The sequence below is a fragment of the Hippopotamus amphibius genome, chromosome 3 (assembly GCF_030028045.1).
Source record: "Hippopotamus amphibius kiboko isolate mHipAmp2 chromosome 3, mHipAmp2.hap2, whole genome shotgun sequence".
Classification (NCBI taxonomy): Eukaryota; Metazoa; Chordata; class Mammalia; order Artiodactyla; family Hippopotamidae; genus Hippopotamus; species Hippopotamus amphibius.
In genome coordinates, this window is record NC_080188.1 from 154,217,852 (window position 1) to 154,280,046 (window position 62,195).

General features: G+C 41.0%; 1 protein-coding gene across 2 annotated transcripts; it reads right to left on the minus strand.

Moving 5' to 3' along the window:
* Positions 1–301: 301 nt before the first annotated feature.
* Positions 302–47,649, minus strand: DSTYK (dual serine/threonine and tyrosine protein kinase). 2 transcript variants are annotated; one of them, XM_057727712.1, is made up of 13 exons: positions 47,224–47,649; positions 30,489–30,877; positions 16,345–17,014; positions 13,216–13,448; positions 12,524–12,607; positions 10,998–11,174; positions 10,248–10,377; positions 9,747–9,903; positions 9,191–9,323; positions 7,493–7,606; positions 5,416–5,530; positions 3,263–3,397; positions 302–2,831 (listed from the first exon to the last, which is right to left on the minus strand). In XM_057727712.1, the coding sequence occupies exons 1-13, from the start codon at positions 47,486–47,488 to the stop codon at positions 2,644–2,646; spliced, it is 2,790 nt and encodes a 929-aa protein (XP_057583695.1). In that variant the 5' UTR covers positions 47,489–47,649; the 3' UTR covers positions 302–2,643. The 2 variants fall into 2 exon arrangements, with proteins under 2 accessions (XP_057583695.1, XP_057583694.1); XM_057727711.1 differs by having other exon boundaries at positions 47,215–47,649.
* Positions 47,650–62,195: the final 14,546 nt, after the last annotated feature.

Here is a 62,195-nt window from a genome sequence, read left to right on the forward strand (position 1 = left end):
CCTCTAGGGTCCCAGTGGAAATGGAATGGAATAGGGAGCATCCTGTAGACACAGTGAGATAAGGGAAAACAAAAGCCAAACAGATGTAAACCTAAAACGTTAATGTGATCTTTATTATACAGCACATCTGGTGTTTGTGCATCCCAGAATACTCTATAAAACCACACCCAAACCCAAAATTACACTAAATGAAGACAATCCATAGTTGCATCTCTTAAAAATATACACAATTAACACTGTCCTGCTGTAACAATATTATGGAAAGAGACAAGTAGCGCAAGAAGGGAGAGAGTGTAAGAACTGAAGTTTGTGCCAAAGTAATTTTCTCTTGTTATTGCACTTTTATTCTACACACTTAGTATATTACACTTTTATTTAACATTGTAATAATAAACATTAGTCCTTTAAAACAAACAAACATTACATAAAGACAAAAGACAATAAGCTGCCCGGACCAACTTCCTTTCTGACCCTCTGAGTAAGGTGGCCCCCCAACGTCAGGTGTTCACACACAGTCTCTTCCATCAGCTCTGTGGACTGGATGTTAACAAAGCAGATAAAGTGAAAAATAAAACCCTTTTAAGAACAGTAGTGCTACTTAAAATGCCCAAGGGAGTTTGCCATACAAGTTTCTCAAGGTTACTCTCTCCAAACCCACCTAAACATCATTCTAGCCCTAACCCAGCCCACCCCACCCCCATATTTAGAAGGATAAACCCTCTGTTTTTTCTTTTAAAGAAAAAAATGGGTTATTTGGTCCAGAAACTCCAGAAATCAAGCTTTGAAAACTCAAAGAAAGCAACTCTCTTTTGGCAACGGACTCTTCGAGGGCCATTTATCCCACTCTGATGCAGTATGGGCTTTGGAGTTTCCCTGGATTCGTCAGATGGAATACCACGAATGCCTTCTCTCCAAAGCAAGGCCAGAGGGAGTCTGTTCCCCAAAGTGCTATTATAATCACCAATCACCCTTGGCTTCTCAGTGCTAAATAATAAGCCAAAAAATAAAGTGTCATTCAGTGCAGTTATCACTTTGCAGCCCTGCTACCCCAAACTACTTCGCTGATCAGGAAGAAACTTTGTCAACACCTCTTTGGCAGCTCAAGTGAAAATACCAAAAAAATGCACTTAGAGAGTGGAGAGGTACTCGTTGAGAATTCTACCAGTCCCCTGTTTCTATCAGTGGTAGTAATATATCCTTCCCTTCACTCTTTCCTTGCATTTTAGTGTTAAAAATTAGGAGAAGCTGCTGCCTAGGCTCTGTCCCCTTGAAACGGATGGAGTCACAAATGACTTCTTTGGTCTGGGAAGAACCACCACAGTCCTCCTTCCCAGAGAAGTGAAAGGCTTTTGCTCAATGAATGAGCCACCCTCTGCAGGGAATCTAGGGAACTAGGGCATGCCTGTGGAAACCTCACCCCAACGTGCATTCCTCAGCGCAGCTCCCCCCACCCCCAGACTGCCCTTGCCGCTGTCTCCCTAGGCACTAGGGCAGCTATTTTGGAGCCCCAGTCTCCACTGTATCTTCTGATTGCTCTGCAGGAAGATTCCTCACTCAATTCTGAAGCAACAGAAGTGACCAGACTTCAAGCGCATTACAAATGGCCAGGTGATCATTTGCAGGCTGGCATAAATCGCCCTAATTAAGTTGGTAAGAAGGGTGGAATGCGGTAAGGGTAATTCTTTCACCCCATCCTTCTTCCTCCCCCAGCCACAATCTCACCTCACCAGGTGGGAGCACACACAACCAAAGCTGGGAGGTAAAATCTTCAGGACTTTGGTCTTGAGCCCTCTACGGCCCAAGTGCTGCCAGACTTCTTTGACTATCTAGTGTCTTCCCAAGTAATATACAATACAGTACATTTCATGGCATTCCATCACTTAAATAATGGGTGCCAAGGAACAAAGAACCCAAAATTAGCGGACACTGTTACTAAACAAAAGCAAAGTACACGCACGTGTTACACACATGTATTCCTGTACTCAGCCTGCTGAGTGTTTAAATAACACTTCCAAATATCTACATGTGGACTTTGGCTGGCCTGGAGACTTTCAGGAATATTTTGCACCTTTTCTCAGAATACTTTAAAAATGAACTGTAACCACACATCTCCTTACTAAGTATTAGCCCCTCCCTCCTCAGGCAAAAAAATGTGGGGAATCAGCTAGAAAACTGGTGTCTGAGAGCAGACTAAGCCACAGGGTATAAACTGAAAAGGGACTCTCGGTGGAGAAAAACCTAACCTCCCATCTGTAAATGGGGGTATGAACTAAGGCTTCTAAGAATGTTAGGAATGTGGGCTCCACAATGGGAGCACAGAGTCCTGATTAGAGCTGGAGTTAAAAGACAGTCTGGAAAAGGGAACCATGTAAAACTTTTCTTCAGATTTCATAGAGTAGAGATTTTTACTGATTTCCTGGCTAAAGAAATAGCTTGGGTACCACTGAACTGCTGGATGTGCTCAAACAGCCATCCAACTTTCCACTATCCAGGAGTCATCTCTGCCTGGGAGGGTCTCAAGGTGCCCAGCAAGCATCAATCCCCTTGGGAGCACTCTGTAATGAATAAATGTCAAATTCTTCCCATAGCCGAAAGGTGAGGGGAAGGAAAGAAATAAAGAGTGAAAGAGAAAGGTCTCTGCTTTCAAGTAGAATCATCGAGTCCTCTGTGTGGCCTCTCAGAATGTGACTTGCACAGCCGGTCCATGATGCCCTGGAGCATGGGCTGGACAATGCCCAAGAGAGGTCTCTGAGAGGGGTCACCATCCCAACAGGCTTCCATCAACTGCCAGCACTCCTCATCAAACACAGGAAGGCGTTCTGGACGGGCCCCTAGAGAAGGGAGCATGGAAATAAGACCAGAGGCAGCGAGAAGGGAACCAACACAACCAAGAGGCAAGATCAGCTCACAGGCTGACTACCCAGTTGGGGCTCAGGATGCCAAACAGTGCAATGAGCTGCGGCTTCAACTGCAAATATCTAGGTTAGAACCTAATAGTGATGAAAAACTGGAATACACTGGCATAGGAAGCTGAAGAGTTAGAAATTTTAAAGAAAAAAGCCTTTCTGAGAGTTCAGAACCACGCTGCCTGGAAGCAAACGTTTGACTTAAATGTCTTTTCTGGATTCCATGATGGTTTAAATGTGTATGAGGTCCTGCTGTGGAGTGGCCAGAGAGGGGGACGGGAGGCCGCTGCGGCAGTGCCTGGTCTCAGTCGGCTCTCGCCAGGGGAGTTAGGGCAAAGCAGGGCTCCTGCTCTTACCTCGCCGCACATTGTTCCAGAGATGGTCTTTGCTGGCACACCTCTCAAATGCCTCAGGGAGCTTGACAGAGCCTGAGCAGATATACCAGAAAAGAATGCCAAAAGCGTAGACATCCACGGAATTATCATACTTCCCTACAGCAAGAAAGGGGGAGAGCAGTGAGCCACGGAGGGAATCAACAGCATCACCATGAACGTGCATCTGCAGACGTCCTTACACATTTTTTTCTAAAGCCTTTAATATCCATTATCTCTTATAATAACCCTGTTAGGCAGGACACATTTATAATGCCCATTTTATAATGCAAAAAACTATGGCACTGGGAGGGCTAAAGATTAAGAGAGCCAAGACTAGAACTTGACAAAGAAGGAAAATAGGCCTTTTATTTTAATGGGACAGTCAAAAAGATTAATCCTAAAAGGTCATGTTAGGGAAATAAAGTTGGGAAATACAGGTGGACAGATAGGTTGGAACCAGAACATAAAGATTTTTAAAGTCAGACAGAAGAGTCTGGATTTGGTGGGCAGTAGGAGTCATTTATGCTTTAGAGCAGGAGATGACATGAAGAAAATATTTTAGAAAGGTTATTTTTACAGCGATAGGATGAACTGCAGTAGAAGCAATCAAAGGAATTTAAATATGAAGTAGCTAAGATAAAATAATAGAAGTGGAAATAGAAATTTTTTTAAAAAGTCAGGGAAAGAAAAATAACGGCTGTCTACTTCTTTCAATGTGCACAGGACTACAGCCATCCAACTAACTCCTAGTCCTTATATGTGTCACTCAGTGAAGAACTGTGGGAAGACTTGTGTCCAAGGCTAATGAAAGAAATCCAAATATTATAAATTGCTAATTTTAAGTCTTAAGAGTACTAATGATTGACCTGCAATTCCCTTTCCACCTTCCCTGGCAATGACACAACCTTCCTCATCCACATTCAGGCTCAAAACCTCAGAGTCATCTTTTAATCATTCTTTTCTGTTCATTGCCCATATCAAGTTAATCACAAAATCTTGCCCATTCTTCCTCTGAATTGATCTCAAATCTGTAACATTTGTTTTGTTTCAGCACTACTACCAATTTAATCCTAGAGACAACCACCACTGGTCTCCCTACTTGGTTCCTGCCACTCAATTCCCTTTACCTACTGCTGCTAAGCATTTCCATAAACATCTTCCATAAATATTTCTTTTCATCCCTCACCTGCTCAAAAGCCCAATAGCTCCTTACTTCTTCCACATCAAGCCTTCACTCCACCACATGAACTTCAAGCTATATCTTATCTCCAACTTGTTTGCTATTACTCCCTGAATTGATTCTTTCCTGTCATGCTTATTTCTGTTGGGCAATTTTGCTCATATTTCTCTTCCCCGGCCTCCAGAATTTTCTCTCCTTCATAACATGGTTGGGCTCTGGAGACAGAAAGACCTAGATTCCAATCTCAGCCTCGTCACTTCTAGCTCAGTGTTTTGGGGTGGGTTTCTTCATCAACTTGGCCCCGACTTAACTTTATCCACAATATGGACATAGAAATGCATCAATATCACCACAGAACTGTCATGAGGATTAAGTGGAACAAAATATATGACATATACCCACACTGCCTAGTTCAAAGAATATACTTAATCAATATATTGAGTTCTCTTTCTACCCACCAAATTTTCCAGATCTCAATTTCTATCCAGAATTTCACCTCTACCACAAAACCATCAAACATTTCTCCTCTGAACACCAACATTACATTACGTAGCACTTAATCACATGCTGTCTTATACTGCTTCCTAATTATTTTACCACTCTTAATATATCTCTGTCAACTGTAAGTTCTTTAATGATAGAGGATGATTCTGATTACATAGGAGTTATTCGATCAGTACTTTAGGATTAAATAATTGGTTGACTATGGCAATTATGGTACTAACAGCCCAGAGAGATATCCAAAAGAACAGCTGGTGACTCCGTTACACTTTTCTTTCTTGTCCCTTTACCTCTTCACTTTCTCCCCTACCTGTTGTAGATTTCTCCTGTTCTGGTTTCTCCCCTGCCTGTGCCAGAACTGCCAGCAGTACTTGTGGATACTATTCAGCCCAAAGGGTAGGACTTGGTTACAATACAGAGCCCTGCCCAGACCCCTCCCTGCCCTCCAGCTTACCTGTGAAAAGCTCAGGGGCCATATGGATTGGTGTCCCCACAATGCTGCCAGACATCATGGCCTCTGGCTTGCAGAATCCTAAGTCAGTGATCTTGGCACGGTTCTGCTTGTCTAACTGCCAACAAAGCAGGGTGAGAGTCACCCTATGCCTGGTCCTGCACATAGTGTTCAGCAGCATACCCAAGCTCAAAAGTAGGCATCTACCTCATAGCAGTACTTAACTCTGCCTCCAGAGTCACCCCCATTACTGTCTTCTCCCCAGACTGTAAGCAACCTGATGGCAAGGACTCTTTTTCATCTTTGTATCCCCAGCACTCAGCATAGTGCCTAGCACATATCAGGAGCTTAGCAAGTCTTGAAAGAATGAATAACTGAGGAAAGTATTTCAGTTTCTGATTGTTCTCCTCTGACCAGACTCCAGAACCCAGGGCAGAAAGTTGCTAAGTAAGAAGATTGAGGTCCTCTGGTCTGCTGAGGAGAATTTTTTAATTTCCTCTAGTTTCCTTTCCTAAGGTCCAAGACAATAAATCTATGTCTCAGATAAATGGATAAAGAAGATGTGGTGTATATATATATATATATATATATATATATATATATACACACACAATGGAATACTACTCAGCCATAAAAAAAGGAATGATACAATGCCACTTGCAGTAACATGGATGGACCTAGAGATTATCAGAAGAAGTGAAGTCAGTCAGACAGAGAAAGACAAATATCATATGATATCACTTCTATGTAGAATCTAAAATGTGATACAAATGAACTTATTTACAAAACAGAAGCAGACTCACAGACATAGGAAACAAACTTATGGTTACCAAAGGGGAAAGGGGGTGGAGAGGGATACATTAGGAGTTTGGGATTAGCATATACAAACTACTATATATAAAACAGATAAACAACAAGGTCCTACTCTCTAGCACAGGGAACTATATTCAATATCTTGTAATAATGTAAAATGGAAAAGAATATGAAAAAAATATATATGTAGAACTGAATCACTTTGCTGTACACTAGAAACTAACACATTATAAATCAACTATACTTCAATAAAAATAAAAATTAAAAATAACATCTATGTCTCATTTGGCTACTGACAAGCCTCTTAGGTTTTAGCCTATAATTTTAGGAAGCTATTTCCCTTCTTCCAAAACTGCTATCATCTTTATATATCATTTAAATGTTGCCAGAGACACTTCAATGATAACCCAATATATTTTCAAAAGGAGTATATCAAAAGATTCTTTATAATTTAGATAACAGGACTGGTAGGTTCATGACTATCTTACCTTTTAAGGTATATTTACCCATCTCAGTCCTCATCTAGCATCTCAAACCCTAAGCAATAACAAGACCTGGAATCCTCAAAAATATTAATGTCACAAAAGCAAAAAAAAAGGCAGAAGGACTATTCTAGATTAAAAGAGGCTAAAGAAACATGACAAAATGCACTGTATGATCCTTGGATTGGATCCTGGATCAAACAAATAGACCATATCTGGGATAGCTGAACATATTTGGGACAACTGGAAAATGTTAATAGAGACTGTATATTAACTAATCATACTGTATCAATTTAAATTTCTTAGGTGTGATAATGGCATTTTAATTATGTGGAAGAATGTCCTTTTCCTTAGAAGATACAAGCTGAAGTATTTAGGAGTAAAGTTTTATCTGCAACTTACTCTCATATAGTTCAGTAAAAAAACGTGTGTGTATGTGTGTGTGAAGAGAGAGAGACAGAAACAGAGAGACGACGCTGGGAGAGAGAATACGAAGCTGGGTGGACAGCATGTGGGTCTTCCTTGTGCCACTCTTTCAGCCCTTCTGTAAGTTTACATTTTCTCACCAGTGTTGGGAGAAAAAACCTTAAACAATATAAGCTAAGCCTATGATGCAACTCCTCCCTAAGCTTCAGGTCCAAGATGCCATCCATCTACTCTGCTAACTGCACCACTCTCCCCCCAGTCTTTTCCTGTGACCAGATTTGCATTTATGTGTACCTCCCTCCAAAGGTCACTTACACAAAGAGACAGGGAGTTATCTTCGGGAAATAGCTCTTACTTACCAGCACATTTTTGAGTTTGATATCACGGTGGACAAGCCCCTGGCTGTGCAGGAAGCGGATTCCTTCCACCACGTCTAGTGCTATCTGCAAACGGGTCTCCAGGGTCAGCCCAGCCTTGGGGAGACAAAAGGGCTTACTTGTTACTAAGAAGATAACTCCTCAATCCAACTTGCTCACACGAACTAAGAGTTCCTTCTGTGACGTACTGAAAGACTGACTCACTAGGGTACACAAGGGCAGAAAAGTGGATGGAGGATAGGGGAAGAGGAAGGCAGTCAGGAGTGGAATAAAGGAAAAGCAAGGAAGGGCAAGCTCTGAAGGCCAGATCGAATCCCCTGGAGGCACACTTTGGCCAGCTGGATGATCCCTGCACATGACTAGGAGAGCCACAACCAAACGCCTGCAGGCATGAGCTCATCTCTAACTGTGAACAAACTCTAGAACTGCCTTAGAGGCTCAAAGTGAGTATTTCTAGGACTCTCGGGCAGATTTACTTCCATTGCTTTGTAGGCCTGGTTAGCCCAGGTTTGGTTTTGTGGATTCAAATACCAAAGTCACTCATCTTACTTCTACCAAGCCTCCAATTGGGGTCTCTTGAATTCTGGAGAATGTTATATCACTCACCCAAAAGCCCATATGTGGTTCTCTAACCCACCTATGGAAAATCATCACATGGGGCTGAGCTTAACTCCCCTGAAATGAAGAGGGAGGCGCTCCACCTGGAGAGTCATTTTCTTCACTGTCTTGATTTCTCATGGCTCCTGCAAGCATTTCTAAAGACTCTTCTGTCTTATTTCTATAAGCTTCCATACAAACTGGTACAAGAGGCATCTGTCAGAAGGGACCTACTGGATACTCTAGGCTTAGCTCCAATGTAGAGGACAAACAAAAGAAACCTCTCTACTTCCCTGCTGGTGGCTGTTTTAGATGAGGGGAACTCAACATCCAACTGAGGGTATTTTACCTTCATTCAAAATCTTTCACATCTCATTTTCTACAACAGAATTTGAATTCTATGGAATTCGTAACATTTTTGGTCTTCTATAATTTGTTCCCAACATTCCTTTGCATATTATCTCCCCTCTAGTCCCCAAATGAACAAGCTGCTCCAACAGAGTCATAGTGCCCTTCAAATGTTCTGGGCACTATGCTAGTCCCTCCCCCTGGTATGACCTCTTCTTTCCATCTGCCCAAATTTTACCCATCGGGGTATACTTATCAAACTCAAATGCCACCTGTTCATGAAATATTCACCGACTACAATTCTTTTAAAAGCCCCTTGGCCGAGTATACTTTTTGATATCCCCTTACGTTGCTCAATATAGGGCCTTATACAAAGCAGTCACTGAGACGTATCTGCTGACAACAAAAACTGGCGCAGTTTACTGAGAACAAAAAAGAGAAAGAATAGCAGAGTTATAGGAAGCTTTTCTGCTCTTCTGTGTAGTCTAGATTTTTACCACTACCACGAGAGGTAAAAGTGGCGAATTGCAGTATTCTGGATATAAACTGGGCCAAAAAACATACTTTGAGACATTTTTAAGGTTTTTTTTGAAATGAAGGTAGTAAAGCTTGATTATTGCAACAACATCTCATGAGAGCTAGAGGCTCTGAATAAAGCAGAAAGGAGGAGAGGCCAGAAAGAACCTGTGGCTCTGGCTGCCAGCTGGACCTCACTCCCCACTTGCCCCGCCTCACCTTCAGCCCAGTGTAGAGGTCCCGGTGCAGCCGCTCCATAATGAGCAGCACGGCAATGCTGGAGCCACCACCGTAGCTGTAGTCGATGACAGAGCCATGCAGATCCACCAATCGCTCATGTTTCGGCAGAGACCTGGTGAGGAGCGGGCTAGGTGCTAACCTTGCATAGCATGTCACCACGGGGAAGGAATAACCCTGAGAAATAACCCTAATGCGCTTAGTCCAGGCCCAGAGGTAATGGCCCTCAGTACAGAGAGAGGGCAAAGACAGAGAATTACGGAATCTAAAAACTGACAAGCCTTAAGGACTGAGAAAGAAAGTCAAATGGAAGGATAGGTCTGAGAAATCAGTATGGTGCGGAAAGGGCAGGTAAAGGCAGTAGAGGCCTGAAGAGAGCACATTTCTGGGCCAGACACCAAAATACTGGTCTACAGCACTTTGAGACATAGGAAAGGAGAGACAAGGCATACTATAGCTCTTGGTACAAAATTTATACCAGGCTTCTAGCTTCTTCTCTGGATTGTTCCCCACAAAGATGAATGAGAGCAGAACCTACCTCATGTAGTGGAACTCCAAAGCTAGGTCATTCCAATGCTTCTCATCTGGAGGGACAACCGACTTGAGGGCACAAGGGAAGTGTCCCCCCCAATTGTCACATAGGTACACCACACCATACTGGCCCCGGCCCAGCTCCTGTCCCAGTTTAGGTTTATCTGGAAAGTACAGAGACAGAGATAAGGCAGGAAGGATGGGAACGTGCAGGACAATCTCTCTAAGATTCTTAGACGTGGACCTGCCTAGAAGCAGGAAGTCATAATTACACCAGGGGAAGAAATCTGGATGCTTTCTAAACCAGCAGTAACCTAACTGGTTTAATTTAGATAAACTTTGGTTGTGTTATTTGAACAATATAAGTAGCAGGACCAAAGAGACTTCATCAGAAATTCAAAAATACATCAGTGGATGTCTGGGCAGCTTTGCAAGGAGGTTGGACATGGGGATGTCAGTATCCAGAATCCTCCTCCAATTTACTAGGGGAAAAAAAATAAGGACTCACGATGCAGCAAGACATCCTGTAAAGAACGGCTTTCCAAGGAAAGGCGGGCCAGGCGGGGAGCATGATCTTTCCGAACCTTCAGCCATAGATCTTCAGTTTTCTCCAACCGGCCTGAGTGGCCAGCTTCCAGCTGAGAGGGAAAGAGAAGAAAGAAATATGACTTATCAGGTCTCCAGCTTTGGCTTCCTCACATATTATATAGGGATAATAATATCTACCTCATGAGGATATCTGTGAGAATTCAGTAAGATACATGTCACATAGCTCAGAGACTGGCAGACAGTAAGTGCTCATTAAGTAATAATTTTTCCTCCCGGAGGCATAATCACATCTACCCACCCTCCCCTCCACATACATGTACACATACACACACCCCGAAAGGGACAAGCAGATGTCACATAACTGCAAACTACGTGTGGAAGCTGGAACGTCATCCCTTTCTGTCACTCATTCCTAAAATACTATGTAAACTCATATAAAATTCCTACCCCTCAATTTTCATTCCTCACTTAGTGAAGTGGGGAGAAATTAATGGAGTTCCCTCCATTCTCTCTAGAGTTAGAAAAATATCCACATGAAAAATTTATTGATGAAACACCCCACAACTTAGTATTATCCTTTAACAGAATAGAAAGAAAATATACTGATGATTTTTTAAAAACTATGTAGAGAGCAGTAGACAAAACACTGCACAGTGGATGAGGTGCCTCTCTGCTTGGTCCAGCTGTCTCTCCTTTCCTACATACCCACCTGCCGCAAGGAGGCTGCGAAAGCCTCATGAGAACTATTGAGCCGTGTCCGGAATTGGCTGCAAATGCTCTTGGCCAACTTGGAGGCACTGAGGCTCTCGATGGCTTCCTGGGCCACCTTCCTCTTCCACTCTAGCGTGATGGCAGGTGGGCTCACCCATGTGATGCGCTGGATGATCTGTCAGGATGAGGACAGTGAGAAGACTGAGGGATGGGAGACAGGAACCACTAGGAAGAACCAATTCCCCTCCCTCTCTGGGTTACCCACTCGTTAGGCCAGGATCTTAAGATAAGAGCTGTATAAAGTCCAACACTCCTCCCCAATTCCATTTACCTCAAAATCAGGGCTCAGCCCAACCGATCAAAGAACACTAGGCCTAGTCTGCATGCTCACAAATCCTCAATACATTACATTCAGTGCTGGGAGTGTCTGATAAATCCCTTTTTTTTTCTTTTCTTTTCTTTTTTTTTTTTTTTTGAAAGGAACCTTCATTTATTTGAACCAGTAACTGTGCCAGAAAAAATTAATGTAATTTGTCAATTCTGGTAATATTATTCACATTTTCAGAGGTAAAAAAAATCCAAAAGACTGAAGTGGTCTACATAACCCCTCACCACTTTCATCCTGATCCTTAGATGTTTCTTTAGTGACCAAACTGCCATACTCAGGTGTGTGGATTAGGAGGCAGTGAGGGAAGTAGACTCAGAAATCTTTGACCTGGTTTTTAGAAGACCTTTCCAATACTCAGAAATACTGGATGCCGGGGGATGGTAGGCAGCGTGGAAGATCCATCGAATACCTATCAGCGCACTGTGGACAATGTCTAATGACTTCTGAGATAGCAGGAGCATCACTCTCAGACTACAAATGGTCCAGAAAGTCAAACACATAATAGAGATTAAGTTTTAAGGGTCACAATGGTATGACTGGAGTCAGCTCTCTGGAGTGGGATAGCAATTATATAACCTGAAAATATGCTGACAACATGAGGCATCATTACTAGCCTGGATAAGGGATCAGGGAGCTAATGTAATCAATTTTAAGCACTGGGTAGGGGGTCAATTCCCAAGCAATATGGTTCCTCCCACCTTGAGACAACAGGCTCACCTTTGGCAAGAGTCTGGCATGTGGTGATAAATCCCTTTCTAAAGTCAGAAAATAACTCTATGTAAGAGCCAGATTGAATGTCAGAAAAAAAACCACACTCATGGCCTCTGGTTCTGAGAAAACACTTAGGTTGGGAAAAAGAAATATGAAGAAGCTAGTGAAGTAGAGTCTTATGGCTCCATAAAATATCACTTAGACACATCACTTTTAAGAGGTAAAGGGGGCACTGTTAATAATTATTTCAGAACAGGCATAAATCAGAATTCTCCCAGACAGGGAAACCAGGACAAATGGCCACCTACACTGACAGACATCAGTTTGTCTAGGACAGATATCCTAGACATCAGCTTCTGTTGAAGCAACCAAGATTCATTTGAGCCAACTAGGGGCTGAAAAATGTTTCCCTAAACAACCTCTACCTGTTTGATTTGCTCCCACAGCATCCTTGTAACGGAGGACCCTGAGTGAAATGTGACTTCAACATGATAGGCAGCATTTAAGATCTGAAAGAGAATATGCAAAAGAAAGTCAATATGCCCTGAGTACAGTGGCTAATTAAAAATGCAATAAATGAGGGACTTCCCTGGTGGCGCAGTGGATAAGACTCTGAATTCCCAATGCAGGGAGCCCGGGTTCGATCCCTGATCAAGGAACTAAATCCCACATGCATGCCGCAACTAAGAGTTCACATGCCACAAGTAAGGAGCCTGCCTGACGCAACTAAGACCCAGTGCAATCAAATAAATAAAAAATAAATATTTTTTTTAAATGCAATATATGATATTTATTTCAAGAACACAGTCCAGTTTCAAGCTTCCCAAATCTATCCCTCAATATATGTGCAGAGTCAATGCAGGCTGATCATCTATTTTGTGACTATTTGGGCCCCTTTACTTCACCTTCATCTTCTTGCTCATCAACCTAACTGCAATTTGACAGTTCACAAGCACCTCCCACAGGCAGTGGTCATGAGATAGGAAAACAAAATAAACTTCAAACTGGACTGGCAAAAAGCTGAAAGTAAAATTCTTGGCTAACTGGAAGCTGGGCTCATGGGTGGATTCTGTTTTACGTGTTATCTGTGACATGCTCTTAACTACCCTTTGAGTACCTGTTTGAGATAATTACTGGTGATGTGAACTGAGACATCCTGAGACTTCTCCAGGCTCTGCAGACACCGTTCCAGGGTTCCAACGAAGCTCTCACGTAGGTAATCCACGGAGCTGATCAGCTTATTAGCCACTGCTTGATTAAGCCGGGAGATGATGAGTTCCTGGATCTGTCGGATGCAGCATTTGATCTCTCTGGTACCCACTGGTTCTCCATTCTCAGGGACAATGACATCTATGGGAGAGAGCAAAAAAAGCTAGTTGGCTGTGAGGGCAAGGGGCAGGCACACTGAATAAAGGCATCTCCCAAGTCAGAACCAAGAAAGAAAGAGAGCCCACATATCCAGCAGTAGGCGAACAGTTAAATAAATTAAGGTCTATCCATTAGAAGACAAATTTTGCTGCACATTTATGTAAATATCTCTAAGATATGGGTTAAGTGGAAAAGCAAGGGTGGAAGAACACATAGAGGAAAACTAGATGACTAGGAGACAGTATCTTTTCATCTTTAAGTACCATGTATACATAGGTATTATCTTTTCAAAAAATAAATATTTTATAAAGTATGTATGTCATGATACATACCAGTGTACATGCATTGCCTTTATTTTAAAACAAACAAAAATCAGTAATAAAAATCTGGCTCCATAGGATATGTGGCAGCTCTCTTTTAAATCTACTTGTCATTGCCGCAAGCATACCCAGAATAGATTAGAACAAGGTAAGAAGCAGCATATAAGTCCTGTCTAAGATCCTGCCAACTAGGTAAGTAGATCCACAAGTCCACGATGTAGTCATTAACAGAGCCAGACATTTGATCTACTTGTTCCCAGTTATTCCACATCTGAGCTAACCACTGTGTCCCAGGTACTAAACATGGTATACCTGGCACATGACAGACAATCAAATATTTCATTGACTGCTCAACCTACCTGCCCTGACAACTCTTTATCATGTCCACTCTGATTCTGGCATTGATCCTCCAGTGTCTTTTATTCAGGCACTGAATTAAATTAAACATTCAGAAGACTTCCTAGGATTTCCACTGCAAGTGAGCATTTCTCAGTAACTCCTTCCTATAATGGGAATTTTCCAAAGAAGTATCTTTGTTCATCTTTAGAAAGACCTATAAGAAATCAAGCATCCTATGCTTGCTAAAGTCAAGTACATTTCCTTTGTATTTATAAGTGTGACAAACATATATCATCACTCACACACTCATTCATTCTCTAAAGATGTACTATACACAGACTCTATTATTTGCTGCAAGGGATATGGTGATGAGTGAAGATCCAGATCCTGTTCTTCATTTCTAGGACTTTAGAAAAGAGAGGAACATAAATAACTATAATAATAAGACAAAAAGTGAAATACACCAGAAATTTCAGTGACAGAATGCTATAGGAGTTCAGATGAACTGAGATCATTACTAGCTAAGAAAATTAAAGACAACTTCATGAAAAATGTTATTTGGAAGAGGCCTTGAAGGGTAGGTAGGATTTGAAAATTCACAGACAAATAAAAGATTTCAGGTTTAGGGCAGGGCATGAGCAAAAAAAAAAAAAAGCAAGCGAAGCATACAGAGGACAACAAGCAGTTGAGACCAACCAAAAAAGAAATTACAGGAAGGTGCATAGTGGGAAATAAGACTGAGAAAGTTGGAAAAGGCTAGGCTTGGGAAGATCTTGAATACTAGGCTAAGGACTATTAGTCTGTAGGAATAGGGAGCCAATAAAGATGAACCAGAGAAAGGAGAGAAAGATGTCCGTGAGATCAGTCAGTTAACAATAGTTCAGTTAGACTAAAGAGGCAGGAACAGAGAAGCAAAGGTATATATGAAATATGGAAGAAGACTCAGCAGGACTTGGCAACCTACTGGATATGGGGAGAAGAGAAAGAAAACAGTTAAAGATCATGCTGAAGTGTTTTTTTTAAGACTTTTTTTTCCCTTAATTTTAACAATTTATTTATTTTTTATTTGGCTGAGCCACGTGGCATGTGGGATCTTAGTTCCCTGACCAGGGATCCAACCCGCACCCCTGCATTGGAAGTGTGAAGTCTTAATCGCTAGACCGCCAGAGAAATCCCCATGCTGAGGTTTTGAAGCTAGTTCCCAGGAAGATGGTAGCATCAGTCACTGGGAACAGATTAAGAAGCAGTAAAGCATGGAAATTAAGAGTATGGGCTCAGGAACCAGACTGTCTAGACTTAAATTCTGCCTCTACTATTTGGTAGCTGTGTGACCTTGAGCAAATTACTTAACCTGTCTAAGCCCGAGTTTCCTCATCTAGAAAGTGGCAATAAGCAGAATCCATCTAGGGAGCTTGTTTTAGAAAAAAGACAAAAACAAAAAACTGATGCTAGGTCCTATTTAAGAAATTCTGATTAGTGGGTCTGGAATGGTCTTTAGTGGTCTCAAGCATCCACATTTTCAAAAAGCCTCCCAGGTTATTTGGATGCAAAGCCATGACTGAGAACCTAAAGGGTAACCTGCAAACCACGTCACTTTAATTAATAAGTAGTAGAGCTAATATTCATGCAGGAGTCAGTATACAAAATCAGTAGCATCTAAAGCTCAGACACCAGAAGACCTGACTAAGCCTTTGCCCCAGTTTTGTTAACAGTCATTCATGAAGAATGGGAATGCCAAAAAAGCTAAAACCGCTACTTTGGGAAATCCTTCTGAGTTAGAGGTCTCAGGAGCAGCCTGAAAAGAAAATGAGACCATGACACACAAAAAAGAACTGATAAAGAAGCATGGGCCATGCCAAAGGAGCCAGGGTTAAAGCATGACTTAGTGACATTTTTCAAGCAGCTCTTCTGTAGTTTTATCAAAGTCAAAGGGATACAGATATAAACTGGAGACTAAAGAGCACTCACTATTGGGATAAATTTACCAAAAACTGGACTAACAGTAGTAGGAAGGAATGATGGTGGAATCTTCTAGGAAGGTCTCTCAGAACAAGACAGGCTGCTTTGGCTAAATGATTTAAGGTGCTAACGACAGTGGAGGTAGGTGAGATGCTCCTGAGGTTCCTCTGGGCTTCAGGATTAATGTAGTCAACTTCCAGGTGGAAGACGGTTAGAGGATGCTGTAGTCCCTGCACCCTACCAAGCTGTCTAGGACTTACCTTTAAACTCCATGTTGGCGGCATCATCCAGAAGTTCCTCCTTCATGGTGTTAAGCGTCTCCACAATCATGTCCTTCATTTCTTCTTGTTTTCGGTTGGCAATATTCATCAATGATTCGTACAACTCATTCTCCTTTTTTCGCGTATATTCCAGACGTTTGGGAGTAATCTGCAGGTCCCGCTGCATGTCAAAGGCCTGGTTAATGAAGATGTCGAGGCAGCGGCAGTGCACCAGGTTCAGGGCCTTGGCTGCGTCCACCAGGTGAGTCTGTAGCACCTGGTGAGAAAACGTGTTCAAGTGTCTCAGCTTTTCACTCTGCTCCACCAACATGCTCTGAGCTTTGGCGTCCTGGCTGGGGGTCCCACAGTTACAGTGACTGCTGCTCAGATAGCCCAGGTCAATTAGCTGGCGATGAAGTGGTGATCTTTCATTCTCCATTCTTCTGGTGGAGGAGTCAATTATCTCTGAGCCCAGCTTCGGCACTTTGAAAAAGAACACGGGAAAGGAGAAGTACTTTTGGATTTCCTGAAGCTCTTGCTCATCCCTCTCAGAGAGTTCATCTTTGTGGAGTGCATAGGTTATCACGGGCAAGAAATCGTTCACCAAGTCACCCAGAACATCCACTGTGGGCCGAAGGCCTTGGCACGGTGCTACCACAACGTCCACTTCCTGGAAGGGGAAGGGGGTATATCAGCACTGCAGGGTCAGAACCAATCCTTGCCTCCCCAAAGTCCCACAGTGAGACCAAAATCCAGACCTATGAGCGGGCAACTGAACTTCGGTGTGCCCCAATCATTTGTCCACCTCCTTCCTCGGCTACCAACACTCCCTGGTGCAGCCTATATAGGCAGACACTCATCTAGAGAGAGTGAAAAAACAAATAAGTAGAAAGGATGGCAGTCCTTTTAGCCATTTTAGATAAAAAGAATATTTAGTCCCTTTTGTTGCTTTGGAAACTCCCATTAATGTCCCTCTGATGAAGAAATAAGACAAACAGTAGATGAAGAAAGAACTCTTAACAGAATGGGAGTAAATCTGCCTGGAACATCTCTCCCCCTCTTTCTAACTTGACTAACTCATCCCCATCTTTCTAACCTGGCTAACTCCCAAGCATCCTTTAAATCTCAACGTACATACACATCGTGTCACACCCTTTGGGAGTCTTTCCTATTACACAATCCGAAGCACTCTCTACTTCTCCTTTTCTCAATGTTCAACACATTTATAATTTATTTATTTAAAAACTATTTTTTTTCACCTTAGCCTATAAACTCTTTGAGGACAGAGACCATCTCTATCTTGTTGACTACTAAACTCCAGTGCCTAGTACAGAGTAAGTCCTTAACACTGCTGAATCAATCAATCAAGCAGCAAGTGAAAGGCCAACCATTCCCGTCCTATTCTAAAAATTGGCAGGCCTCCCAAAATCTTAGCCGCCTAAGTCTCAGTAACATCTTTATGCTCGTGATCACTCGGTCTAACAAGACTAAGGTCTCTGCTATCCAGTATTTAATCTCTGCGTTATTGGGAGTCAATATCTTTTACAGACAGGGGCAGCCAACAATAGCTGGGGCAACGGGAAAGCTCTTTAAAGGTTTGACTCTACTGGTAAGTACACCCTTTGGCCTTGCCATTCTTGCCTGGAGCACAGATGTGACAGAGCGCGAGCGGTCACCCTGCAGCCCTTGGGCAAACCTGAGAGTAGAAGCCAGCCCTGAGATGATGAAGCAAAAAGAAACGGGGAGCTTGGGTCTCTTTATGACTGCAGAGCTGCCATACCAGCCCTCAGCTGCTTAGCTTTAGACTTTTATGTGAGGAGGAAAAAAAAATTAACCTCTGTCTTGCTTAAGCAAGCCCCTATTTTTCTGTTATATATGACTGAATTCAATCATAACTGATATAGTCAACTTCTAAAGTCAGTTTCAAGAATGATCTTTAGCTTAGAAACAACCTTCCACTGGTCCTCTCCCCAACTAGTAGTTTCTGCTTATTGTTTTACTTCTTTCCTAAGGATCTTGAAGCACTTAAGAGCATATATTTCCATCCACACATAGGTCGCTTCTCCAAATCTCTGAAATTGCCTACTTTGCCTGGCACTCCAGACCTAAGGGTTGACCTGGAGACCTGTGCCTATATCACCATTGCAGGCACACCAATTCTGAAGTCTGTAGACTCAAAATCAATCCTTTGCAGAATTCTAGCACATTTTAAAGAGCTGTGAAACAACTCAACACAAATCTGCTGAAGTTTGTGTCCTTAATAGTTATCTGATGTTGCAAATTTACTTTATTTGAAATCTGAGATACGCAATTTCTTTTCTTTCAGACTAATACTCTGTTTTCATTCCTCTTTTGAGCAGTAGGTATTATTGATGAAAGATTTTTAAAAATCAAAGTTTGGGATCTTTTCCTTTTTGATCTCCTTCTTCAGATAAGGAAGAAAGGGCTAGGAAGTGCCAGCCTATTTTTTCTTGGAGAGAGAGAGAGAGAGTGTGAGTATGTGTGTCTGTGTGTGTGCGTTTACTAAAGTAGAGAGAGCATGCACACGCACACGCGCTCTTATTTCCAGCAAAGCACAAATGTCCCACCTTCTTCCTTAACAAGGAACTCATAAATTTTATTCTCAGGTCACAGAACTTTCATTTGGCTGGCCACTTTGAACTCCCTAAAGCTAAAAGTGCTTTTAAGCATCTCACCATTTGTAATTTGAGCAAACACTGTATAAATCCACCTGCTTTCTATCCAAGCCTATGCCAAGAAGAAATTGCTGCTTCATCTGTGCCTCAAATTGCATGGAAGGTTTTTTTTTTTTTTAAGCTCTTTATTGGAATGTACTTGCTTTACACTCTTGTACCAGCTTTTGAAGTACACCAAAGTGATTCAGCTGTATTTATACATATATCCCCATATCCCCTCCCTCCCATGACTCCCTCGCGCTCTCCCTGTCGTGGCCCTCTAAGGCATCACCCATCATCGAGTTGATCTCCTTTTGTTATACAGCAACTTCCCACTAGCTATCTATTTTACAGTTGGTAGTGTATATATAGCTACTCTATCACTTCGTCCCAGCTTCCCCTTTGCCCCCCGCCCCCCCAACCCTGTGCCCTCCAGTCCATTCTCTGCATCTGCATCCTTATTCTTGCCCTGTCACTGGGTTCATCAGTACCCTTTTTTTTTTCTTTTAGATTCCGTATATATGAGTTAGCATACAGTATTTGTTTTTCTCTTTCTGGCTTACTTAATCCAAAAAGAAACATGTACCATAATGTTCATTGCAGCACTATTTATAATAGCCAGGACATGGAAGCAACCTAAATGCCCATCAACAGATGAATGGATAAAGAAGATGTGACATATATATATATATATATATATATACACACACACACAATGGAATATTACTCAGCCATAAAGAGGAATGAAATGGAGCTATATGTAATGAGGTGGATAGACTTAGAGTCTGTCATACAGAGTGAAGTAAGCCGGAATGTTTTCTGATTGGAAGACTAGTGTGACACTTACCCTGCTATTCAAAACAAGTCCCCTTTCTCTACTCTGAGTCACATTGCTGGAGTATGAATCACTTCATGAGGTACATTCAAAAAGTGGGTAAGTAGGAACTTTTAAGGTTTAGAGTAGAACATGCAATTGCCTAAATGCCAACATTCTAATTACATATAATAATTAGATAGACTAGAAGAGAATTCCAAGAAATGAAAAGTTATAACAAGATAGAGAATTATAGGTGACAGTGGGTTTTTAAAATTGCTTCTGTCTTAAATATATATCTTTTTAAAGATATAAATCAATCAAACTGACTATAGAAATATTAAGGGAAGAAAGCCTAAATATTCAAAACCAAAGTAAATGTTGTTTATAAAGTTTTAAGGAAGAATTTTGCTTGCTTGTTTATTTGATGGATTTTCTTAAAATTCTAAAATAAATTTCCAGGTTTTCCTCAAAGGACCATCTTGTGTGTGCAACACAACCATTAGCCAAAGCTGCCAAGTCCATTTGTAGAACCAATATCCTTTGTAAGGGACAGTTTATTTTATTTGCTCATAGTTGCAAATTCACTTTTTTTAAATGGATTCAGTGGATAAATAAGATGTGGTATATATACAGTGGAATACTACTCAGCCATAAAAAGAATGAAATCTGGCCATTTGCAGCAACATGGATGGACTTGGAGGGCATTATGCTAAGTGAAATAAGTCAGAAAGAGAAAGACAAATACTGTATGATATCACTTATATGTGGAATCTAAAAAAAAAACAAACAAACCAGGGACTATAACAAAAAAGAAACAGACTCACAGATGCAGAGAACAAACTAGTGGTTACCAGTGGTGGGGAAGGAAGGAGGGAGGGGCAAGATAGGGGTAGGGGATTATGACATACAAACTACTATGTATAAAATAAATAAGCTACATGGATATAGTGTACAATACAGGGAATATAGCCCATAGTTTATAATAACTATAAATGGAATACAACCTTTAAAAATTGTGAATCACTATATTTTACACCTGTAACTTATACATTATTACACATCAACTATACTTCAATTTTTTTTAATTCCTAAAAAATGAATTCTAATGGTAGGTACTGCCTAGTACATTGGCACCTAGAAAGAAGTTGTCTACTCCTAAATACATCTTGTATTAAACAAAAATGGATAGAAAACAAGTACATGCTCCCTCTTCTCCATTCCCCAGTTAATTAACTTGTGCAGTCAGTCTCTGTTCTGACTATCATTGACTGTTGGAAGAGAGGCAAAAAGAGCTGCTGGCTGAGACCCTAGCAGCAGTACAAATTAGACTGGAATGTGATATGTGATTCTGCAATACTCACGGCAAAGGGATGACTCATGCCTGACGGTTATAAACAAAAAGGGAAGCCAGCACTGTCTCCTGGAGACAGGGAGTGAAAAAAAAATTCACAAGAGAGGATGAGCCCTGTTCTGGGTCCTATTCTGGCCACCTGAGAGGGAAGACTGACCTCAGACAGTTTCACAGAAGGCTGTATTCGTTCCTGACACTTAGAACAGTGTCTGGCACTTAGTGAACATCCAATAAATAAATATGCAATTGGACTTCCCTGGAAGTCCAGTGGTTAAGACTCTGTGCTTCCACTGCAGGGGGTAGAGGTTCAATCCCTAGTTGGGGAACTAAGATCCCAGGTGCTGCTTGGCACGGCCAAATAAATAAATAAATAAATAAATAAATATGCAATTACTAGATGAATAAATGATGCCTTTACTAACTGGCTCAAAACCACTTTCAATCATCATATGTAAAATTTTCTATTTTTTAACCCATATCCCACACATTTATCTGGAACTGCTGTTTGCATCTACTCCAAGAATGAAGCAGTGAATAAGCACTTTGCCCCTAACTCAATCAAGGCAGAAGAATCCCAGGGAATCATGAGAGCATGCCATAATTCCCATTTTGAGTCAAAGCAAATTCCTAAAGAGATTTCTCTTTTAGAATACATCTGCACAAATCTGTGGAATCTATAGAAGTCGATATATTACCATCAATTTTCTTGGCAAGATTAAGAGAACATAATAGGAGACTGCTACTCTGCACACACCAGGATTTACCCCTCTAGTTTTGTTTTTTATGTAAAATGACACTATCTTAAGTGCCAAGAAGAAATCACTCAATCACTGAAGCCCAACCACTTCCTAAGAATACTGGCTCTTATTGGTGAGGACTCCTTACTCTATGGCTCGTGGCACATTACCAAAACTCAGTGATAGCCAAGGATGATTATCTGAACTAATGGTTCAAACAGAAGGTGATCACATACTCAGGTTGGTCATAAATATCTTTGTATTCTCTACAGTTCTGAAGCCTCATTACATCACACACAGAAGAGACGTACATAACTATATGAGAGTCCTGCCCTTGCTCAGCAACTGACACGGGCTTGACTCCAATCCCTGTCTCTGTATTCTACCTATTGTCGCTATCAATTCTCCTTCCATGCCCACTCTCACAGGGCAATGAGAGGTTTTTCACATCTGTTTTTACACAGGGTTGATTCTGTCTCATTTTTATATATTTCCTTGAACTCACCATCACTCTTAAATGTCAATTACATATTAAGGCAAATACTTCCGTCTTCTTGTTACATTGTAGAAAATCCCTTGACTCTCCCTACACACTCTCCAGTGGGGAGCTGCTACCGAGCTGCTTTCTAGAATCTAACAGGCCACAAGCAGCTGTGCCAACCCAGAGCTTTACCCCAGCAGTCAGCATAGAATGGATACAAGCTCATCTCCCTACCTAGTAAAAGTAGGAAGTGGTAACTCAGAGGCCAGAACAAGACTTGGGAAAAACCATAATCCCAACCAAAGCCCTCAACTAGCCACAGAAAGCATGAGACCGTGACGCTAAAAAGTGGCAATATGTTTACAATCCCAAACACCCTAAAGCAAAGGCTTTAGCTCTGCATCTCAACTCATAAGCATGATGCCCTTAAGGATCAGAACTATCTGATTTCATACTGTGATGAATCAGATAACAGATAAGTTGACAAGAATGTACTGAATAAGCCTCTGTGGGCCAAAAAGTTCGTTCGGTTAGTGAATACGTTTTTTTACTTAAAACCAAATTCTTTTGACAACCCAATACCTTGTGGATAGTCAAACATCCAGGTACCCACATATACAGATAAAAGTAGGAATGTGAAGCTTTATTTTCTTACCACTTACTAGACTCATCAAGAGAGACAACAGTAGAATGGAGAAGAAGGAAGAAGGGGAAATGTTACCTTTTAACTTTATAACTTTAACTTTTGTATTTTTTACCTTTTTATAACATCTCTCTTTTCATTTTATTACAAAATTACTCATAATAATTAGGAAGAACTTTGCTTCTAACTAGAGCAGAATAATAACTCTAAGTAAGTTGGAACCAGAAGGACTTAAGTTTGACAAAAGGAAGGAGTTCCACCTTGGATGGCTGTCAGGGATGGGACGGGTGACTGAGAATGTAGGAAATCCTCTTCTCAAGGACACTGATTAATTCATTCAAAGGGAGGCTTACTAAGTGCCAGACATTGTGCTAGATGCCTTACACCTAGTCTCTCATTTAAGCCTCACACCAGTCCTAAAAGATACAGATTACTACTCCCATTTTACAAATGGGGGACACCCCGGCACCAGGACAGTCACACTGCCAGTTAAGTGACCAAGCCAGGATGTAAATCCAGGCCCACCTCACTACAAAGACTGTGTTTAAACAGTAACTGAAGGTTCACTGCATCAGGAACTGTCTGGGCTGGTGTTAGGGAAGTTCTCAAAGAAGAAAAGGATGGACAAGATGATTTCAGGGACTGTAACAGTCCTCGCGTTCTATGTTAAAAAGTACACATTGGCTACAAGTAAAAGCCCTGCTCTGCTATGAAACAATGCTGCAAAAGAAGTCAAAAAGAAGATATTTTTCATCGCCCCAATAACAGAATTTTTGTCTGCTGACAGTACCTTCGACCTCTGCATCTCTGAATCAGGGAAGATTCCCTACCACCACCATCCATCACCCATAGAGAAACACAAACAGATCTTTGAGATAGTGAGGAGGTGCCATTTGGTGCAGGCAAGAGGTAGATAGGATCCTTAAAAAGGGAGAAGACAAAAGAGGAAGATTAAGACCATAATCTCTGCCAGATTTTCTCCCAAAGAGCTAAACTTGGAAGGCTAAAAGTGAATCAGTGGTGGTGAACTGAGAAAATATAGCCTCAGCTTTAAACTGTTCTTTTTAAGAGAGATCAAGGCTACTATAGGGATTTTAAAAAGAATCTTGCCTCTAAACCATACAAACCCTTAATAGGTAAATTAACCTATAATAGGTATTACCAGGTTTCTTGGCAAACAGCAATGTATTGGTTATATTTCACTATGTATGTTAGTGTGTGTTAGAGGAAAGGCAAGAGAGATGTTAAATTCAAAGAACACAGAATTACTGTCTAGAAGGAACTTATAATTTAGCCTGTGCCTAAACTTCCCATATCCTTTTTTAACACATCACTTTAGTTCCCCTTCCTTTTCGCCCCATAAAATCACAGTTTCTTTATTTTAATCATATTTCTAGAACAGCATTCATTCTTTCTCTTATATACATTAGCCCAACTTTGTTTCCTTTCCCTTGGAAATGGCCATCTTTGACCTAATTCCATACACTCTCTCTTCCCAAAAGTATCTGCTTACCCTGAAGATAGTCACCCAAGCTTCTTTCCTACTTTTTACCAGGCAACTGTTATCTTTCAATCTAGATACATTCAAGAGAAGACACGGTATCTAACTAAAAATAAGCAACACACAACAAATTTAGTTTCATAAAGTGCCAAAACAAACACCAAAAACTAGACAAAAATTGAGAGAAGCTGGTTTTCTAGCAAAAAACAATATTTAGGGCTTCCTAGGTGGCGCAGTGGTTAAGAATCTGCCTGCCAATGCAGGGGACACAGGTTCAATCCCTGCTCCAGGAAGATCCCATATGCCGTGCAGCAACGAAGCCCGTGTGCCACAACTATTGAGCCTGTGCTTTAGAGCCCGTGAGCCACAACTATTGAGCCCATGTGCTGCAACTACTGAAGCCCACACGCCCAGAGCCTGTGCTCTGCAACAAGAGAGACCACGGCAATGAGGAGCCCACGCACCACAATGAAGAGTAGCTCCCGCTCACTGCAACTAAAAGAAAGCCCGTGCACAGCAAAAAAAACCCCAAAAAACCCAATACAGCCAATTAAATTAATTCATTAATTTAAAAAAACCACATAGTTTAAAAAAAACAATGTTTAGTAAATTTGGGTGTTCAATTTTTGCATACCTGCCATTTTTAGTAAGATACTTTGATTTTGGGTTGTGAAAGTATTAACTGCTGAAAAATTAAAAATAACAGTGTCTGTATGGATCAGTGGAATAGAATAGAGAGCCCAGAAATAAACCCACACACCTACAGTCAATCGTCTCTGACAAAGGAGGCAAGAATATACAATAGAGAAAAGACTGTCTCTTCAGCAAGTAGTGGTGGGAAAACTGGTCTCCCAGGGCTATAGGAATAAAAGCAAAAATAAACAAATAGGACCTAATCAAACTTATAAGCTTTTGCACATTAAAGGAAATCATAAACAAAACAAAAAAACAACCTACAGACTGAGAGAAAATATTTGCAAATGTGACAGACAAGGGCTTAATTTCCAAAATATACAAACAGCTCATATAACTCAATAACAAAAAAACAGACAACCCAATCAAAAATGGGCTAAAGAAGACCTAAATAGACATTTCTCCAAAGAAGACATATAGATGGCCAATAGGCACATGAAAAGATGCTCAATATCACTAATTATTAAAGAGAAATGCAAATCAAAACTACAAGGAGGCAATAGTGGATAAGGAAGCTATGGTACATATATACAATGGAATATTACTTGGCCATAAAAAAGGGGGAAATGCCATTTGCAGCAACATGGATGGACCTAGAGATTATCATACTGAATGCAGTAAGGCAGACAGAGAAAGACAAATATCATATGATATCACTTATATGTGGACTCAAAAAAAATGGTACAAATTTTTTACCATTTACTTACAAAAAAGAAATAGAGTCACAGATGTAGGAAACAAATATGGTTGGGGGGAGATAAACTGGGAAATTGGTATTGACATATACACACTACTATATATAAAATACATAACTAATAAGGACCTACTATATAGCACAGGGAACTCTACTCAATACTCTGTAATGACCTATATGGGAAAAGAATCTAAAAAAGAGTGGATATATGTATATGTATAACTGATTCACTTTGCTGTACACCTGAAACTAACACAACATTGTAAATCAACTATACTCCAATAAAAATTAAAATAAAAAATAAATAAAATAGATCACAACAGCAAAGCAAAACTACAATAAGGTACCACCTCACACCAGTCAGAATGGCCATCATTAAAAAGTCTACAAATAACAAATGTTGGAGAGGGTGTGGAGAAAAGAGAAGACTCCTATACTGTTGGTGGGAATGTAAATTAGTACCACCACTATGGAGAACAGTATGGACGTTTCTCAAAAACTAAAAATAGAGTTGCCATATAATTCAGCAATCCCACTCCTGGGCATATATCCAGAGAACACCATAACTTAAAAAGATACATGCACCCCCATGTTCATAGCAGCACTATTTACAACAGCCAAGACATGGAAGCAGCCAAGACTGAGAGATGAATGGATAAATGTATATACACACAATGGAATACTACTCAGCCATAAAAAGAGTGAAATAATGGCATTTGCAGCAACATGGATAGACCTAGAGATTATCATACTAAGTGAAGTAAGTTAGAAAGAGAAAGATAACTACAATATGATATCACTTATATGTGGAATCAAAAATATGACACAAATGAACTTATTTATGAAACAGAAACAGACTCACAAAGAAAATAAACTTCCTGGTCACCAAAGGGGAAAGAGGGTGGGGGAGGGATAAATTACGAGTTTGGGATTAGCAGATACAAACTACTACATATAAAACGGATAAACAACAAGCACCTACTGTATAGCACAGAGAACTATATTTAATATCCTATAATAAACCATAATGGAAAAGAATTTCAAAAAGAATATATATATATATCTACATATATATATGACAATCACTTTGTTATACAAAGTAAATCAACTAAAAATTATAAATCAAAAAAAATTATAAATCAAATAAAAACAATTTTTAAAAATTAAAAAATATCAATGTCTGTATGAAATTATAAATAGATTATTTCCATTGATGGCTACTGATTGAGGGTTATAAAGAGAAAATTTTATTACTCCAGCTGGTTAGAGTTCAAAGTAGTAAAAAAATAAGTTTATTTGCAAGTCATCAGTCCTTTCCTGGAAACATTAGTGTACTTTAGTTCCCTGAAATACACCCTACCAGACATTACCATGAGCCAGTAAACATGACAGTGTGTGACAGCCTGGCTGCCAGGTGACATGTACGTTTGTCCGAAGGGCCAGAAAACACCTGGTAGGGATAAACAGGCTGTTGATAAAGAACAGAAAACTGAGAGCTATGCAACTGCCACAGAAAATGAAATGCCACTGCGAGGTTTCAGGAATCCCATCTCAGGTTGAGGAAGTTCAATCATCTCTGCTTCTTTTTATTCCTTTTCTTGTGGGTGTTTGCAGGGAAAAACATACATACACTCACACACGTCAGACTGAGGCAACTCTAAGGCAAACAACTGTGTCCCACTGGACTTGTAAAAGGAACAGAAAAGAAAAGGAGGTGATGTATGTACCAGAAAGGGGGTGAAGGTTAGAAAGGGGAAGTATGTACATGAAGACAGAACTAGTGAATATGGTGAATAGTGAAATGTGTTGCCAATTGGAAAATGACTATGTTTTAACACTAAATGAGGTTTCAGAAACTAACAGCTTGACAGTGTTCCTCTATTATTGAATTATGAACTGAGACTCTCAGGGGATCCAGAGCTAAAAAGCTGGGAATACTGTGGTATTTCATGTGTGTACCATGTGGTATTCACTGTGGGTCCATGTGAATTGGCCTATTCCGGAACAAATTGAAAATGGCTAATTTATGAGGACTTTAAAGTAACATATTAGAAGAATGACCATTGTATAAGAGGGTAAGGGGAAATTCTGCTTTAATAATTTGACAGTTAAAAATGAACATCTCATTTCCCCTAATTCAATCTTGGTTTCCTTTAGCTAAATGTTTCCTTTCTTTACCACCCCCTTTACAAACCAAATGGAAAGGCTGTTTAGAGCTAACTCCCTGGTCCTAAATATAATTGGAGCTAAAAAAAGATCTTTTTCACCAGCACAAAAAATTTTCAAGGTAGTTAGGAAATGCTTCCAGCAGTAAGCTGAGCATCCCTGATATACTGAATGGAGACAGGAACCTGACTATAGTGACAGAGCAGGGCACCACAAAGGCAGCTAAGGCCCCTCTGAGGCTCAGCATCAAGGGATTCTAAAGTTAGAAATGCTGGGGTCCGTTGATTTTCCACATCAAAACCATTGGAGTACAAAGCAGATCCGGAGAAACACTGGCTAAGGAAGCCTCGCAAACCACATGAAACAGAACATGGGAGGCTACAGAATTCCTCAAGAAAAGAGAAGACTATTTCTCAAGAAAGAGAATATATATTTCAACTGTGCAGAGAGAAAGCTGATTTGGCATCTCAACTTCCCTCCCAGCCAAGCAGCCTCCTTAATTGTTAACTCAGTTCGCGTGCTTCCTGCATTGTGTATCTGGAGCAGCACTGGGAACTCTCACCAGTAGGGTATGTGCTCAGGTATGCACTTGGGAAATGGCTCTCACTTTCTTTTCTGTGACTTTATTTTATCGCTGAATTCACTGGACAAAAGTAAATGAGCATTAAAAATTAAAACCAATAAATGAAGGGACATAGAGAAATCAATCAAATGCGCCTGTCCCGCAGATGGCTTTGTTCACATTCCAAGACTGCTTTTAAAAGGCAAGAACAGGAAAAATCACCACTCAACCAATAGCAGTCATTTCAGCTATTTAACAGTGTTAAGCTGCAGGTCACAATACATTAAGTCAGACCATCAATTTATGGGTTGCTACCAACATTTTTTAAAAAATTAAAACAAGTAGAATAGAGAAGAAAATATCAGTGTGCTTTACAAGAAGTAAAAGTATTGTTTCATGACACTTTATTCCAAACGTATACATGTATGTATGTACTGGGTCCTGAAAGTCTGAAAGTTTGAAAACCACTGAGCTAATGGAAACTGAAGGAATTAGACCAGAGCAGAATACTATAGAGAGATTGTGTATGGATCAAATACTTATGAATTGTGAAGAAGTCTGTGGGTCAACCGAGCAGGCTCAGTCAATAAACAAGGATCACTGTCAGAGCTACTGTCAGAGTCAACCAAGACCTCTAACATCATCGTGGAACTAAGAAGTGCACGCTCCCAGTCTGAACACAGAGGAAAGCCACCACTGAAACTGAGCTGAGAGAAAATGCTGGCTTGTATATGTAGCCCGCCCCTAGCATTTACCGAGATAAAAGAAATCTGGACTCTGGAAGGAAATGCGATGACAGTTTCCACTTCTAGAGGATCATAGGCCAAGGCCACAACCAAAGGACTCACTCACCGACTGAAAAATCAAGCCTTCTAGGACAGAGGTAGGTGAAGAGAATGAGAAACCATTCTCCTAGTCCTGCCAAACTAGCCCTTCCTTCCTGACACAGTTAACCAAGGTGATGGACTCTGTTCTGAGCATGTCTGCATTTTCTTTTATTCCTACCAGCTCCTGATCCCCGACACAGTCACCTTCTCTGCCCATCCACATTCTCCTAATACCCGACATAGTCTCACCCTCTGCCCATCCCCATTTGGCCTAATCATATAGCTCAGTCCTAGCTATACAGTAGCAAAGGAAGCCTTGCACAAAAGACAAGTCCCTCCTAAATGGAGATTTGCATACCAGATAGACAATATGATCTTTTAGGACAGGCCACAAGACCTGTGTTCTCTTTGGGAGTTTACTTCAAGAGAGAAACAAAGATGTTCTTCAGATGACAGGATCTCTATATCTCCTTATGTTGAGCCAGATCTGTCCTCACGTTCTGAAGTCCTTAGAAAGTAGGAGACATGTTCTGTCCCACTTAGTAAATAATGGCAGGTCTAAGGAAAAATTCAAAAGTTCTTCACTTGTTCTCAACTCTAATAAGAACGTTAATCATCTTATTGTTCCTTTTAGAAAGGGATGGTTAGAGACAATTCTAGCAACACCTTCCGGCTAAGAAATGAAAAAAAAAAAAGATTTCTAACCCTGATCCTCATTCTGTAAAAGCACATCAAGATGCAAGTATCACATTCCTTCAATTTTAGAATGGGATTAAGCAAACTGCCCAGGGCCTTGCAACATGGTAGCAGAGGCAGGGATGGGATGGGCACCGCTACAGCCTTGTCTGGTTTTCAGCTTCCTAGATCATGTTCCTTTGACTCTATCAGCTGATGCTCAGAGCCCAGAGTACATATTGCCAAATTACTTTCTGAGAAAGCCCCAATACAAGGAAAGCTGGTATACATGTGTGCAACTGTATAAGTATGAGATTGGTACCTGTAAGAGAGCATGGTGCATCGTCACCTCCAGTTCGGCTAAAACATGGGCAGCATCCTCACTGTCCTCTTGGACCTCCAGGTCCTCCTCAGGGATGGTCTCCCAGTTGCCCTGGTGAGCAACCAGCGTGTGCACTAGTTCATACTGGCCGGGGAGCGCCAAGCTGACCCGAGTCTGAGTCCCATAGGTGAAGCGGAGGCGCCGAAGCTTACAGTTCTCCTCACTGCCCAGCTTGGTGGTGGGAAGCACCTGCACCCCCAAGAGCAGGTTCAACAGCTGGCACTTGACATTACAGTCCTGGCCGAGGATCAAGATGCAGGGGAGGCAGTCCACAATCTGCTGGAGGTACTTCTCTTCCTTAGGTGGGAAGGAAATGCAGCTCAGCTGGCCTGGTTGGGGAAGGGGAGGGTGGAGGAGAAAGGAGTACAGAGAGAAGAGTGAGGAGGGGCAGAGAGAGACTGACATGGAGATCCCATTTGGATGTCAGACTCCTAGAAAAGGAATTTCTAGGAAGCTCTTGGTTGAAAGTGATATCAGGAAAACATTCCAAACAGAAAAGATTCCTCAAATATCACACAGGATTCCCTTCTCTGGCTCATCCCAGAACAGAAAGGTGGTAGTGACCTGATCTACCCTCCCCTCTCCTTTTTCAATCAGTCCACCCTCAGGAGTTTACAAGGACTCAAGCACAAGATCATTAAATTGACAAAGCCGGAAAAGACTACACTAACTGGGATGTGAGTCCAAGGACTGAATACATCAAAATGAAAACCTTCCTTGTGACACAAGACCTAATACTTGAACATATAAAGACCTTTTTAAATGACTCTACCACATGCAGTTTTAGCTTATTTTCCTCATTTATAACATGTTTTAAAACTAAATGTATGAGCTAGTCTTTAAATACACATATATCGAAATAAAATGCTACTCAAGTGTGCATAAGCTCTAGAAACTTTTCCAGTTCGCTTCACTGATAGCCGGTGACAGCATCCCAGCTGCCAAGTCATCTGTTTTCTTAAAACACTGGATACTCAATTAAGATCAATATCGCCTAATCAAGTCACATTCTTTTGGTTTATGGAAGACAAGACCTTGAGTAAGACAAAGGGAAAGAATTATCTGTTAGGATAAAATCCAGGAAAATCTAGGAAGAGATATGATCCATCTCAGAAATATCCTTTCAGGATGCCACACTCATCTGAATTGCAAGCTTCCACAAACAGATCAAATAATACTCAAGAGAAAACAAAACGCTTCCTAAAGTATGAGAACCTCTATCTGGGAAAAGGTACCAGAAATCAGTTGACTGGAACTCTCAGATTCTGAACTCAATTACTTCCCAACTGGTTCAGTGCCAGTGCCTGTCCAAGTCTAAGATTCAGACAACTTTGTGTTTGTTCAGAAAGGCACAGACACACGGTTCTTAGGCTGTTAGAAGGCCCATCTTGGACCCAAATGCATACATCTTAACTGAAATTTAGGGTGGCACCAAGTGAAACAGTATTTGCTTTAGTCACTTAACCATGAGCTGCATTAAACAATTCATAAGCTGTTTATTTTGTTCATGTAATTGAAGCAAGAGAGCCCTGATTCATTTAAGAGGTTGACCTACTTCAGACTCTACCTATCCTGCTACAAACACGATTTCAAATCCTCAAATCTTTTTCGTTCCCACAAATGGCACCACCAAAAGTTGGCTTTCATCTACACCCCTTTATGCATTTCATTAAGCCCTTCCTTTCATGTCTGCCTATAAGTGCATCACCTGGCCAGCACACGTAAACCAGCAAAACCAGACACTGAAACAAGGAAATCTATTCTCCTGGGAAAGAGATGAGAAAACAAAGTGTTAACTGAGTGCCTGATTCTGTGCAAGGTATATACTAAGAACAAGAGTAAAACAACAGAAAACTGGTCTAATTTTGGACCTATGATCTAAAAGTAAGGGGACACAGCCAGTTGCCTGTGTGACCACTTAGCAAGTAGTGAGTCCTGAGTCCCTTCATATCTTATTGACAATTAAACACTTACCACAGTTGTCAGGGAGGAAAAGCAATTTTCCTCTACACTTTGAGTTTTTTGGGGGGGCTGGGTCTGAGAATTAAATTCACATGAGACAGATTAACAGAAGAAAAAGAAATTTAATTATGTACACATGGGGAATCTGAACATGAGCGATTCCAAACACAGGTTAAATGAGATACATAAGTCATCCTGGACTAAGCAGAGAGGGCAGGGGGCTGGGTCTTCAAAGGGAAACTAGGCAATTCACAGTAAGAATGAAATGAGTAAATGTTTGGTAAACAAATGTTTGCTGGGCCATCCAGAAACAACGGATATATAGAGGACTCTGAGTAAACAGGCCTTGCTGGGTTCCTCCCCTGACTACTATACTTGGTTCATATTACACTGTAGCTAGCTCTGGTGATAGCTCTCTTCCTGGGACAGGCCCTCTATCTAAATTCTTTTAGGCAGTTAAGGTGGAGGAGATAAAAACTCTTCCTGAGCTTTTTGTTGCTTTAAAACAACCAAGCCTAAAGAGATACATTTTAGGATGGCAAATTTTGCTCCCCTATACAGACTATTCTAGTTGTATGTTTATAATTACCAAAAGCAGGAAGAACCATATTTCTCTCTGTAGCCTCAACACCCAACACAATGACTAAAAAATAGTGAGTGCTTTGTTACATGCTTGCTTCCTCTGTGTTAAGAATCCATTTACCATGGAGAATTGTCTACAGAAAGCCCTAAGTGGTTCTACTAAGTACTCAGAAAAGTCCAGTAGCATGATGAACAGTCCAGTACCAAGAACGGTATAGGAGCAACTGTATTCCCAAAAATCTCCTTCATCTCGACACGGAGAGTAGAGGTGGGCAATAGAATAGGATCTCCCCATTCACCTGCAGAATTTACCAATCACAGTCAGCCTGAGCAGTGAGAAGTCCAGCTAGATTCACTCTTATCTACACTTCCTATTCTTTCTCTTTTCCCTGTCCTCCTCAGATCTCAGACAGGTGTCTATAAGTAAGTTCATACTGACACCCTTCATAACTCCTATAACAGAAGCTGGTACATAATAAAAACAATAAGCCTAAATGAATTCTGTGACTGCTGCTGAGAGAGCAGGTAACAGAGAACAAAAACCAACTAACCATCTTTCAGGACCAAGAGGGAGAGATCTCAACACCTCTGAGACAGAGGGTCAACCATAGGAAAGCCAGTAAACCACGCTGCATCAGCCAAAACCACAGCGGACACACCCCAATATTCATCTGATCCAAATTATCACACCCCCATCTCTGTAGTGACAAAAATAGTCACTGTAAGTAAACCCGCTAGAGTCAAACAATCATAAGCCAGTGTAATGGAAGAGGGGGTTGACGTCGAGACCAGTTCTAATTTTCGTTTCCAGGCACTCTGCTAGGGTTCTGCATGCAACCCAACGGACTGAGAAAAGGTCTTCAAAATGGATATCACCATTTTGTTTGTCAATATGTCATTATCCAAGCCCTTTGCTTCTCCCACTAATCTTTAGCTTTTTCACTGCTCTTCAACATGTCTACAAGATTTGAACATGAGCATGGAGAAATGAAGCTGGAACTGGATCCTTAGCTTCTCTTCTCTTCTTCAAGTGGTTCAGTGATGGAGGAGCGCAGCAAGGGAGTGGGTAGGGCACCTGCCGAGGGCAGACGCTCTGATCCCAGGCTTCACCACTGACTGGCTCTGTGACTTTGGCAATCTACTTATTTCTCTCAGCCTTGGATTTCTCATCTGTGAACTAAGGGAGTTGGATTAGATCATCTTTAGCATCCTTTCCAGTTTTAAAACTCCAGGATTCCATCAGGTTTTAACTGTTGAAAGAAAAATAACTGAGGGGGATGGGCAGTTGGTCTGGTTTTTATTTTAAACTATACGTGAATTTAATTATGCCAGCTCTCCCTGGACTACTAAAACCACAGATCAAAAGCTGACTGAACTAGCCAGGGGCTCTGAGGACATACCAGGCAGTTTTAGCAGCTCTCTAAAGAAGAGATTAAAAACTGTAGACTGACGGTAGGAGGGAGGAAGAAAACCTGTTTCAGAGCTACAGCAGCTGCCTCGCTGACAGTTAAAGGACTTTCAAGTTAATCAGGTTTTCTTTTGTAATTAATATAACAGCATCTGCATATGGGGCTGCCAGAAGGTAACAGCACGGCCTCTCAGCTGGAGCACATTAACCCTGCCAACTCTGGCTGCAGGAAAATTCAAATCAAATTGTCTCAAATGCAAGCCAAGACTTCTTTTTTCTTGATGATTCTTAAATACAGATTATCTTGATTTGGGTTACTTCTAAACAAACATTTCAAACTACAAGGAGAAGAGCAGTTAACGCAACAATGCATTTTGTTTATCTGTTTTAGATAATGAAGGGGAGCGAAATGTATCATCCCCAAATATACCTCTTTGACATACTGATTATTTTGAGCAGGTTATTTTTTAAGAAACAGCAGACACAGGTGAAGCTCTGAAAATTGAGGAGAAGTTACCCTTTCATAAGACATTTATGTTTAAAGGGGAGATCTCCATTTGTAAGGGTGTCTTCCTTTGAGACCAGGAAGAAGACTCGAAATCTCTAGACACTCTTATCAATGCAGAAGACAACCAGTTAAAACTGCATAACAACCTTACCCTTGTTTACTGTGCTTTTCCTGATAACGGCCCACAAATGACTCCCCCCACCTCACCCCACCCCAGCGTGTTTTATCTTTAGCTGGAGATGGTATCTAAGGTAGTGGCTCGGGCCAAATTCAGTTTTTCCTGGGTATCTCCCATGTGGACAGGGGGTATACATGTTATTAAATTTCTCCCATCAATCTGTCTTTTTATAACAGGGGTGTCTCAGCCAAGAACCTAGAAGGATACAGGGAAAATTATTTTTCCTCCCCCACGATAATATTTACTGAGCCCTTTCTAAGTACATCACTTATTTGCCTCATCTCATTTAATGCTCTCAGTTCTACCAGACATAAACTATTATTACCCCATTTACAGATGAGAAAGCAGTGGCTTAAAAAGCAAAACAAAACAAAAAAGAAACCATGTTTCTCCATTTACCTAAGCAGATAGAAAGTGGAACACAGGGCAGAGCAGGATCTGTTCTTAGGTCTCAGGGGGCCAAGTGAATACTTATGGTAAACGATGTCCCTGAAGGGTGGCAGAATATGCCATCCCCCAAAACGCCACCTTGGCATAAGGATTATTTTGAGCTAAAGGCACTCAACAAACAGCAGGTATAAGAAGCGCACTCTGACCTCCCCTTTATCTTCCTGAAAGCAAGAGATAAAACCCCCATTGGGAAGATGTCCTCCCTCTAACAGCAGGAAAGCAACATTATCACCAGAGACTGGGAGTCGAGGTCAAAAAACATTTGTACAAATAAGCCTTGTTAAACTAACCAGTATCTTCCTAGTGACTTCCCCACCGTTGACTGCCCTAGCCCAAGCCCCTTTGTCTTGTCATGTTTTCATAATTTATTTCTCTTTGTCCAATTCAGTATACAAATGTTCAACTCTGTTTCTTTGGATCTTCATTCTTTTGTGAGGGACTCCCATGCACGTGTAAAATTTAACAATGTCCTTATGCTTTTCTCCTGTTTATCTGTCTTATGTCAGTTTAATTCTTAGGCCCAACTGGAGATAATAAGAGGATAGAGGAGAAATTTCTCCTCCCCTACACACGCTAAGAGACTTTCTCCCAGCGTGGGCCAAACATAACTTAGTAGTTGTAGGACCCCAATTTAAAGCAGGCTGACAGAGTCCTTAGGAAAACTGCCCAAGACCATGAGGCCTGGGGGAAAAACAGTATTACCATTAGCTGGTGAACACTTTTTTAAAATGTTATTGTTATTCTACCGAAGAGCTCTAGAGTCCCTTTTCTGAAATAGGGTACTTTTCAGAGAAACTTTTAATGTTCCTCTCATCAGTTAGTCTGTACTACCCTTTGGGTTGAGGTTAAGACCATTCTAGAAAGGGAGAACTGGCAGGACGTAATGCTGAGCTTGTGATGTCCCTAGTGACCCACTACGGTAGGTACATTGTTTAAACTGTTTTTGGAGTAATGGATTTATATCAACACACTCTCCCTCCTGCCTGTTTTTCAGCCCAATCAATAATATGAGTGAAGGCCAGGGTAAGGTCCATGGCCAAGGAGGGAAGGCACTATAAGCAGTAAGTGAAGGGGAATTCTATCTTTGCCTTATCCTGGTCTTGCAACTCATAAGGTTGACGGGGCTTCAGAGTCAATTCAGGCCTCAACAGAGTTACTACTGCAATACTTATTCCTGATACCCAAGAAGTTCGCTCCTTTGGTAAAATTTTTTACCTCACCTTTAACACTGAACTTGAAGTCTTCTCTGAAAATGACTGAAATACAAAGGATTTTATAAGTTACTGAAGTAATCAGTGACAGAAATATGCATTTCCACAAATAAGTAGTGATGTTTTATTTCTTATTAACTATACGTACCAAGAGTAAAAGGCAAATCCTAAGTTGAGAAATGAACGTTATACAGTCTTTCTACTACAATCGATTCTACTACAAGCTTCAAAGTATTGAGCTACAAAAACCCCAGGAGCTGAGAGAGAAATAATTCTGCCAAGAAACATTTATTTATCATTCCCAAACAAGCTCTCTGACCTTCAGCTAAATTTAAAGGATTCTGAATTACAGAGGAGGCATCCCCATTTAAGGAAAACATAAGCTTAGGTAGTCTGGCTTTCAGAATCTTCAGGACCAATAACACACGGTATTTTGGTTGAAGGGGATGGTTTTTGAAGATCAGAGATGGAAATGCACTCAAGCAGCCAAAGCTCTTGCTGGAAGCTGAAAGTCAAGCTGGCAGAAACGTCACTAAAGTTATCCTACCTGGTGGTCATTTAAGATCTTGAAGAGCTTTTGAAAAGTGCACTATACTGGTACCTGGGAAGAGGAACATAACCTCCCCCCCACCTACTCCCTGCAGGCTTATATCTCCTGGGAGTCATGTGAAATGAAGACACGCGCACAGCAGCCTGCCGACATGTTCCCTTCTGGGAGAAACTGCTCCTGGGGCTGGTCATGCTGCAGAGGGAACAGAAAGGCAGCTGGCAGCTGAAGCTGTAATTTATGGGAGGCAGAGATGGAAGCAGTTCTTCCAGGAAGCCAGCCCCATGCTTCACTGAGGGCTTAGTTTCTGTCATTTGGAAGGAAGCGTCTTTCAGCTAGTTACCATTAATAATGATCCAGTGGTGGGAATGTGTTAAAAAGACACAGGAACCACCTCAAAGGGGGGCTTACTTACCAGACTGGGGGCAATTTAAGCATAAAAAGATTTTTTAATGATAATAAGAAATTATAATCCACTGAAAAAATTCAGAGGTCCACACTGATATTAAAAAATAATAATAAACAAACAATAGAAAAGGAATGCTCTTCCTTCCCAAATACTAAGTAAGAAATACGGAAGAAATAGTGGGTAGAAAAAACACCACTGAGGCAGGTGGGCGTTGTCAATGGACGCTAGGTCTAGTGGAGGGAGGTATCTTCAGGAACAAGATTATCAGTGAAATCTTTGAACACCTTCCCACAAAAGACTAATCAATTGCAGATGAAAAACCAGTGACTTTAAGGTCGAAAAAACTAAAGGGCACCAACATGAGCAGAGATCAAGCTTAGTATTTCCAAGGGTGGGTGCGCTGACGTCATGTACCCCTGATGTGACTGAACATCGCTTCATTTCTAGTCCTGCTGAGAGCTCCTGACCTGAGTCTAGTCACGAGGAAACAGCGATACCCAGGCTGAGGGTCATCCCAAAGAATGTAAAGTCTGCTCTTTAAACCTGTCAAAGATATTAAATGCCAGGAAAGGCCAAGAGACTGTCCACATTAAGGGAGTCCGAGGAGACGTGGCAACTAAATGCAACATGTGCTCCTGGATAAGATCCTGGGACATTATTGGAACAGTTGGCAAAACTTAAATGGGGTCTGTAGACTGGATGGTAGTACTGACTCAGTGTTGACTTCCTGATTTGGGGAGTTGCATACTGATAGGCAGAAGCATGTTTCTGTTTGGGAGAAATGCACACTGGAAGTGTTCAGAGGAGATAAAACAACTATCTAGAGCTCGCTTTCACAAGGTTCAGAAAAATATATACATGTATTATACTAGAAACAGGGAGACTGAATGATGGGGCAAATGCAACAAAATCTTAAAAACTGGGGAACCTACGTGGAGTGGCTATGAGAGCTCTTAGTTCTGGGGACCTTTATATAAATTTGAAATTATGTCCAAATAATTTTTAAAAATTAGCCGAAAGGATAAGTAGCAAAATGTATTCAGGTCTGGATCTCAGAAAAAAGAGATTAAGAGAGAGAATTTTACTCATCAAAAACCCCAGCAGAAAATACCTCATATACAGTAATAATAGAATTTCAACAACAAGTTTCTTCACTGTCCCCACTTCTGCCCTGCACATCACCTTCTGTCTCCTCAATCTTCCTATGATGGTTTCCTATGGCATTCCTGAGTCTGAGGAGTCCAAGGCACTCATCTAAATAAGTAGTTCAGAATCAGATTTAGAAGCCAAGTCCTCAAGACAAAGCAGTACAGACAAATACCCACTCCAGGATAGGACACTTTGAAGAAAGTTACCTGTTGCCCATACCCAGGCCGTTGACAAGAAGCCACCAGAAGAAGTTGACCTTGCACTGCCTGCAGCAGCCTTCTGACCACTCAGCAGTAAGGAACACACCTCCACTGCTTCTGTGGCTCAGGCCTCCTCTTTATCATTAGCCAACAAACTACTTTTATCCTCAACTAACAAACCACACTTCCAAGTTGCAGCAGCAGAACTTCTCCACTTCTCTCCATGGAATAAGAGCCAGCAGAGCAGGCCAACTGTTCAATCAGGAGGAAATGAAATAGGTTTCCCTAGGGGGGGTGCTTATACACCGAAAGAATAAGAATGGCTTTTCTCCTACTAGTTGTTTTCCCCCACGTTCTTCATTCCTTCTTGCCCCTATATATCTCCATAATATGAAAAGTTAAAGCTAGAGTATTTTGTACAGAATATTCCTAAAAAGTAAGCTCCATGTTGGTTCAGCCACTGTCCCTATAATTTGAATAAAAACAGAGCTTTTATTCAAATTAGTCTTGTTATCCAGTTGCTTTATGATACTGCCTTACTTAATCTTTAGTCTGGAAAGTTTGGCTTGACCAAAAAAATCATGGGAAATGTAATTTTCTCCCATTATATAAACTAGAAAGGGTAAAATCTGTCTGGCATAAATAACACACTAAACTCTTAATCTGATGAAGCTAAAATTAGACCCTTTTTAATATCTGAGTAAAATAAAAGTGATAAAATCATTTGTTTAAAAAGAATTGTGGGTTTTTTTTTTTTAATACTCAAAGGCTTTTATGAATACACAAGCTATTACTATTCTTTGGGATAGTTTTGATGCCTTATTAAACAAGTGAAAAGCAAAACAGTTCTCAAGTTCTACTTCCCATCTTCCTGCCCAGAGAATACCACCCCAGGGAACAGAAGCACACTACAAACCCAACTCCAAAGACTTGTGGTTGAAAGGTTCCCACAGCCATATGGCACCCCACAGGCTGGGGATACACCCAAACCACTCACACTGCACACTGCCTACTAAATATAACAGAAGGCACCGCACGCAATGGGCAATGCGACCAGGGGCCCACAGGGGATTCTGATGAGTCCCTGTGCTCTGATCAACTTTCCTTCAGAGAGTTTTGGTTTGGACTTTGGAGGAATATTATATATAAGGAGACTTTCTCAGAGAAGTTGATTTATAGCTTTAAGCAAGGGGGCACATAACCACTGCTACATTTGTTCTCCTCTGTTCAAGTGTCAAGTTCCAGGACCCCCAAGATGACCAGACTCCCCATTTGGCAAAGAATGGAATCACTTTTCAAGCATGGGGTGGCCTATATTTAGACTGAAAATCCTACAGGGGACTCCAGTCAGACCTCCGAGAGTCAAGAAAGAAAAGCTGCATCTTTCACAGGGACTCTATACTCTTATTATGAATGACACCATTCCAATTCCCTGGACCACGTATGAAGCAAAACGCACCATCCCTAGAGGTGAACTATTTTCCTACAAGAAATGAAGAGCAAATTCACTTTCAGTCTTAAAACTGTTAGGGAAAAAACCATATCCACCCACACACCTCATACTCTTCATATTGGCATCCCTGTGAGTAACCTCTGATGAAGATGAAAGACGTTCTAACAACAATCTTCATGAATGCATTCTGCTTCTGAACCACGCAAGCAAGACAATTATAGTTATTCCATCCCAAAGACAGACTGAGGCTAGTATTCCTGTACTGTCAGAAAGATAGTAAAGCATCTCAACTCCTATTTTTATCAGTGCCATTTACTCTTAGAACTTCTCATATGCCTTGTCCTCAATGCCCTCAAAGACTAATGGTTAAGCAGGAAACCAATGTGTAGGAAATCCTCCAGAGGGAACATGATGATACACTATTCCTTCTTTCTTTCATAACATCAACTTAGAATTAAAAATATCAATTAGTTGGACAGTGCTTCACCATTGTGTGTCCTGTTCCCAAAACAGAGTTAGGCATTAATAAAGATTTGCTGAGTGAATGAATATTAAGGATTTACTTCCCTTATTATGGTGAAGCTCTGGTATTGCATGCAACTCATTCTTTGGGACATGAAAATCATTCTTTGGGATACTGACAGCTCCAGCCTAATTAGTCATCTATCAAATGCTTATCATTGTTCTTTTTTAGGGACCCAGACAGGAAAATGTGGGCAAATATACAAAATCCCATATCATGGGGGAAAATGCCCTTCTGCAGTGGAAAAAGCATCATTTCAGTATCTACCAGACATGGAAATAATTTAACAGATACTTATTTGCCTGCTATTTAGAAAGCACTATGTAGGCACTGCAGGGGATACAAAGATAAGTAAAACACAGTCTTTACCCTTAGGAGTTCACGATCTAGTGAGCGAGATAAGACAAATATATCCATAGCTATCATACGAATAAATAAATAAAAACATGATCTGTATGTCCAGAGCCTAAAGGAATTGAGCAATAGGTTTAAGGTGAAATTCATATTCCCCTTTACTGCAGTAACATATTTTTTTAGGGTTTATTTTCAAAAGATTGCTTTTGAGAAGTGCATTTATTGCAGGAAGACTCTTTGCTGCCTTAACATAGTGAGACAGAGAAACATGGAGACATAAATGCTGATGCTTGCCAAGTGGACAGAGCCAAACAAAATTTAAAGACCAGAATGGATTTTTATTTAAATCCACGCTTTCTTTAAATGCTACTTGCAAGGCTGAAGAGCTAACCATATTGAAATCAGTAATGCCTTTTAAGACTAAACTAAACATATTGCAAATGATAATAATCTTAAAGGTAATAATGTCTTTTCTTTCAAGAGCAGGCAGAATTATCCAAGCCTTATTAGTAGTGGGCTGCCCCATGCCGTGGGAAACAGATTATCCTAGCAAAGGAACATTAGGAAGAGGAAAGGAAAGGGACTGGAAACTGGAATAAGAGGCTTGAGCAGGTACTGTCACATTACACTCACACTCAATCAGATAAAATCTCCCACTGAAGTAAATTATGGTTCCATGGCAAGCTACGCAGCCTGGGTTATGACTCATTTGTGCAAAATCTCTCCATTGCCAGGGTGCATTTTATATTCCCATGGCCAGATCAGGAAAGAACAAGGGAGGAGTCACAGAAGCAGAACTGGACTGGGAGCTTAGAGACCTGGGCCTAAAACCGGCTTCAGCTCAAAACTGTTCTGTCCTTCACTCCATTCTCTGCTCCTCTTATTCTTCCTCCAACCCCGTGTTCCAACCTCCTAATCTAGTGTTCACCACGCATATACACACATACACACACACACTCAAACGTCACATATGTTTAATACTAACTATATGCCTGTGCTAAGTGCTTTAATGTATATTATCTCTAAATGTCACAACATTATCACTCCTATTCTATTTATTTATTTAGAATATAATTCACATATCATAAAACAACCTTTTAAAACGTACAAATTAATGGTTTCTAGCATATTCACAAACTTGTACAACCATAACCACTATCTAATTCCAGAACATTTTTATTCCCCAGGAAGAAATCCCATACCCATTAGCAGTTATTCTTCATTTTCCTCTCTCCCTATGCTCTGGCAACCACTAATCTACTTTCTGTCTTCATGAATTTGCCTATTCTGGACATTTCAAATAGATGGACTCGTATAACACGTGGCATTCTGTATCACTCCCATTTTACATACGAAGAAACCAAGATTTCAATAGGTTAAGTAACTTGCCCCAAGTCCCACAGCTAATAAAAGGCTGAGCTAGAAGAGGAACTCAAGTCTGATTCAAATGCTTGCACTTGCTTTTTACTACCTTTTTTTTCCCCACTTGTTACACCAAAAAACAATGGTGGTTGAAACCTGTGACTACTATATGCTGCTTCCATACAGGAAGAAAATTGAGAGAAAGTAAAAGTTATAGATATACTTGGGGAAATGGGGTTTTGTTCATCTAAGGTAATGAAAGTAATAAATAAGAATCATAATTACAGCACCATCTCTGCTAAGCTTATGTTGAAATTCTGAGGCAGCTCTTCTAAATAGATCATGGCAAATTACTAGAAAGCACACCCATCCCAGTCTCTGGCGGTTTTACCCCACAACCAATTTCCCTCTACCCCTCAGCCCCATGAAGATGGCAACTATAAGAAACCAGGCTGTAAAGAATCTCCTCTTTCCCAACTTTCTATCCCTTGCCCAGATGTCACTCTGCCACGTAAACTGTATTATGCACACAAATTTCTAACGAGTCCAAGAAAAATGTGCACTAGTGCTTTTCTTAAATAAATACACTATTGCTTTTCTTCTCCCTTTTAATTCTGGCAACCAGTTTATACTAGGTGTAACCAAACGAGGGTGAAGAATGTTGGAGATGTAAAGTTGTTAGTGAACCAAAGGCAAAGAGCTATAAAAACCTAAGAACTGTAACTCATATAAAATTCCTGTAATCTAACTTTAGCTTTTTGCAATTTTTCTACTTTATATGTTGCATGTGTATATGGTTGAGATTAGATTATACCTTTCTAGAAGGCCAAGTTCAGATCCTTCTGGTCCTTTTCGTCCCTCATCCAATATAAACAAACAGATGCACTTTAATGATAATTATATATTTTTTTCTTTCTTAGGAGAATAGTAGGGGAAGGCTGATCTCCACTAACCCAAGGCCAAGACCAATGTTTTTATTTGACTCTTTATTCCCCATACCAAGTATTCAAATGTTTACTGACTAATAATAGCTAATATTTATATAGCACCTTACCAGGCACTGTTCTAAACACATATATTAACTCCCAACAATCCTAGAGGCAACTACTATTATTATAATCCCCATTTCCAGATGAGGAAACTGTGGCACAGCACAGTTACGATTTGCCCAAGGTCACTCAGTAAGGAGTGGAACCAGGAAGAAAGGAATGTAGCACAGACTAGAGCATTCGAACTAAATACATTTGAGTTGTTCCAATTTCTTTAAATTGAGAGATTTATGATACACTGCAACTTTCCTGGATTATAAAACAAGAAAAATACTCTCCCTGCTATTTTGTAATACTCCACTCTGCCTGTCTTCAGAAGTGCTCAAAGCCTTTATCTTATTACTTTTGAACCCTCTGACAGAGGAAATTCAACATATAGAGGGGCTCTTAACCCTCATAGTTAAGTGAAAAGAAGGCCAGTGATTTGGGAAGAAAAGGAGGAACTTAATCAAGACAATTTCACTTATAATTCAGTTTTCCCTGTACAGGCCAAGCTACTCTCATTTTAGAGTTTTATTCCACCTATTTTTTAACTTCTGAAACATCATGTACATTATAGGGACTTCCCTGGTGGTGCAGTGGTTAAGAACCTGCCTGCCAATGCAGGGGACACAGGTTCAATCCCTGGTCCGGGAAGATCCCACATGCCGCGGAGCAACTAAGCCCATGTGCCACAACTACTGACCCTGAGCTCTAGGGACCACGAGCCACAACTAATGAGCCTACGTGCCACAACTACTGAAGCCTGCGCACCTAGAGCCCATGCTCTACAACAAAAGAAGCCACTGCAATGAGAAACCCGCACACCACAACGAAGAGTAACCCCTGCTCACCACAACTACAGAAAGCCCATGCACAGCAATGAAGACCCAACGCAGCCAATAAGTAAATGAATAAATAAATAAACAAAAACATCATGTTCATTATATACTCCCTACACCGCTGCCAGTGAATTCAGAACTGTCAAAATTAAGAAGGAAGCATTATTTAGGGGGTCCTTCCCATCTCTTTTGTGGTTAAAAGTAAAATAATAAAAATTTAGAGTTAATCCATGATCTTCAATTGCTCAAATACCACACTACATCCAACCTAGAAGACACTTCCATTCTGAAATGATGATTAAAACCTTCAGGAGGTTTGTGAGGTTAAGAATTGAGTGTTCCTTCACTTAACATTTCAAGTTCCTATTAATCAGAAACCAACATGCACAGAAGAAAGTTGAGATAATCTCTGAATGAACTTGACCTTGTAAAGACAGTCTGTAAAGGGAGAGCTAGTTGTCTTTTGAGGAGTGGTTTCTACTTTCTAACACAATCACCTAAACAGCTAGGAAAACGGCATCCCCAAATACACACAGTAAGTGCCACTTCACTAATTTTTCCTGATATTCCTCTTCGCCTCCAAAGATAAAACTCTCCACACTAAAGGAATGGAAGCATTTTATGGAACAAAATCAAATGGCTCCCAGTCATGTTATCTGTACCCTCCCCTGGTTTTTATTTCGGATGGACAGACTCCAGAGGGTGAAGAGTTAAATACGCAACTATTAGTCAACTAGAAAAGCCAATGAGGCAAAATACAAAGGTGCATTTGTATTTCTTAAGTTGGCTTTGAAAGAATAAAACCAAGAGCCAACCAAGGTGCCTTGAAAACCTCCATCTCTCTGAGGTGAATCTACTCTGATTTTTTTTTCAGTAGTAACTCTAAAATACATAGTTGTTATAAAATTACAGCAATAGAGGGCTTTTTAAGATAAGTTATAAGAAAAACCTGTGAGCAGGGAAGGCCACTGGAAAGCACTGCTGAGGGAGAAGGTGAAAGTACACATTCTGGGCTCATCTCTGAAAATATCCGTCCGTCTCACTAGCTGTTTTTTGATAGCCTCACAGAAATCAGTCCCCCTCTATGGGCCCATTTTAAGAAAAGCAAATCTCTGGGCTGAAGATGTCAGAACCACAACTTCAGAAAACTAGTCATCCCCCCTCCTCCCACTTATCCCATGAGGTAAAATAAAAGCTTTTTTATTTACATCCAGACCAACTAGGTGGAATATCATCCATCAGAATCTTATTTCTATCACCATTTCTGGAGTCTCAGACAAATTTAGGATATTAAACATGCAACTTTGGAAATATAGGACCCAAAACACAAACTCTGACGAGTTTAAGAATTCACTGCATTCTACACTTCATGTTCAAGTTTGCCATCAGCATCTAAATTAGTGTTTCTGAAAGTGTGCTTGCCGCCCACTTGCATGAGAATTCCTACCGGCGGCTTGCCTTTAGATTCTTAGGACCCACCCACTAGACCTACTCAATCAATCTGTGGAATAGAGCCTGGGATATTTCTAACTTTAATTTTAATACACACTTTAGTTGGAGAATCACTCAGTGAAACCCACTGACTTCTTTGCTATGTTGTCCCAAGGTATCTGTCTACATGGGATGCCAGTCCCTTCTCCCATCCAACCTGTTATTTCCTAATTAGACCAAGCGGTTAACAAACCCTCCAGTTTCCCACCAACAGCAGTTTAAGAGGAAGCAAGAAATTAGGAAAGGTCAAAGAGGCTGCACGATTTCAAGTGCTTTAGGGCCTCTAACACACTTGATTCCCAGAGAGAATCAAGTCAAGTTTCAGGACCAAAAAACACCGATCCTTTCCCTCTCTAACTTCTTTACCATAAGCACAAGCCGCATCTCTGGCAATTCCCTGGCACCCATCAGATATCCTTTCCTTTAGCGACCCCAGCCCCATTTAGAGTACATTCCTTACTTCGTCAGAGTTGCTTCATGAGTTGTAAGCGTATTTCACACACGTAATCAAACACACACACACACATACACACACAAAATCCAACAACGTTCCCTGGCCTCCTTAGGGCTCCTGAGCCTCCCTGCCTACCGCCGGTCATCCATCCTTCCATTCCACCATCCCTAAACTGGGACTCGGACCACAACTGCTCATCCCCGAACTCAGAGCAACTTTCCCCACTCCTAAGCTTAACCTCCGCCCTCTCCTAACTAGGGCTCTCCGCGCTGCCGCCCGTGCACGGCCCGGCCCCCTGGATCCTGCTCCTGGAACTCCTGCCTTCGGGCGCCCCTTGCCCCCGGTCCCCGCCGGCCGAGTCCCTGGCGCCCCTCCCCTCCCCCACCCCAAGAGATGCCCTCCCACAGCATCTCGGATCCCGCCGGCCCAGGCCCGGGGGCCCCGCCACACCGCCCTTCTTCCACTTTCCGCCTCTTCCCCGGGTTGTCTGGCAGGGGCAGGGGTGCGGCCCCACCTCCAGTTGGCTTCTCCAGCCCTGTCTCCCTCACGGCTTACCCTCCTTACCCGCCTGCAGCCCGATCTCGGCGACATCGCCGGCAGGGCCGCACTCGGCCCCGTCGCCTTCTGTGGGGGAGGAGGGACAGCCGTGGTTATGGGAGCCCTTGATGTCGCGGAAGAACTTCTGCGTTTCTCTCAGGTTCTGCCTCAGACGCCCCAGGTAGCGGCGGTAGCGGCCGAAGCCCCGGCACAGCTCGCGAATCATTCCGCCGCCTCCCGGGCCGGGACGCGAGACCGGCTCGCTGCCCCAAGGCACCCCGTCGCCCTCCATCGCCTCAGCCTGCTCTGTCTTCGCGGCTCGGTCCCCGGCCGTCTGGCCCGGCTCCCCTCCTCCCGCCCCCCAGCGCCTAAGGCAGGAGGAATCCGCCTCCTGACGCCCCCGCCTGCAGTCGGCCGGACTCCCAACCTCCGTCACCGCCGTTGAAAACAAACCAACCCGCAGTGCGCCGCGAACGGAACCTTTATCGCCACTATCCAGAAGAGTGAGGGAAGGATCACCGGAGCACCCTGTCACTGCGGGGTCTCCTGGGACTTGTAGTCTGCGCCGGGGCCGAGCTCCAAAACCTGGAGACTGTGGATGCGACCGACCCTCCCTTTGATGTAAATACCCCCTTTTCTCATACAGAGCTCACACGCTCTTCCGGGTTTAAAAACATGGTCCGCCTCCCTACAGAAGTGTCCCTGAGGAGAGAGAGCAGCTGGAGAACCCGGACTCCTGCAAAAGTGGGGTACCTTACTGAAATCAGAGGGAAAGATTTTGGTAGCAAAGAAAAGGAAGGAAACAAGACTGAGGCTAGTACTATCTACATGGCTACCCTAAATGCTTCTCACTTTCCGCTACAGCAGATATTGGGGAACCGGCTGAAAATACCATGGAAATAGGGAAACCCCTCATGTTTGCATTGCATCCTACTTTTCAGACTTTCCTTCTGCAGATGTGGAAAGGGGGGTGTGGAAGGGTCGTTGAAGAGTTGTAAGCTGAAGTTCACTTGGTCTCTTGAAGTAGAGAGACTGACCTGGGTAAGGGGAAGTTGAGGTTAGTAGCCTTCCAAACCAGTTCTGATTATCTTAACTTGGCTTCTGCTAACATGGAAGACTTCTACTGACACAGACTGTCACAGAGCCAGGACACAATTAGGAAGAAGACAAAACTTGACAACCACCTCTTTTTTCACTTCCTGCTGTCTTTCTCCTATTCTCCAGGCATAGAGCCCTCCTGTCTTTCTTGCTTTGGAAAGACCCCATCTTTTACCCAGGCCAGATCTCTCTTCTGACAGGCTGGATAGTGTAATTCCTCAACTGAATTTAAGAGGAGACTTGAGTTTGAGTCTGAACCTCCCCACTGCCTTGCCTTGAGACCTATGAAGTAAGGATTTAGGCTAGTTAATCTTTATGTCCTCTAAAATTTTGTGCATTTTGCTTCAAAATGTTTGCTTTTGTCTTCCAACCTCTCATTCCTTGAGTGCAAGTGCTCTTAGCTAAGTGATGTTGTGATAATTGGGTTAATACTGTGTAAAATGGGAAGACTTTACCTATCCAGGGGCTAGGATTTTTAGCGTGTATAAAAAGGGGTCACTGGCTCACATGAATCTCTACTTGGTAAATGCGTGTGAGGTCTGCCCGTATGGAGGAACTTCAAATTTCTTCTCGTGTTCTCCCTCCCTTGTACTTGCTCACATATCCTCCGCTGGTCCTTCTTTATCTTGGAAGACCCCCATGCAATTCCTAAAGGGCTCAGTGAAACAGAAATGAAAATACAAAAAGAAAAGTTTAATACAAGGTGGTTGATACTACTTTTTAAAAGAAGTGCTGTAACACAGCAATCTGTGATGATTTGCCACACACAATAATTTCTAGCAAAGGAGATCAGATGAGTACTTGAGCTGGAGTTGTCCAAAAAAGGAATTAGGAATTAACATCTTGAAGAAGGAGTGAAACATGGCTAGGTGGAAGTAATCAGGGAGGGCATTCTGTCAGGTAAAGGTAATGGAGCTCATCCTTTAAAAAACTATTCATTAGTTCTTTATATTTATTTCTAAATTAGGTACTGTAAGTCCCCTACATTCCAACAAGTTCTGTTCCAATAGCACTTTCATAAGTCCAATAAGGTTAGCCTAGGTACTAACTAACACACTCACCTATATGGGCCTGTACTATGATAGGTTTATAGCACTTTTCACACAAATAATACATAAAATACAAAGAAACACAAAAAAACAAAACATTTTTAATCTTACAGTGCAGTACCTTGTAAAGTACCAGTAGTACAGTACAATACCTGTCATACAGGGGCTGGCACTGAGTGAACAGGCAAGAAGAGGAGGGAGAGGAGGTGGGAGATGGTAGAGCTGGAAGATCATCAGCAATAAGAGATGGAGGGCAAGCTGCAGTTTCACTCATGCCTGACGTTGATGGAATGCACATTTGAATCTTTGCAAGTTCACAACTTGAAGGTTCATATGTAGGGAACTTACTGTAATATAGGACTGTGGCATAAAATTCAAATGATGCAAAAGGTATGCAAGGGAAAACCAAGTCTTCCTTCTATTCCCTATCTCCCAGTTACTGAGTTCCCCTCCCAGGAGGTAACTGCTGTTGCAGATATAGATACTATATAAATATATTTTTTAAAACGCAAATGATAGCATACTATAATTACTCTATTCTGCCCTTACAGACTTGCACACCAGAACATGAAGATCTGACTCACCCTTTTTCACCATATATTATACTATCATATGAATTGGGATGTTTTATTTAACAAGTCCTCTGTTGATGGACCTTTAGGTTTTGCGCAGCCTTTTGATATTAAAAACAATGCTGCAATAACTAACCTCTTACATACATAATTTTTTGTAAGTGTATGTCTCATCTCCATTTTTGATCTGCTGGGGAAAGGGATCAATTGTTTCCTGCTATTTAAAACTTTAAAGAATGTGAATGACAGTGAATTCTTCCTAAATTATAATCACCTACAAGCAAAAATACATATTTTATTCAAATATCTAATTCTAAGGACAAATGTGGGAGAATAAGAGTTTGAACGATAACCAGAGAGGACATAAGTTTGTATAGGAAAGTGTTTCCTGAAAGCGATGAGTGTTAAACACTTAATGAAGATAAACGCACAGATCTACTTTTGTTCCCTCCTAGAACACCACTAAAATGACGATAATGGAATTTTTTTAAAGCATAAGCCCACAGCAATGAGAGGAGCCAGTAGCAAAAACAAAAAGCAAAATAGAAGCTGGAAAACAAATGGGCAAGTGTTAACTAAGTTACTAGCCTGGAAAAACCTGAATCTGAAACCCAAAGTGGGAAAAGCTGAGACCCAAATTGATCTATACTGCAGAATCCCTCAAGTCTCAGGAATTGGTAACAGTAGTTCCCCCTACTAGCTACTGTGGAGGTATAGGACAACAGGGATGCCCTGTGCAGGTTGTACCCTGGGCAGAGATTAAAACAAGGATTTTGAAAGCTGTTTAAGAGCAGTTAGATCTCCAAGTCACCTTCCCCTTCTTCAACTGTCCCCATGACCCCACTCCTCCAAAAGATGACTGAAGTATTTATTCTCCAGAGAGGGCTGAATCAGAGGTCTCTGTATAAAAAGGAAGATTAAATGAACTAATGGACATTGGATACGAAAATTCCCAACCCTCCTCCTCCATTCTGGCTACAAGATGTTTACTCTCCAGAGAGGAAACTTGCAGTGTCTTCTTTAAGGAATCTGACCAGCCCAAGAGGAAAGGCCCAAAGATACTGACATCAGAACCAAGATTTTAGTTTTTATTAAGGTATAACTGACATACATTATATTAGTTTCAGGTATACAACAGAATGATTCAATGTTTGTATATATGGCAAAATGATCACCACAATAAGTCTAGGTAACATGCATAACTTACGTAACACATAAATCCAGAGTTAAAGAATTTTTTTCTTGTAATGAAAACTTTTAAGATTTACTCTCTTAGCAACTTTCAAATGTGCAACACAGTATTATTAACTCTAGTCACCATGCTGTATATTACATCCCTGTGACTATTTTATAACTGGAAGTTTGTAACTTTTGACTCCCTTCATCCATTTTGCCCACCACCCTCACCCTCACCCTCACCCTCACCCCAGCCTCTGGCAACCACCAATCCAGAAAGAGAAGTTTTGGTCTGGCGTGTTCATTGCTGTATCTCCAGTACCTCAAACAGCGCCTGTCACTTAGTAAGTGTTCATTAGATATTTGTTGGATGTTCGCTGTAGATATTTTTGAATATTCAGAAAAACATGAAGGAGAACATGTTTTAAAAACCACACGTATTTCTATCCAGAAAGAACCAGTAGATTATCTTTGTATCTATTAATGTTGATCCTCTTTGGAGGAAAAGGAATAGGTGAGAAATATGTTACTCTTTCTAACTTTACTTTTCTATGGCAAGTTCTTCTAGGTTAGATGATTTCTCTCTTTTTTTTTTTAAGATTTCATTTTTATTATTATTGTTATTGTTGGCTGCGCTTGGGTCTTTGTTGCTGTGCATGGCCTTTTCTCTAGTTGTGGTGAGTGGGGGCCAATATTCATTGCAGTGTGAGGGCTTCTCAGTGCAGTGGCTTCTCTTGTTGTGAAGCACTGGCTCTAGGTGCCTCAGCAGTTGCAGCACGAGGGCTCAGTAGTTGTGGCTCACAGGCTCCAGAGCATAGGCTCAGTAGTTGTAGCGCAGGGGCCCAGTTGCTCCGCAGCATGTGGGATCTTCCCGGTCCAGGGATTGAACCAGTGTCCCCTGAATTGGCAGGCGGATTCTTAACCACTGTGCCACCAGGAAAGTCCCTAGCTTAGATGATTTCTAGAGAGATTCTGAAGACTTGATCCTCAAGTTCATATAGGTGGGGATTGGGTGCTTTCTATGGAACACCGAAAGACATTAACATTGAATTCTGTAATGTAAATTAGGAACACGTTTACTAAGAGAAAATGTGACTATTTTCTATTATGCAACATAAAATCACAATCACAAGTCCAAGAATTAAAAAAGCCAGAAACTAAAAAAAAATACAACAATTAAGCAACATTTCTGAACTTTCCACAGGTATTTCTTTACTACTGTTCAACTGTCATCTTCTAAAGTTACTAACAGGCAAGAGATATTCAACTCCAAAAAAGAGAGAAAAAATTATGGAAGATGAGAAAATGTAATTCACTAACTTAATTTCATCTATGAATTGGGAAGAATCACCATTATCAAGTTGAGCAGCAGAACATATCTCCTTCCAGCTCAAAACTGATTTCCAAGGGAGCTCGTTTGAGAAGCCCTATTTTAGACAATCTTGCTCCCTTCTCTGCTTATTTTGTATTTTGTTGGTGTGTTGCAGAGCAGTGCTTCTCAAACTTTAATGTGCACAAGACTCATGTGGGCATCTTGGTAAAATACACATCTGATTCAGTAGGTCTGGGATGGAGCTTGGGATTCTATATTTATGACAGGCTCTTAGGTGATGCCAACGTTGCTGGTCTGCAGACCACACTTTGGGTAGAAGAGGTGTGCAGAGACAGAACAGGAATCAGCCAAGCCTCAGGATTAAGGAAATAGGATTGGAGTCAGAGACCTGTGTTCAAATCCTAGCTCTACCCCTTCCCATTTGTATGCCCTTGGAGACGTAACTTATTTCCTATAAGTCTTAGTTCCTCATCTGTAAGATGAGAATAATGGTACATTCTTCATAGGGTTATTGTGAGCATTTAAAAAAACAATGCCATTATAAATCTCAAAGTATTTAGAAATAAAAAGTCTTAAAAAAAGCAGTATCTGTCACAAGTGTTTAATAAATGACAACTGCTTTTATCAGTTGTGTTATCATTTTTACAAACTTGAGTTCTAGTCCTGACTTGCTACTGTATAATCTTGGGCAAGTCATTGGCCCCTCTGAGTCTTGGTTTTCTTATCCATCAAATGGGATAATGATTATGACCAACTCTTAAGGTTATGAGAATAGAAATAGGGGGAAAAGTATAAAAAGCGCTTAGTACAGAGCTTTGCACGTAGAAAGCATTCAATAAAAGATAACTGAGATGACGATGATTGCTGCAAGCTTAAGTTCTCATCCTGGCTCCTTGACTTGTTAAAAGCAAGACTCCTATGATTGTGTTTAACATCACTGTGTTTTGGGGAGGATGGGATGAGCCATGGGAAGAGAAAGTGCTTTGGCAATGAAATCCTGTAAAAATTTAGGAAAAAGCACAGGAGTCAGAATCTGCCCTGAGTCCTGCTCTGAGCTGTGATGCTACTTACTTTGTGATCTTGGGCAAATCACTTAACTTTTTGGAGGCTCAGTTATTTCATCTGTATAGTGGAGCTAATGCCTATCTCACAGGGTTGGGAAGATCAAATGACATAATAGGTAAAGCAATTAGTACCTTGCCTGGCACGTAAGAGTTCTTAATAAATGTTTTCTTTCCTAAATATTGAGCTGGCCAAAAAGTTTGTTTGGGTTTTTCTGTAAGATGTTATGGAAAAACCCAAACGAACTTTTTGGCCAACCCAGTACATTCAGGATTAAGTATTTTTCCAAGGAAAATTATGTATTATGTATTTCCAAGAATATTTTGGTTTTGTTTGTGAGATTCTCTACATGAAGGTTTATTAACTTGAAGATTAAAGGTCTATAAACTGAATTGCTAAATGCATTCTATTTAATTATACATCAAATGTCATTCCAATGCTGAATATTTCATCAGTGGCATCCCTGGATGTTAGGACGCAGAGCATGGGAAGGAAAAACAATCAATTAAAAGAAATTTAGTATAACCCCAAACAGAGGTAATCTTTGTTTTACTGCCAAGTAGAGGAACAAAGTTTCCAGAAATTTTTTAGAGTACCTAACCCAAAGCTTTCCAGAAGCCCTGAACACTGTTTTGCCACAATTCATTTCTCATCAGTAACATTGGAAGATTGGTAATGCTTTTCCAAGTCTAAATGTTTTTGATCCTTTTTCCACTATGTTGCCTGACATTTTGGTGGAACTCATCTTTGGTTAATTTCTTTGCCTGCCCAGCTTAAGACCTTGTAACACATTATGTTTTTATCTTTCTAGGCTGATCCTGGATGGAGAAAGATGGATAGTTGAAAACCTATCAATACCCATTTCTTTGTATGTACTATCTTGGTAGAGGTTTTCTGGGAAGATTCTGAAACCTGAGTTCCAAAACATATTCCAACTGGCTTAGTATGTATCTGTCCATATGGGCCAAACACATTGCCTGACACAATGAGTATGCTCAATATATTTCAGCTGAAAGAAAATATTTCATATCATCCTCCTGCCTATCCCCTTTCTCAGGAATCAAGCTCTGCAGGGTGGTGGTTGAATGGAGGTGAGGGTTAGGATTCTGAAGCAAAGGTGGACAGAAGGCATTCTGGTCATGAGAACACTCCCCATCCCTAAACTATAGAGGAGAGAGGGAGCACTACCCAGCAAGCTTCACATAAACCTCTAAGTGCTTGGAAAGCAGGCCCTGAACCTAGCTGAGCAACCTTCCTGTGTGTCAGTGTTTAGGACTCCTGTCATTTTTCCTGGAGCTGATTTCAGAAGCACTGATCTAGAACTTGCTCAAAATAGGACTTAGTGATCCATAAGCAGGTTTCCAGGTGACATGCACACACATGTCCTGCATAGGGAGTGTGACCTTTTTTTAAGGGTGAGGAGGAATAAAGGGAAAAACATAGTATTAAATTTAAAATATCATAAAAGGGCTTCCCTTGTGGTGCAGTGGTTAAGAATCCGCCTGCCAATGCAGGGGACACGTGTTCAAGCCCTGGTCTGGGAAGATCCCACATGCTGCAGAGCAACTAAGCCCTGCGTCACAGCTAGTGAGCCTGTGCCCTAGAGCCTGTAAGTCAAAATTACTGAGCCCACGTGCCACAACTACTGAAGCCTGTGCGCCTAGAGCCTGTGCTCCTCAACAAGAGAAGCCACTGCAATAAGAAGCCTGCACACTGCAATGAAGAGTAGCCCCCTCTCCCTAACTAGAGAAAGCCTGCACAGCAACAAAGACCCAACACAGTCAGTAAATAAATAAATTAAAAAAATAGTTAAAAATTTAAAAAAAAAATCATAGAAATAATTCATTTCAAATAAAATTTTCAATAAAATAATTCATGTCAAAAATAATTCATTTCAAATAAAATAGTCCCATATCTTGCCATAAAACCTATGATTCTTTCTCAGCACTCTCCTCCCATCTTTATCCAGGCTTTACCTAAATTTTATCATCTAGTTATATCATCTTTAATTCTTACAATAACCTGGAAAGATATATATTTCTATCCCTATTTTGTAGATATGGAAATTGAGACTCAGGTTAAGTGACTTGTCTAAGTCCATGCAGCTAATAACACAGGTTCATCTGACCCCAAAGCCCTTATTATAGCTCAACACAATTTAGCCTTCTAATGCTTTCCCTTTATATTATTTACAGAAGGCTTTTCATGTCTCTGTATACTCATCATATTTATCTCTTTTAATAGCAGCATGACATTCCATTATACTGTTATGCCACTGTTATTCATTCACTCCCTATTCTTGGGCATTTAGGTTGTTTCAGGTTTTTCATTGTTATAAAGATTTTTTTGGTGTGTTGTTGCCTGTTTTCTTCTTTTGAATTATTTCCCAGAATAATTCCCAGGAGGGTTTTACTGGGTGAAAGGGTACAGACATTCATATGGCTCTAGCTATATATATTACTGAATTGTGCTATGTCATTGCATCTTGAAAGAGAGTACTGTCTTCTTTCACCAGCACCCTATGAAAGCTTTAAGGCAAGCCTAGAAGACTCACCAATGAAAACAGCCCTTTGTCCTTCTAGCTGCTTGGATATGCCCCAGGGCCATATGAGACTCCCTGAAAAGGATTTGTAACATAAGCGTGCATACTCCAGAATAAGATCTCACATGGGATAGTGTGATTCCCCCTTCCCAGGAGACATTTCCTTGATTAAACTGTCTTTTTCTCTTTGCAGTCACAAGATCAGCGGAAGGTTTTTCAAGCAACTGACATTTCCCTCTTGATTCAGACAGACTGAAGCTCTCCATTCCTGTGTGGGGAAGAGGTGTGGTAGCTGCTAGAAACGAAGCCCAGACTTCAATTTATGGTTTGCTATTCCAAACTAGGTGCAAAGGGTCAGGATAAATAACACCAAGAAAAGGAAGCCCCAATAGTCAGAGCTGAAAAAGGTTTTAGAAACTGTCAGGAGGAAGTAAAATTGAGGAAAAGTCATACTAGAATAAGATGCTGTGTTCCAACTGGTGGAAGGTAATTTTGAGATATGTATTAATATCTCTGAATCTTAGTTTTCTCACATGGCAAAAATACCATTGAAGAGTATTGAAAGGTTTAGGCTGAAATTATATGACATATAATAGGCACTCAATCCCAAGGCAACAGTGCAGTAGGCATCGTGGGGAAAGTATAGATATTGAAGGTAAGCAGAACTGGTTTGGGGGACTTCCCTGGTGGTCCAGTGGATAAGATTCCACACTCCCAATGCAGGGGGCCCAGGTTTGATCCCTGGTCAGGGAACTAGATCCCACATGCATGCTGCATCTAAGAGTTTGCATGCCGCAACGGAGATCCCTGTGTGCAACTAGACCTGGCACAGCCTAAATAAATAAATAAATAAATAAATGATATATAAAAAAAAAAAAAGAACTGGTTTGGCTAGCTCTTTCTAGCCAGGTGAGCTGGGGCAAATTTTTAATCCTCTTTGAGCCTCAGTTTCTTTTTCTGTAAAATGTGGATTATGATACTTATCTACAAAGTTTGTTTTACAGACTAAGTGGGAGTGTGTGCCAAACATATAGTAAGTGCTTGATAAAAAAGGAGCTATTACTAATTCACAAATCTATCAATAAATGTGATCAACCAAGTCTTCCCCTACATCTGTGGTTCTCAAACTTAATGAGCAAAAGAACCACGTAGGCTATTTGTTTCAAGTGCAGATTTCCAGGCTCCACCCCTGAAAATTCTGTTTCCATTTATTTGGGATGTGGCCCAGGTATCAGCATGTATAACTAAATTCCAAGGTGATTTATGGTGCTGATAGTCCATGAACCACACTTTAAGTAACACTGCTCTATGGTCTCAGGGAATAAAAGGGGAAAAAAAAAGTTTTTCCCATTACTAATATGCCATGAAAACTCTGTAACATGCAGATGTAAAATTAAAGAGATCCAAATATTGAGTGCTTTTATATTCAAGATGATTTATATAGTTCTTAACTACTTAAAGGCTTCAGAATCATCCTAAAGTGACATTTTATCCTTTTAACACTCATCATATGAGTGAATGGGTATAACACTCTTCCTTGGAGTCATCTTAATCCCTCCCAGAGACCTCTCTCTCTCTGCACTGTGGTACTTAATACTCTCCCCCTTGGAGTACTGACAGACATTACCACTTCAATTTTATGTTGTTGTTTTACATTTCATTTGTGTCTCATTTCCCCAGCTGGACTTGAAGTCCAAATGCAGGGACCAATGTCTTTTTTCGTTCTCTATCTTCCACCAGCATCTTGGAAAGCCTTTTAAATGATATTTATTTCATAAATACTTTTGAATGAATGGTAATACATCTAACTGTAGCCTAATACTCATTGATAAATTCTTTACCACAAGAGTGGCTCGAAATTACAGTCATGAAAGGTCTATTAGGCTATTAGGCTTTTAGGTTTGGAGTCATACAGAGCAGTGTGTAGCTCTCAGGCCTATAATCCCTCTGAGCCTGTTTTCTTATTTGTAGAGTGAATAACCCTTACCTTGCAGATTTGACATGGGGGTTAAGAGATGGTTCACAAGGTTCCTAGCAAAATGCCTAACACCTGTGGTTCTCTATGCTTGCTTGTATTATTATATTTAAAAATACCGCATAGAATAATAGATGGAACTGCCATAGATATTTATCTTCAGATGTAAAACAATAAACAACTGATTCTCTCTGAGCAAAGCTGATATTTTCTCTTTCTTTTCTCTTCTCTTCTTTCTGATTTTTTTTTTTAAGGTCTAGCATTTTCAGCTTTAAGTAACATTGTCCAGAGGTTTGTATGGATTCCCTATGGCGATGGAAAGGACACAAAGCAGCCATTTGACCAGCCCCAGGCTCTCACCCAGAGCAGTACAATCAGGGTTTAAGTTTATGCTTCACAAACCTCCTCTGTTCGTGGCCATGATTCTTGTGACTTTTCTCCTATTACTAAGAAGCAACAAGCACCCAGAATGAAGACTAAGCATCCTACCTGAAATGAGAAGCAGAACTTCCCCTTTTTGTATTACCGATAGGAGATTCACTACTCCCAGGAATGAGACAGACTTTGGATCCCCCATGCAGGTCTTAGGAAAGCTGCTAGAAAATGGTTACAAAAGTGGCAATCTGGGTTTGTTTACTCCTTTAAAACATTGCTAGTTAGGTATCAGAGATTTTATGCTATGGAGGAAATAATATATACAATATCTCAATAAAAGTAGTAATTACAGTTTTATACCTGAAGGCAAAAAAGGGAAATGAATAGCTAAGAATAAGGGGGATAGTGGTTAAATAAACCATGATATATTCACTTGATAGAATGGTAAACAATCATTTAAAATGTCTACCTAGACATATGGAAATATGTCTAAGTAATAGCATATGGAATAACATGGGAAAATGTAATAACATATTGCAAAATGCTTCTGAGTACATTTTAAGTAAAAAACAGGATAAAATTTAGTTTAGACTCAAGAGCTTTCTCCAACTCGAGTGATGCAGAGCCTTCCCAGTCCTGCCTGCCTCTTACAATAGCCAATAAAAAGCCTGTACTTAGGTGGTGGGATTGTGACATCAGCAACTATCCAGCCAATCTCTCTGATGATTATTTGCCTAGTTTACACCTCCTAATCCAACGGAACCCAATTTCTTTTAGGGAAAACACTGAATGGAAGTAGAAATCTCCAAAAGAAAGGGAAGAAAATTACATTAACAAAGGAATACTTGTAATGATGCTGGTATCAAAATACAGTGATCAAAATGATTATATCTAGTCTGCCAAGAGAGTACTTTTACCTTCTAAGCAAAGCACTCTAGTTAGTATGTTAAATCTTAAAATAGCTCTCTGACAACACATTTGATGTTTAAAAAATTTTTTTAAGAATTCCTACAGAATAGGAAACAATTTCCTTGGATAATCTACAAGCCTCTTGCTACTGGAAAAAGAGAAGCCTCTTATTTCTTAGAGTTAATTGCTTTTACAAAAAAGAGGAAAAAAGCTACTTTATGTGTACCTGTTGATCTTGACACTTTATCTTCTACAATTAAAGCTACATCAGTTTTTCAAGGTAAATGAACTGGCTGTCTAGAAGGATAACAGGATTCCATAACCCTAATCTTTATCCTCCTCGTTTATACACTTACTGGTTTGGCAAATTTGATATTAACAGGAGTGCCTCCTTTCACAAAAAGCATTAAGCTTAGTTGGATAATCCCACCTTTCTCATGTGGTAGACAGTGGGCTTGGACAAGTGTGTTAGTTATTTGTTTCACTCAGGTTTACTGAGCACATACTACGTGTCAAGTGTTTTCACATGCATTATCTAATTTAATCCTTAAAATAATCATGTGAGGATAGATATTATTAGCCCCTGCTTACAGATGAGAAAACCAAGGCTGAGAGAGGTTAAGTGATTTGGTTGCCCAAGAAGACACAGGGAGTAACAGAACCAGAATTCTTACGTGAATTTTCTAACACCAAGACCAGTGTTCTTCCCACTACACCATATTATTTATTTATAATTAACTAGTGGTACCAAAGCAAGATGGAAAATGCTACTCCTAAATACTGAATATAATCTCTTGTATTGCAAACCTATAAATTTTTGTCCTATCTTGAACATCAAAATATAGTATGTGCCTACATTTTCCCAAGAAACCTAGAATAACAGAATGAGCTAATCCTTTAAACAAAATTGCAGTCAAAGTATTTTCAAGTTCTCTTTATTTTAGGTACTCAAGAATCAACTACAGCTAATAGTTGGAAGTTGTCATCAGCTTCAGACTGGTGGTTGCAGGTCACAAAGCCCTCTACACAACTTCTCACCCCAACTTCTTTGGCAGTAGCATATTTGTTCTATAACATGACACTCGGTGAAAGTCAGCTATGGGTGAGACACATTTGAAATCCCAAGGATAGAACCACTGGAGTGGCATGTTCAACTTTTTGAGGCTGGATGACATCTCTGCTTAAAGCTATGGCCCTCACTCTGTGCTAGCAGTGTCCAAGTGCTTTACATATATTACCCAACACTTTATAAGGTTGGTATCCCCACTTCTAAATGAGGAAACTGGGGCTTAAAGAGGTTAGACGACTTGCCTCCAATCACATGGTCAGTGGAGAGCAGAGCCAGGATTTGTCCCCAAGCAGTCTGGCCACAGAGTCTGAGCTCTTAACTTCTAGACAACGCTGCCTCTCCAAAATGGAATGTAAAGTACTGGCTGATGTCATGAAACACACTATTGTTTTGTTGACCTGTGTTACACCTTGCTAAATACGGCTACAAACAGGAAATCTGGCCATCATGCTATGTTTGTCATGAAAATATAAACAACAAATTCAAGGTCAGCTTCAACCTAGTATGGAAATGAGACGTAATTCCAATTGACAATGGCCTCTGCTTCCTTAAAGCTTCACACTGACTCCCTCCACTTTTCTTCAGCCTCGAGTCAGGTCATGAACATGTGCTCACCATTTGCCACCCAGGTCTGTGGGGACTCTGCACTTCACTGGGGCGAGCCAGGCAGGAGGCAGTACACTCTGTCTGACATCTTGCACCAAGGTCATCTGCCCCCACTGGTTCTGTCTAGTCCTGCCACTGACTTCACTGACCTTCCGCCTTTCCCTCATCACTGAAAATGCCAAAGGCTTGTGGCCTTGTGTTTCCACATTGTGCCTGATACTGTGTGTGGAGGTGGGGGTGGTTCTCCATTTCCAGCCCATCCTAAATTCTGGTCTTCTAAAAATGGAGCTGCCTTGTTTAGAAAGTAGCTGCTCTACTGAAGTAAATTCTTAACAACTTAGGCTCTTCTAGGACACACATTAAAATGAGTGGTTGGAATGGAAAAAAGACAGAACAGAGTCAGGAAACTCACAGACTAGTAGGACTGAATTGAGGCTAGAATGGTACGATGAGTGTGAAAAGAGACTGGGAAACTGTGAAACGCTTTAGAGAGCACTGTGACTAACAGACTGAGGGGTCCCTTCACTACAGTCTAGGCCAGTGGTTCTCAAATGTTAGCTTGCATCGGAATTACCTGGAGGGCTTGTGAAACCAGATTTTGGGGCCCACTATTTCTGATTCAGTAGGTCTGGATGGTGTCCAATCATTTGCATTTCTATCAGTATCAAGTTTCCAGGTGATGCTGATGCTGCTGGTCCCTTTAAGAACACTTTAAGAACTCTTCCTCTAGGCTGCTGCATGGGCAAAAACCATGGTATCCAGAGTAAGCACACAATAGGCACTCAGATGGGGTTATTATTATTACTAGGCTCCATATCTTGTTAACCCCAGTATTTGCTCTCTTCTGCCTCCAGATTACTCAGCGCAGTTTGGCTGAAATTTATGAGAAAAAGAGATTGCGTTCCTTTCCTCTCTTCCATGTGTCAACCTCCTGCCATTAATACACTCTTATTTAAAAGCGGCTTCACTGTTTGCAGATTCTCACATACACTATTGTGTTAAAAAATGAAATAGTTTCTCACTTCTGAGCACAAAGCTGAGACTCATGAGATAGTTTACTTAAAGTGGGAGAAGGGGCGATGGGGCAGAGGGACACCCGCTTTCTCCCCTTTGCATTTGCAGTTCTGAATGTAGGCATTTGGTACGTGTTTCAGACCAAGTATCTTAGAGGGGATCCGCGTCTTCCTCACTGAAGAGATGTTACAATGTGCAAAGTTAGAGCAAAAAAAACAC

Coding starts and splice junctions, on each gene's coding strand:
- DSTYK (XM_057727711.1), bottom strand. CDS start 47,488: ATGGAGGGCGACGGGGTGCCTTGGGGCAGCGAGCCGGTCTCGCGTCCC. Junction 17,015..30,488: donor TGCACCATGCTCTCTTACAG/GTACCAATCTCA, acceptor TTCCCCTTCCAG/GAAGTGGACGTTGTGGTAGC. Junction 3,398..5,415: donor GGCCCCTGAGCTTTTCACAG/GTAAGCTGGAGG, acceptor TTCTTGCTGTAG/GGAAGTATGATAATTCCGTG.